Here is a 72,089-nt window from a genome sequence, read left to right as displayed (position 1 = left end):
TGGTCAGTTATTCAGCACTTGACACTATACAAAATTCATATTTGGCATATCATTCTGACCTTTGACTTTTAATGCTCAGTTACTTCGGGTTGATTTTGCCCTCCGAATGCTTTGAATCGAACGCAACTATCAAGATAAAAAATGACTCTTTTTAGCTCACCTGGCCGAAAGGCCATTGAGCTTTTCTCATCACTTGGCGTCCAGCGTTCGTCGTCGTCCGTCGTCGTCGTCCGTCGTCGTTTTGCGTTAACTTTTACAAAAATCTTCTCCTCTGAAACTACTGGGCCAAATTTAACCAAACTTGGCCAAAATCATCATTGAGGTATCTAGTTTAAAAAATGTGTCCGGTGCCCCGCCCAACCAACCAAGATGGCCGCCATGGCTAAAAATTGAACATAGGGGTAAAATGCAGTTTTTGGCTTATAACTCAAAAACCAAAGCATTTAGAGCAAATCTGACATGGGGGTGATAATGTTCATCAGGTGAAGATCTATCTGCCCTGAAATTTTCAGATGAATCAGACATTTCGTTGTTGGGTTGCTGCCCCTGAAATGGTAATTTTAAGGAAATTTTGCTGTTTTTGGTTATTATTTTGAATATTATTATAGATAGAGATAAACTGTAAACAGCAATAATGTTCAGCAAAGTAAGATCTACAAATAAGTCAACATGACCAAAATGGTCAGTTGACCACTTTAGGAGTAATTGCCTTTTATAGTCAATTTTTAACCATTTTTCGTAAATCTTAGTAATCTTTTAGAAAAATCTTCTCCTCTGAAACTACTGGGCCAAATTTAACCAAACTTTGCCATAATCATCATTGGGGTATCTTGTTTAAAAAATGTGTCCAGTGCCCCGCCCAATCAACCAAGATGGCCGCCATGGCTAAAAATAGAACATAGGGGTAAAATGCAGTTTTTGGCTTATAACTCAAAAACCAAAGCATTAAGAGCAAATCTGATACGGTAAAATTGTTCATCAGGCCAAGATCTATCTGCCCTGACATTTTCAGATGAATCGAACATTCCGTTGTTGGGTTGCTGCCCCTGAAATGGTAATTTTAAGGAAATTTTGCTGTTTTTGGTTATTATCTTGAATATTTTTAAGATAGAGATAAACTGTAAACAGCAATAATGTTCAACAAAGTAAGATCTACAAATAAGTCAACATGACCAAAATGGTCAGTTGACCACTTTAGGAGTAATTGCCCTTTATAGTCAATTGTTAACCATTTTTCGTAAATCTTAGTAATCTTTTAGAAAAATCTTCTCCTCTGAAATTACTGGGTCAAATTTAACCAAACTTTGCCATAATCATCATTGGGGTATCTAGTTAAAAAAATGTGTCCGGTAACTCGGCCAACAAACCAAGATGGCCGCCATGGCTAAAAATAGAACATCGGGTAAAATGCAGTTTTTGGCTTATAACTCAAAAACCAAAGCATTAAGAGCAAATCTGACAGAAAGTAAAATTGTTGATCAGGTCACGATCTATCTGCCCTGGAATGTTCAGATGAATCGGATAATCGGTTGTTAGGTTGCTGCCCCTGAATTGGTAATTTTGAGGAAATTTTGCTGTTTTTTTGTTATTATCTTGAATATTATTATAGATAGAGATAAACTGTAAACAGTAAGAATGTACAGCAAAGTAAGAACTAAAAATAAGTCAGTATGACCAAAATAGTCAATTGACCCCCTAAAGAGTTATTGCCTATCATAGTCAATTTTTAACAATTTTCTTAAAATTTGAAGATTTTCAATAACATTTTCCACAGAAAGTACTGTTATAGATAGAGATAATTGTAAGCAGCAAGAATGTTTAGTAAAGTAAGATCTACTAACAAATCACCAGCATCAAAACACAATTTTGTCATGAATCCATCTGTGTCCATTTAGGAGATAACTGTATTGTATTTTAAACTCCGACGGCATCAATTTGGGATTTGATGGTCGCAAATTCAGTTTACTGGCGACGCGTTAGCGGAGACAGTAAACGGGCATTTGCGACCATCAAATCCCCAATTGATGCCGTCGGAGCTTAAAATACAATATTGTTATCTCCATTCTAATGAAACTGACAGAAAACAACGTTAAAACATGTATTGAAAATCTGTCATATGCCGTCTGCGCTTGCGCGTACGTCCCATAACATCAATTGTGAATTGATGCCATGTAAGAAAGTGACGTTATCCAATCAAAATGAACGTTACAAACGTTGTTGCATTAGAATGTTTAATATTCACATAGACCAAGGTGAGCAACACAGGCTCTTTAGAGCCTCTAGTTACTGAATGATAAACCTTGTGTTATTAGCCTGATACATTTAGATAGAGTTTATTACAATGCTAGAATGATAAATAATACATGTAATAACACAAATGAAAAAAAGATGAAAACCAAAAAAGAAAAAAATAGAAAAATCCCGCATTCTAAAGCAAAACTGACCATTGAAAATTAATAATTATAAAAAAAATATGATGACTTCTTCTTATTATTTTTATGAGATCCATTTTGAGGATAAAACAATGTTGATATAATGCCTGTACATTGGGTTCAATATACAATACATGCATGAGAATAAGCAACTGTTATACAATAAACACTGATCACAAATTATCAGTTAATAAAATATACACATTATTATAAGTTACCTCTGTGTTATTTAATTTATTTAATTCATTTAATTGTTCTCTATATTCTATCATATTTTTCATATAATGTATATACCTTGTATTATGATGTAGCCATGTTGTTGCTAATGCAATACGGATTCATTCATTCATTCATTCATTATCCTGGTAAATATCGGTTGTTTTACTTTATTTGTAAATGTACAAATAATTTTCTTGTATTTTTTTTCCACGTGGATTAAACGGTATTGTTAAATACTGAAAACCTCTTTTTCGATAATAGGGTTGTGTTACTTTTTATTTGTAATATTTATTGACAAATTTATTATTTTGTATACTACATTTTGATGTTCTTGTTGCACAAAATGTGCCTGAGTGTATTAATAAACTTGTTAGAATAATCATTTACGTTAAAATCTAGATTGCCTTCCCTCATCTGAAAATATGGGAACCATAGATCAAGTGTGTCTTAAAATAATTAACAATGTTTTTTAAGACCTGATGATAGAAGAACCCAATAAGAAAAGGAAAAGTCATTTTAAAATAGAGAATACCATGGCAAAACAAGGAAAACATAGAAAATGTAAGTAAGGTATGATGTTAATAGTGTAATGTGCCGAATAACTGACCTCTGAAAAAGACTTAAACCTCCACCGAATATAACGAGTAAACCAGCAGCAGAACTGACACCGAGAATGGGAGAAGATCGAAATAAAACACTTTTTAAAAGAGCATCCATAATGGGATCGGCACGCGTTTTTGTCCCGTTGTGCATGTTTTAAGATGTGGAAAAATAAAAAATAAAATAAGGGAACTATAATTAGTATCAGATTATTTCATCCGTTTTCACTAGTTTTTCTACTGGTTCTTGTACTCGTGAATTTTTTTTTGTCAAACACACAAACAATCTTTATCTAAGAAATAAATGGCAAGAGGAACAAAAAAAAGAAGACAGTTTTCCTTTGACACAGGGAGTATAAAAGATAAAAATACAACATTTTATAAATAGGCATTCCCAATGAGGTTGACTCGCGGCAATTGTGTCGTTCTTTCTTATCCTTGTACATGAATCGTTTGATTTTGTCAATGTTAGATAAAAAAACCTATTTTTTCTATTGAATAAATGTAGAAAAAAAATGTTCTTTTAACCAAATTTATCGAAAGTCTATGTTACTCACCTTGTAGTAATGCAGCAGCGATAAAAACCAATAATGTAACTACCATATCCATCAGCTTTGCCATAATACAAATCTTAAACAATACTTTAATTCACTTTTTTATAACATCAAATAACTTGCTTTTATTCCGTTATTATTCTGTTTCAAAAACTAAATTGAGAGACATTCATTCAATTGTAGGCATTAATTAGAAATAGGTTGAACAAATTCTATTTAAATAGTACGTAGATTATAATTAGACTGAATCAGGTGATATTGGATAATTGTACGGTAATGGCAAACAGAATTGTAAAATCCATCATTCTATCGACATAATCAACCAATAATAATATCACGATGTATGATAATTCTTACATCAAATTGCATTGAGTTTCTAGGTAAAGGTAGAATCTTCGGTTTGCTGGCCTGTTAGCTGAACCATTATTAGGTTAGGTATACTACCCTCCTTTCGGAGAAGTCACACCCTACAGATACATGAAATAGCTAGATTGGTTATCTGTTCGACTAGTCTACTCTTAAATGAGGGAAGTTTACCTTACCTTTTAATGACTTCACGGTTTAGATAGCAAGCAAACTAACCAAAAATATTACCTTTACTTACACACACAATTAATTCTGCTGTAAATATGATTATATTGGAAAGTCATAGTGTAGGTTTGTGGCGTATGTTTGTATGTCTGTTTATTTTGTTCATTTCATTGTCAATTTAAATGAGTTTATGCGTTTCTTATACACATTGGAGGTGTAGCTAGCTTTAAAACCAGGTTAATTTGAACATTTTGTACATAAGGAAATGCCTCACCAAGTCAAACATATGCTAGCTGGTATCTGTGTGATCATGTTGATGTTTTTGATTTATTGATGTCGCCATTTGATAAGTTACGTTTCGTTTAGAATTGTCCTCGGAGTTAAGGGGGTTCGCGGGTCTAAATCATTTAAATAGAATTTCATTATATTTTTCTATAAATGAACTTTATCTTAATTTTAATGGAAAAATAAAATAAAAAAGTGGGGTCACCGTTCATTTGCGCTCACAATCTGCCTTCGAAAGAAGCATACATTTTTGTAAAGGTGTTTTTTTTCTGTTGAAGTAATACATGTAATAGGAGAAATAAAGGTAATATCGAAAAAAAAAGAAAGAAATTTATTACAGAAATCGCTCAAATTTTACAATAATTTAAGTACAGCTTATATGGAAATTATATTAAAAAATATAGGTCACCGATAAGTTAAACAAAGATATTTCAATTTTAAAGCCCAAAAATGGCATTTTTCAACCAAAGGGAGATAATTTGGAACTTTTTCAATGATGTATACATGTCATCTGGGGCCAACGCGAATTGTTTGTTTTGAATGATTTTTGTACCATATAATAAGTAACAACTACAAAAGGTAACAAATCAAATTTGAAATGAAAAACAAATGTTTATTTTTTTTCTGAATTTTTTATACCCTCGTGCCTCCTTAAGCATTTTTGTTATTAGACTATTTACAAAACAGATTATTATCACACTAAAACATTAAATACTCATGGATTTCTCGTCTATTGTTTGTTGATGATAAGTATAAGACAAAGTCATCAAAGTTTAAAGTTTTGCTAGTTATAGAACCACATTTAATCCATCATTTTGTTTACAAAGAGCCGCCAGGAATATGACAGTTGTTGATCTGATTGATATAGCATGGTAATTCAAACTTTAACTGTGTAAGTCTTTATCAATAGACTTTCTATGTTTGAATTTAATTTGGAGTTTTCAATTTTTTGCTCACCTTTTTATATAAAGTGTTGCTTCAGAAACTATATTCTTTCTTCCTGATTTTAATGAATACTATCCAAAATATACGTATGATGTATCACGTGTACCCCTCAAATGTTGTGACATAATGAATTTATCAAAATATTTTATCTGTAAAATTGTTTCAATATTAACTTGTTTCAGTGCTCATTCTTTTTTTTACCACGTGATGTAATGCTATTACACAAGGACCTATCACAAAAACAAACGAAAATCAGCTTTTAGTTTTAAGGGACCTAAATGGTGAATACTGGCTATTTGTTAGTTGCTTAACTCGATTCGCAAATTATTGACGAAAGGCTAGAACGAGAACAACTTATTCGCAATCATGCAATTGGTAGGTCCTGTAATAAGGGAAAACCAGGACGAAAGACTGGGTATATGGACTGCCACCGGAAAATGTGGGTAAATAAAAGTTGTTCTTATTTTTTTTAGTAGCACATAGACTTGCTATATCTTAAGACTAGGCATCATTCTAATTTTTCCGACCCGAAATCGCGAGAATTTTTACATCCTGTTCCAAATACTAAACTCTTGGCTCGGTACTTATACACCCCGTGTTTGTGTTATATTGTTACATATTATTGTAAACTTGTCTTTTACTTTTGCTTATGTGGTTTGTCTATCATGTCTATATGTCATTGTTTTTCTATAATGACATTTTTTTTTATAGTGATTTCGATTATAACAGAATGGTGACTTACGCCCCTATTTTTTTATATTTTTGTCAACAAAATTGAATTTTATGCAAATGTCATTCATAGAGTGAGAAATTTAGCCAAATATAAAATTAGGTTTAACTACCAATTTCTGAATAAGTATTTTTGACATTTTTCTTTTGACTAAAGACATACAATAATGGAAAAATTGATGTACATTTGAGAAGCGCGAAAGATACCAGAGGGAGAGTCAAACTTATAGATTGAAACTAAACTGGTTATCGTCATGGCTTATTAAAAAAGACAAATACAAACATAAATAGTACACACGACGCAACATAAGCTGATGTAAAAATCACAAACCAAATATATTAATATTTATAAATACACAACAGTCAATGTGGATCCTACATCTTCTTTTTGCCCACTGTGGGAATTTGCGTAGTGGCTTTAGGAATGTTTGATATATTTGCAATAATTGTTTATTTGTAGCCTAAAGTTTAAGGCAAGCTTTTAATATCCCGTTATTAAAGTCTTAATGTGTGAGTGTTTATGAAAGACATCAAGATTTATAATTTTGCATATTATATTTCACATCCGAGTAAACGCAAACAAACAATAATAGTGAATAGAAGGCGTTGATTATTTTCATGCACAATTTCATCCTAGTTTAAAATTACATTTTTGGTACAATCATCTGTATTACAACCCGGATAAAATGTTTTAAGCTACTTGTGAATAAAGAGAGGATTACATAGAACTGACAATACATAATTAAATAAACTTTGTATAGTCTTACATTACATGTATATGTGTTAGTTAATGTCTCTTTCACTTTTAAGTAAAACAAAATGCAACTTTAAAGAGAATGCTTATTTGTTCACTTTATTCTAGGCTCCTATGGTATTTACGTTAAACTCGTGTAAATAATTGAAATACGAGAGGATATGAGATCAACTATAGATTTCAGGGTGTTCGTGATTCACGGTCTTTGGTTTTCAATGTTATGGTGTGTGCTGTTGTTTGTCTGTTAGTGGATTGTTTGCTGCTGTGTTGTCAGTTTTTTGTCGACCTTTGAGTTGTAATGTCCCTCTTGTATCGTTCGTTTCTATTGTAAGGAATGCTCAAATATTTCGTATATGCGTTACCAAACTCACGACAAACATTTATTTTGGACACTGTTACTTCATGCTACCAAACGTTAGTGTTAACAATCGTTGTCAATAGCATTCATCAAAACTTCATATTTTTATATGCTCTAAGGGAAACAATCCATATGTATAATGTATTATTAAATCGTTTGTGATGATACATGTCTTATTGTGTAGTTCAACTTAACTTCCATATACGACACATAACGGTAACAGGAGATTGTTTTGTTTTGTAAAAACACCTTTTAAGTACAAAAGGCACATATTTATATTATTTGAAGAACTCTGAGTCTGTCTGCAGCTCCTTGTTGGGCTTCAACCAAGTTTTCTCTATTCGAATTCTGTTCTTTCCTTGTCGACTTGTCGTCTTCTAGTTTCATTAAGGTCTTCCTACGATTCTCTTTTTTTTGGTTTGGTGGTGTCCACGTCAAGGTAATTCGAAAATCTTTTCTTTGCTTATCTTCCAACATTCTGCCAACATATAACAACATATATATTACATTGATTTTGTACATTTTCATTTTGTTGTTTCTACTGTATTGGTTTTTTGTCCATGTTTTTTTAACTTATGGTATGCTGCTTTTGTTATTTTCAATCCATTATTTGAGTCGGCACTTGCATTGTGTGTGGTACCTATGCCCACTACAATGTATTTCAAGCTGTCAACCATCTCTTTTTCTTCGTTGTCAAATGTAATAAGCTTGATTACTTGAAATGTTCCCCTCATAAAGAAGTGGTATTACATTGAGGGGTAACTCATCATTTGAAATGTTGTTCCAAACCTGATAATTATAATCGCTGCATTTACCTTTGTTTTTATAAAGTTTTGTTTTATTCGAATTTTCAAATCGCTGACTCGCCCCACCTTGTGGGGTCTAAAAACACATAGTCTCATAAGCTATCAATTATTGTATAGATTGGCTAACAACATGATTCCGTGTTAGTGGATTTAAACCAGATAATTCATTTTATAAATACGAAACCGCCTGTACCAAATTAGGAATATGACAGATGCTATCCATTCGTTTGATGTTTTTGAGCTTTTCATTTTGCCATTTGAAAATGCGTTTTCCTATTTTATTTTTGTACGAACAAACGTAGTTTTATATCTTTATTACACCAACAGAACGCGAGTGATTATCTGCATGGAAAATACTACACAATCATGTATTTCTTATTTGTCAGTATAGTCGAGTTAATTTCCATTTTAATTTAGACTACTATTGTAAAATAGCTATATAAATTTCAAGATTGTATATTAGTTACCAAAAATAAGCACAATGCTTGGGATGTCCTGTGCTGTAGTTTAATAAATAGGTTCGATTTTATTCTGTGCTTTTTATGTTTTCAAGTTTTCATGTTATAACGTCATTTATATAATTTTTGTGTTTTTAGGTGCTGTAATTCTGTCATATAGTGTTTTCAGTGATATCTATAACATTGTCATATAAGTGGCAGGTTTGGCTTGCCATACAACCTTTTTGGACCAAATATTTTTTCTTTATATTTCTTTAAATTTCCTATACCAAATCAGGAAAAAACCCATTCTGGATTCGCTGCTCATATCAAGTGTTCGGCTTCTCTTTTTGTTCTGTACATACAATTTTCTCATTCGAAGTTTTTGACATTAATTTGTATCGCCTGTAACGATTATGAGATTGAAGTGGAGTAACCTTCACCTCATCAATCGCTATTTGTGTTATGAATTCTCTGCATATATATATATATTGTCACTTGTATATTTTTGTACTGTAAGAATCGAGCCAAGCAGTCCATCATGGCGATAATCATTGGCGTGAGTAAATAACATGTATTTCGCGTTATACTTCTTAATCATAAGATTGGCATTTTTTTATATCTGTTTCCCTATTTTCTTTAAGCCATTTTGTTTTGATACACACACGCGTCAGGATGCGCTTTTTTTTTTTTGGTATTGTTTGTTTAATCAACATGGCAACTTACTTTTAAATACGACAGGCAGTTACATTGCAATGTACATTGTTATTATTTGTTGGAACCCGGTTTAAAAATTTGAAATTACGAAACACATAGTATGCCATCCAAAAAACATAAGTTAATAATGATACCGTGCTAATAACCACAATTTTGACGGAAGGAGTAAAACGAGAATAATTTATGTAATTTTCTACTACTGGACTTAAACATCTTTTAAGAAAAAAAAACAGTTTGTTAAGTGAACGAAAAACAATTGTTTGATTACAAAAAAAGGGACAAAAGATACCAAAGGAACACTCGAACTCATAAATCGAAAATAAACAGACAACGACATGGCTAAAAATGAAAGCAAAAGACAAACAGACTATCAATAATTCACAAGAAACAACATAGAAAACTAACGAACCCCACCAAAATCTTGTGGTCATCTCAGGTGCACCGGCAGGGTAAGCAGATCTTGCTCCACATGTGGCACCTGTCGTCTTGCTCAAGTTATTACAAATCCGGTAAATAGTTTAATTGGGAAGGTAACATTCAAGCAAAGGGTATTGAATTGTAGTTACGACGTAAGAAACATATTTATTATCATCTGTAAAATGGTTATTCCATAACGGTTAACCAACCCATGATGAGGTCCGTAAAAATTACGAAATAATGATACCCGTAAACTTAAACAATGATTATATCTTTAATATACGTATAAATTGACATGACTACCGTAGACTTATATAGACACTGATAAAAAAAAAACAATTACATATATTATATCAAATATTTGACATTTTAGGTAAACTGGTTTTTGTCTCTTAGTAGCTTGTGATCAACATCCGAATTTACGGAAAAAAGCATTGATGGTATATAATCAGTTTATAATATTGAGAATTGAGATGGGGGGTGTTTCAAAGAGAATAAAGAGCAGATTGGAGAGCAGTGTCAACGAATCATTGATCCTTTGTAAGATAGAAAGTGACAGGAACTGTAGTATATATACATGTATCACAAAGTAAACGATGGGGTTGATTATGACGATGTCGAGATAATTGTACATGATACATGTAATTTGGGGATACAAAGACTTCTCCGGAATCGATAATATACAAAACAAAGTAATTAGATATTTTCTTGGAGTACACAAATTTGCACCAAAACTAGCCATAGAGGGGGATATCGGATGGCTACCTTCTAAAGAACGACGATGGCTCAACATGATAAGTTACTGGAATAGACTGTTGTTAGTGGATAATTCAAGGATTTGCAAACGTATCTTCCAATGGGACTATAGCATATGCTCAAACAACTGGTCGGCAGAAATAAAAACTATAATGACAAACATTGGAGTTATGGAAACTTTTCACAATAGAAAGAGTTGTGATATAAATAATGCAAAATCAGCACTACTTGAACAGCATAGTCTTGATTGGTTAAAAAACTTAGATAGATATCCAAAACTGCGAACATTCAAAACTTTAAAAAATAATTACTGTGCTAAATCATATGTGAACCTTAACCTACAACGCAACGAACGGTCGATGTTGGCTCAATTTAGATGCGGCATTCTACCTCTAAGAATTGAAACAGGACGGTTTAGTGGCGAACCTGAAGACAGCAGACTTTGTAAAATGTGTAGCAAAAATGAAAATGAAAGTGAAACTCATTTCCTTATTAACTGTGATTTTTATAATGAACTTCGAAATGAACTTTACTCAACCATACCAAGCAAAGAAACATTTTTATCACTGCCACACTGTGAACAATTAATACAATTTTTAATTTATTTTCCAAGAAGAACAGCTAAATATATTTTACAAGCATTTACAAAACGCAGACAATTCATTTATGTAAATAATTGAACTACATGACTCTACTATGAAATGATTTAAAGATTTATATTTTTTAAGTGACTTATAGGTCCAATGGGCCGGGTGTACAAATATTGTATTGACAAATATTATTATTATACTGTATATATACACAATGTCACTATAATAAACAAATTCGTATTCGTATTCGTATTGTATATTTTTATTATGTCATTGTATAATGTTCTATTAGTATGTGACACAATAATAAAATACAATTAATATAAGGAGATACAGTTTGATTGCTGCGATAAGACACATATCCACTAAAGTACGAATAAATTTGATGTAAGAAAGTATAGGCAATCTCACAATTGTTCTTTTCGTCGTTAACACTGAGTAAAAAAAAAAACCAATACCGTACAGTCAGCATTTCAAGACCCGATCAATTAAGAAAATCTAAGGTCGTGTTCTCATTGACCTCAACTCGTTGTTGTGTTACTGTAATTCACACGTAAACAAAACACAATTACGTTCCCATTGATAACATGCAATGTAGAACGTGTGTGGTTCAGTGTACACAAAACAAGGTATTTTGAACATGCATTTAACCCTGTATTATTTTTTTAATAAAATTGATTTTATAACAATTATGTATGTAGTTTTTTTACCGAATTATTTGTCTAAACTCGATATATTATTTGGTTTGGTATATATATTAGGGAGCAACCATTTACCTCATGCGGAAAGGGGGTTATGGTTTTTTTATGTTTGACACAAACAAAAAATTCGCGCAAAGCACGAACATTTTCATTAAGTTTTTCATAGCTTTAAATCAAATCATTTGTTTCATTATTTAAAACTATAAGGTGTGGGGAAATGTGTATTCAAAATTTTTTTCTTCATTAAACAGAATATTTTTGATGGAAAAAAAAACAACACCTTTTTTTAGTTGAAATTTAGTTGAAAGGTCATTCCCTGAATCCCTAATCAAGACTCAATGCATCATCATTGCCAAACACATAATTCATTTGAAAATATCTTCCCTAAATTACACAGAAATATTTGCCTCTGATCAATCAACGATTCATTTATAAATGCATAACCAAAACACCCTTAACATCTCAATCTTTCTTCTTCGTTTGTAGCCTACGTTATGTTTTGCGGAATTAGTAGCAGATTCAGATGGGGGCGGGTTCCGTGGGTTGGAACCCCCTTTTTCTGACAATTAATGTTTGGAAAAACCATGCATTTTAAAAATGCCTTTATCCGTCTCTGGTTATCGAGATATCTTTATTATCTTTAAAGTAACTATATATAGGTGCCAATCATCAAAATGGCTTTTTTTACTGCCAGAAGAAGTTGTCAAAGAAATTTAAATTCGATTCTATGTAATGAACATTTAAATGACATATAGTTTATAAAATGTGAACAAAACTTATGCACATGTATCTAAACCAGGTGTATAGATGTGAACAAATTTAATGTGAAACCAGTGTACATTACATTAAACTAAGTGTAAACATGTTTACTAATTGTAAACATGATGTTATATGTGTTATTCTCATCGGATTTTGTCTATAATGCTTAGACCGTTTCTGTGTATGCTACGTTTTAATGTTGTGTCGTTGATCTCCTCTGATATTTGAAGCGTTTCCCTCAGTTTTAGTTTGTTACCCCAATTTTGTTTTTTGTCCATAGATTTACGAGTTTTGAACAGCGGTATACTACTTTTGCCTACATGGCGTTTGGTGTGAACACGGCCTTTTAAGATTATCATGCATCGCAAATCAATTTACGAAAATAAAACTATGACAGAAATCAAAAATACGACAGCCACTGACCTACAGGCTCCTATATTTTGACAGCCAAATAAAGAATTTTGCTGGATTTCACATTCTTGTGATCTCTTTACTCTCCTCCTAACAGGGGACAGCGTTTTACATAATAAAATAAAAACAAACTATTCTAATCAGTTGAAGATAACTGAATTTATTCTAGAACTATACAAAGCAGAAAAAAACATCTAGCGAAAAACAAAACCAGCCGTGGTAGGGTATAAATACAAATAATATTATAACATAAAAAAACAATTCAATACACACAGTAAAGATTTTTTAGTACTCACATTTACTGGTTGTTAAAAAACAAGTAATTATTATTAAGTGGGATTTTGTTGTCGGTGTAATCCGTGTTGTTCTGAGATAAAAATGCCTTGATGTGATGAGGTTTCAAAACATTACTTCTGGTATTTTGCATTTTACCAAACATTATAGCACATTTAAAATACATTATTAAAATGAAAAAAATCAAATCAAAATATCTAAAACGAATGACATCAGATAGGAGGCATTACTATTATTTTTTGTTAAAATGCTTATAATCTTTGGAAAGCATTTTTTTTTTATACTTGACCGCATAGATTTACAACATGAAAGAGTAAAATGTCTTAGATTACGGTTTCATAATATTCTATTTTCATCAATAATGAGGTGAAATCGTATTTTGCATTGCAGCTGATGAAAAAGAATGATTTTTTTTTAACAATTTAACAAATTAAGACAGATAAATGAGCTATGAAATCATAATAATGTATTAAAGATAGATGAATGCATCAATCATTATACAATTAAATTAGATATTTAAAAAACTTAATTTAGCATGTTGTCACTGCATTGAACTTTGATAAATACATTTGTTTTATATCACAATTTAGATGGGTACATTTTTGTACTATTTTGAAGTAAGTCTAAATGCTTTCAACCCTTTGAAATAAATGTTAAAGGATACTTTCAAACACAAATAACTACTATTGAATAAAACAGTCCATTATCAACGTTAGAAAGAAAACACATACTAATTTAATGTACATGCTTTTGATTGTTTGATATACACACACACACACAGAATTGTTTTGACATGTATTGGATTAATTGAATCACATCTTTGTAAAGCAAAATTTCTTGTATCACCAATTTAGGAAATGTGTGTGCTTAAAGGTAATAAATATTTGAGAAAAAGACCTGAACAAGAACCATAACTAACTAGTTTCTAACAATATAAACACCATTCAGAAAAAACCCACTATGTTCATCATGTTATGATATTTGTAAATAAGTCAAATTAAAACTATGTACATATGATGTTCGCAAGGGTGTCGTCAACTACCTTGTTATAATTTCAATCTCTCAACTTGAATATGGTTAGTTTATAAAATAGTTCAATATCAACACTCTCATGTAAAAAATAAGAGATGCAACGATGGAAGAATAAAATGAGTCAAAATAAATCTAGTAAGGCATTTTCCACAATTTTAACATTTTTGCCTATGTTACTAAATGACTGAGCAATAGTCCTCAAGGTTGGTTTTAGACTGTGCATGCGACAAAACTTGTTACTCCATTCTTCTAAAATATCCTTATTCAGTCGTACCAAATCTCGTTCATTTTGCTTGTGGCTTATCCGCTCCCAGGTATGGAAATCCATGCCAAGTTCGATCAGGAATTGGATAGATTGCTTTCCAACTAACGGAACTAATCTGTCAATGTGCTCCTCTGTAGGTACTACATCCCACTTCTCCGGCTCCCTGTCTGTAATGATGAGCAACTATTATTTTAGTCGAAACCTTAAACTCATTGGTACAGTTTATGTATTTAGGTATGCTTTTTGGAAATATTGTAGTTATTTATGGACATCTAACACATCTATATAGATTACAAAGTGTTCTTTTACTTTTTCATATTCTTACCATGCCATCGTCGGCGTAACGTTGACGGATGGATTTAAAATGTTTTTTGGTATATCCCGTGTATTCGAAAGGTATATTAATGATATATATATATATGTGTTACTTACGAAGAACATGACGGGATTGTGTCGTGTACAAAATATGTGTGATCAACCAAAAGTATGATAACTAATACAAATACAAATATGATATAACTATTTTGATACACTAAACTTACCAAAACCAATAAAGTCACCTTTCACAAGCTGTAAAACATGAATAACTGTAATTATAACTAAAAAAACATGTATGAAGCATAAACAAATCAACAGTTTTCATATATGCAACAGATTTATAAGAAAACAACCCGGTCGTATTCATATTTGATATACGATCAGCCAATAAAATGATTATATATGAGAGATCAATCATAACGTATGGTACAACTTTAACATAGTATGCATATGCTACTTTTTATAACTGTATAGTTTTAGTATTTCTAAGTCTGGCATACGCATGCATGTCTACAGGTCACCTGCGCAGTAGTATATAGATTGTGCCTGTTTAGGTCAACGCTTTGAACTTGAAGTGAAATGTGATGTTGTTGTCAGTAGAAATCTATGTTGATAACCGTGTTTGCTATTTTCAAATAAAAAAAATTTAGCAGCACTGTTAGTCTGTTTTTATGTTACATGTATACATGTCATACGTACATACAAATTATTCCTTCTGGTATTGTTTGTATGTAAATAATGATTAAGTTTAAATACATTGCACGTGTTTGTTTTTCAGTATCATAAAAATGCATGTGCATGTGTGTTATGCCATTGACTTTAAGATATATGAATTCGTTATTGTCTTTGAACTTCCATTTGTCAATCTTTGATTGATAAATTATGAGAAGTTAATTGTAATGTGTGAGTGTTAACCTGGTGCAAGCACATAGGTTTATGACATGAAATGTTTCTGCATTTTCAATCGCGAAAGAAATTTCAGATGTAATTACATTGAAACAGACTTCTTTTGTCAATGTTTTGTGATAGTCGTTTACCTTGCAAAGTGAATGCATGTTTCCTTTTTCATTATCTTCTATTGCTTTTGCTATTTCTTTAAATGTAACCGCTTTGCTATCCCTGCATCGTCGAAAAACTTCAAAGTTCCATAACGTTTGATCCCCTGTGTCAACTGTGACATTAACGTCTGTCGCCGACAATCCTAAATGTATTGCCAGTTCTCTGACGTCATTGCTGCTGTACATTAACGACAAGCGACGTAGATGTAGGTCTGATGGTAACTCTTTCAAAAACTCTTCATTTGTAACTGTTATAACGGATTGCAGGTATCAAATGCAAATATAATAATAAAAAAGTCAAACTTCCATGGTAGAGTCTAACTATATAGTAATTAAAGCAAATTTAAATTTTAGGGAAGATAGAGATAATCATAAACCAGACGTGCTTCATACATGTTTGCATACTGAGATATAGTTAAGCTTTTTTAAAAGATAATAGGTTAATAGGTTAAAATATGATAGTGACCAATTGGTGGCCTTCGGCTCTATGGTTGGGATTGTGCTTTGACACATTTCCTATTTCCATTTTCAAAGTTATTCCTTCGTAAAAGTAATCATGTTGTATATAAGCTAATCTCAGCATAATGATATATTACCTAATTGGATAAGATCTTTTTGCATAGAAGGTATTTCCTTATAATTAACTGTTATCACACAGATATGTCTCACCTTTTGGTAATTTTGATGATGCAAATGTTTAACTTAACATTGTAATACTTTAACATCAAACATGTAGATATTCAAAGTCAATGAACCATGAACGAGGGACATGGCAAACAAATCTCCATGCGAATGAGGTATGCCAATGCTAATACAGCTGAATACTAAATATCATTGACTTATTGTAAGTCTTTCATTTTAAACAAACCTAATTTCAAGCATTAACTTGTCAACTATGTAAAAGTTTCAAAATCAACTAACCATGAAAAGGGGATGGGCTATATAATAACCATGGAAATAAAACTTGTAAATTCCAAAAAATGTGCATACCTATTATCATTGACTTAAAATTGGCAGTTCATCTTAAATTGTTCTAATCACAAACTTAAACATGTAAACTAAGCAAAAGTTTCAAAGTTGACAGACCATGACTGGAAAGTGTAGATTTAGTAATGTGACTTCAAAAAACTGTAACATTGTTTCTGAAACAGTACATGAAATATCAAGAGCCACTTGGGTATAATTCAAACACAAATATAACATGTTAATTTTATGACAAAGTGACGACTAACAAAATCTCAAGGCACAATTGGAATGTCACTGTGTTGCATTAAAATACCTCTCTATACGTGACATGTTGAACACCGGTCCAGGCCATATCAAAAAGAAGGTATTTAACTTCGCATTAATTGTATGTATTTATCAATATGCTAAGCGTTGCTGTACTAAATCTTGAAACTGGCCATTGTTGTGTTATAGTTCGTTAGCGTGTGTTATATTTTAGTGTTTCTGTTGTGTCGTTGTTCTCCACTTATATTTGATGCGTTTCCCTCAGTTATAGTTTGTAACCCGGATTTGTTTTTTTCTATCGATTTATGAGTTTCGAAAAGAGGTATACTACTTTTGCCTTTATTGCTTACAGAGTGCTTCCTTGGAACATGAGATAGATAACCTTTCATGAAAAAAACACACTTTCACACAAAATACGTATACACAAAATTGTAAATGAACAAAAATCGTTCACCAGAGAAAATGACTGAATAGTTAAAAGTTATATGAAGAATTCAGGAACTTCTGTAGTGACAATAAAGAACGGATGAAACTCATTACTACATTACTTGATTTTACATTCTTTGTTGCCAAGGATCACCTACGGGTGGTTTAAATCGGAAGTCGGTAGAATAATTTATTTACAACTAATATGTAGAAGCGCTTCTCTGTACAAACTGTCAACTATTTTACGTCTGACGCAGTTGGGAAGACATGACCTTAAGATTTACACACACGTAAGACTGTTAAAGCAAATATGTAATGAATGCACAAACTAAGACAAATCTCGATTCCTGTATCAAATGACATCATCAATGCTATAGGTACATGACTAACTAATATCAAACATTAATACACTACTATGATACTCTGATATGGTTTCTATTTTTCAAAAGTCCATTGTCCAACTACAATTGAAACGTAGATCATAATTTTCTAACACAGATTTGTTATTGTGTTACCTCAAAATAAGGTGGTTGCTCCATTCATTTCAAATACAAGTGCAAACCAATTTGCTTTCCAATTATATCAATTGAATTCATATTGTTGAAGAAAGAAATGAGGAACTGGCGCTTTGTATTACATTCAACTAATTAACATTTAGGAAACCATTCAGTTTGACTATAAAATCTCTTAAACCACGAATTTATATGAGATTTTAAAAGAACATAACAGGATGTATTCATAATAATACAATACCTGGACACCCCGGTTCACATCCGTCCTCCTCCTGCTAGAAATAAAAAAAAAAAATGTCTGCATTACATGCTTGAAATAAATAAATGTTTAAAATATTATTTGTATATCACAAAATATAAACATATCAGGATTAACATTTTTACAGACGAAAAGTATGCATACATAAAGGAATGTATATTTAACTGATTGAAAATAAACATACAAGTACATTATGTAATTATATACGCTCAAATCGTTAACGAATGCTATCATCATATTATACTGGCTTCTGTTTTATTCATCTCTTTATGTTTGCATTAATTAAGTAGTTCACTATTGTCAAAATGATTGTATCTTATATGTCAGTTTATAAAATATTGTATTTTGGTAAGATTCTTACATTTCCTGAAATCCACGATTTGATAATGTGTATTGGGTGTTCAATGCCATGAGCAGGACATGTCCAGATTTTGTCGACATATGCAAGATTTTCAAATGGTAAGATGCATGGTTTATCTGGTGAGTTACAACATACACTGGTCACAAAGGATGCATCACTGGTATGATTCTGATCGCTACTTGTTCTGATATACAGTTGACTTATTTTCTCCAAGGCAGATGTTAAACATTCATTGATACTGGACGCAAGATCCCTCATTATGAGTGTGTTTGTTCTGGTATGAACAAGACGGACAGAAATCTTGTCATCTTCACAGAGAATATACATATCCAAGGAAGGATCAATTGTGAACACTCCTGACCTGTGAAACAGCATGTCCTTGTTGTTCTCTCCGTATGTCTTCACCGCCCAAACAGATAAGCAGTAACTGATAAATCTGAAGGATAATGCAGGTGGTATCATCAATGATGACGATTCAAATGCTAAAGCGATATTTCTTTTTATGATGCCGGCTGATTGAAGGTATCCAGAATCATCTATAGCTCGTACCATACTTGCAACATAGTAGAAGTCGGCAGGTATACGCGTTCGGCTCGAATCGTATCTTTTTGGTTCTACTAATATATCCAGATGGGTCATGACAGCTAACAGATAATCTTTTTCTTTGTTGAATTTTGCATATTTCTTTCTCTTCCAAACTTCGTATATTGCTTGTTTAAATACCACCCCTTTCATCCCCATTGCATCCCATATTTCCTCCCTGTTTCTGTCTCCTTTACAAAACTGCCTGTCTGTTACAATTGATTTAAAGGCATCGATAAGAAGGGTTGGTGACAAAACAATACGGTCGTCCAATTTAAGTTCATCAAAGTACAGTAACTTGCCAATTGAATGTTGAAATTTCAGAAATACCTTCAACTCATCTTCTGACAACGGTCTAATTGGCTGCAATGAGTTTATTTTCTTCAGATGGTCTAGGGTGATCAACGGAATGTTGCGTTTGGTCAGCGATGCAAATTCTAACTCTAAAGGAATAAAGCATTTTGGAAGGAGTTCACCCCATGTTGGTTGCCTCTCTGATTCGCTAATGATAACCTCTTTTATCTTCTCCATTTCTGTGTCATGTTTGTCTTTAGCGTTGACAAATATTTTATCTTTAATCACCAAATGCTGCCCTAATGGCGTTTGTTGAAACATCTTGTTTATTTCTCCAAATATTTCATGTCGTCTTTTTTCAATCTCCTTCTAAGAAAAATAACAGAATATTTTTTACATAAAAACCAAGATTCGAAAGATTAATAATACCTGGATTAAAGAAAAATGTTATTTCTCTGCATAACAACTACTAGTATATAAAAAAAATACTACGGAAATGAAGAAATCTACATAATATGCTTGTGGCCGACCACAGCAAACCAAAACAAATCCTGTCTCATATAGATGTAGCGCTAGTCTGGTTTTATTTGTATTCTAGACTGGTCATGTTGTATACACTAGTAACCTGAATTTAGCTTAAGGGGGTTCGTGGGTCTAAATCATTTATATAGGATTTCTCTATATTTTTCTATAAATGAACTTTATCTTATAGTTAATAGAAAAATAAAATAAAAAAATGGGGTCACCGTTCATTTGCGCTCACAATCTGCCTCCGATAGAAGCATACATCTTTGTAAAAGTGTTTTTTTTTCTGTTGAACTAATAGGAGAAATAAAGGTAATACCGATATAAAAAAAAGAAATTTATTACAGAAATCGCTCAAATTTTACAATGATTTAGTTTAAGTACAGCATCTATCGAAATTATGTTAAAAAATGTAGGTCACCGATGAGTTAAAAGAGATATTTCAATTTTAAAGCCAAAAAATAGCATTTTTCCACCAAAGGGAGATAATTTGGAACTTTTTCAATGATGTTTACATTTTAAAAGTCATCTGGGGCCAACACGAATTAATTGTTTTGAATGTTTTTTGTACCATATGATAAAGTAACAACTACAAAAGGTAATAAATAAAATTTGTAATGAAAAACAAATGTTTATTTTTTTTCTGAAATTTTTATACCCTCGAGCCTCCTTAAACAGACAAACAGGTATTAACAGCATTTATAAAGATAAATGAAAATTGAATAAAGATTGACACAAATTAAAAATCTTGTTTCATGCTTTTTAATCCATATCAAATCATTTTATTACCAGTCAAACAGATTCCCCTGCGGTCATTGAAGCTAGTTTAAGATATAGTTAAACTGCGTCAAACTAATTAGCCACGCCCCCGTTTAATGAAATCAAAATGGTATTAAGTTCTTTTAAACTTTAAAGTGTCCGCCTTTTTGTAAGGTAAATCACTCAAGCAGAACAGCATCCCCAGGTATCTATTTTTAATCCGTTCCGAGCGTTATCGATTTTTTTAAAGAAATTTAACTGTTGGTTAGTTTTAATACACAATATGTTTCGTATATATGCTTAACAATATTTAAAAAAATGTATATTGGAATGTATAATATTATACAAGTGGTGAATCTTAATTGGTAATTTTAGTCTGAAAATATAAACATGCTTCATAATTAAAAAAAACGAATGAATGCAAAATACATATAACTAAATTTTCAAAAAAATGAATAATGATACACGATTTAAAAAGCGCATATTATTAAGTTGTTAAAAAATAGAATAGCGCTTTATATCACATTTTGCGTTTTAAATACTGCTAATTGATATGAAAACTCGTGGCATATAAGTAAAGTATGGTCTTTTAAGGATACTTGTGAAAAAAAACAACCGGAAAGACAATAAGAAGGGCCTTCTAGTGCTCATGACATGCCTAGAAGTGAAAGTCCGTTTTTTTTAAATCAATAGACAATAACAGATTGCATTACATTTGAAAGGTGAAATGATCATTTATATTTCTGTTATAAATGTGTCCTTATTGTATTCGTAGAATACATGTATTCCTGAATATTTACCATTCCTCTTTTTCTGTATTCCTACATGTATATTGATGTTCTCATTATTTTGATGTCGACACGCACGTAAACGGGAAGATAATTATTCATCGTGTACATAGTTTTAATTGATGCATCTTATATGTTTGGTAAAAGAAACCAACATTTACAATTACACCGACATTTGAAATAGCTTGTAGTTAAAAACACTTTTTGGTTAAAAAAACAAAATTGATATAGACATGATAGATGAGGTTAACATTTGTTGAATTTATTTAGTAAACAGTTAAGTCTTGCTAAATCTTGAAATTAAAGTAACAGCTCAATAAACTTTGAAACTTAAGTAAAAACTGTAATACCGGTCACTGGTTAAAATGCGTGTTATTTGTTTAAAAGCATCAAAAACAAATGAAACTTGAAGTGGGGTTACGAAGGGATTATCCGCATGTAAAATAATTCTTGCAATACATGAACATTGGACGGCCTGGGCTTGCTTTTAAGCCCTCGCGCGGTCGGCCCAGGCCCAAACGGATTATTTATAAAAAGAATAATATTTGTTTATGTTTTCGGAATTCAAAAACGTTTTAAAGACCAAAAGGTAACTTATACATTGTAAAGCGTCGAATGAAAATCAAACATTTCTATAAATAGAAATTAGAAAAATAACATTCCAATAATATTTCCCACACAACTAAAATTTTTCATTAATGCTGTTCAGGGAATTCATTATATCAAGAAACAAAAAATAAGAATATGTACGTTAACATTTCCCCCATTTCTCGGGACCTATTGAATTTGTTTTTCATCTCGATTTCATGATGTGGATACATTGTTATGAAATTGTCTTTAAAATAATTGCGGGAAAGGGCCGTTAAAGTGCGAGAAGGAAACATTTTTTTCTTTTTTTGGAAACGTGAACGAAGGAACGTGCTACAAATAAAGAACTGCGTTAGTTTGTCAATAAGTCTAATTAACCAAATTGTTAAATATAATTGATAATCAATGTAAAACATATTTGAGAGTTTTGTGATCATGACACCACCTATGTTATGTACTATACATACTCGAATTTGTAAATTATTCCACATCTTCTGATTTTTATATTAATCATGTCAAAATACAAAAATGAAACGAAAAGTGAAGTATTGTGTGCATGGCGCGATTTTTATGACGATATCAAAGTCGTGTACACATACTATAAAATGTGTGATAAAGACGTAAACAAGACAACAAATCAACAACACAACTGACATAATGTGAACTGTTAGCTCTTGTGTGCATCCTTTCATATGTTTTTGACTTTAAAAGATATTACTACTGTTGCCTGAACATACCGGAATCGTTACTATTTTCTCGGAAAAGTAAGTTATTTATATCCGGAAACGTAGACTCTTTTTGTGGAAACGTATTCTTTTTCTCGGTCAATAGGCTTTAATGTGGAAGACATGATTGAATATGGAAAATTGACGATGTTGTACAACAGTACTAAATTAAAGCAACCGTGGCACTGTCTAGTTTGGTACATAATTCGATACATAATTAAATATGGTGCATGAACTTGATGGCAACATGTAAGTCCGATGATGTCACTAATTGATATTGAAACAATTTATGATACTATCAAATGCTATCAAGATTGGGAAGTAAAAACACTATACCAAATGTACATGTTATTAGTATAAATGTACATTAACGCAAAACCTAAAACGAGCACAGGGACACTGCCGAACTCTCATTTTCAATAAATTGTTAGACTAGACTGGATTTATTAGAACCATTTTACGCTGATTTCTCATGACGTAATCGTCAATTTTTTTTATATCATAATAGAGTTTAATGTCTCTGTGATTTCGAATTAATATAAAACGATATCAGATTATGTATTTGTTTTATGAATATGATAGATTGCCATATTCAATAGCATATGACAATATTTTTTATATATATATATATTTTAAAAGGGGAGGGACGTAAGCCAATAACGTGCTTACCTGAACCCCCTCCCCCCTGATCGGCCGTGTCAACTGATCAATACCCTCCGAAGTGAACTTACTTTATGTAATTGTGTAATCAGAGTTTTAAATACCAACAGGAAATCGCTTGAATATCTGGGCATGTCACCTCAAAATACATATGTGAACAATTTTTTCGGCCATGATGGTGATCAGATTAGGGAAGGTCCGAATTTATTTAAAGTGATTTGCAAAACTGTATTACGTAAAGGAATTATGAACAAACTTGATTTTCGAAAACATTTTTACACGAAAGACGTATTTAGGAACTTTGACTTTTTATCTAATTTCCATTAATATGACTTTTTTTCAAAAACTTAGTAAAACATTAGTTTCAAAACGATTCCTTATTTAGAATTACAAATAAAATGTTAATATTTTAATGTGGCACGCGGTCTTCTAATGTCTAATCACCTTATTAATTGATCTAATAAATCTTTAAAAAATAACTTCAAACTATCAAAAATAATTCCTGTGTTTTCGTAATAAGAATAGATAAAGGGGTATTGATTTTATGTTTGATGCTTTGTTAGAAAAACATTATTTGGAAAAAATTGTCTGCGCTATTTGAAAAAACAGATTTGCGGAAAAAACAGTAAACAAGTATTTGTAGTCTGTTTCTTTCGTTTTATTCTTTCCCAATTATTGTTTCAATATTTGAACGAATAAACATTAAACATTAAACATAAAAATTACAATCAAGACTTTTTAATATATATGTTTCATATTTTCAAGTTTCAAGATTATAAGGAGCCCCACATCTAAATTTTGCAAAAGCACATCTTTCACTCAAAGGTATCAACAGTTTGCAGCAGTTTCCAATTAAAAAAGCCTGCTCAAAAATAGTATACTTTCTCAACCTGATACTCCCATTTCCCGTTCTGGAAAGAATGAATTGACAGTGCTTTTCCATTCCTTAATATAGAGATCAAACATAAATGATATGACTGTATCAACAACTATATCTTTATTAATATTGCAAAAGTCAACCAATTCAAGTTACGTGCATTTTTTATAACCATGAAACTTCCAAGTTTTACACTTTTATGTTTTAGACTGACCTCTTCCGCCCATAAATAACAAATTGATAAACACATAATAAACAAAATATGACAGGACAAACAAAAAGATGCAATAAAAGCTAAGAGACCAAATAACACAGAAAATAACAACTAAGCGTAGCTTGTCTTCTACTTTACATCTGTCGGTGACATAAATCTGTAGGGCAATTCAGTGAACAGAGAGAAGTTATATATAACATTCTGTCGAAAAATCATATTATTAAGGTCATCCGGAAAGCTAATGAAAATACTATAGATATTATTGTATTTCTTTTTGGTTGATGCAATTCAATTTAGATACTACAGTTTTGTAATTCAGTAATATCTTACGATTCAAATTAGCCTTAGGCAAGCTATAAGTAGTGTGTTAGTATTTCAAGTAGTGATGAGTCATAATTAGTGACATTAGCTGATCTGGGCTTTGATATTTCTTATTTAGTTTGAATTTTAGATGCTTTGCTTATACTAAAAGTGTTTTTGACATTTGAAATAATAATAATTGAAACTAAACTATTCATTTTCTTATTAGCGTCAACAACTGCTAAATTCTAAATTTGTTGATAATTGGTTTACTAGTCAATTTCAGAAAGATACTAAGATGTGTCTGTGGATTGGTGATTAGGAAGTTGAATCTAAACTACATGTAATATCATCAAGCTTAGACCACGTGCTTTGCGTTATCGTTATATCCGTGACAGTCTATGCGAAAAGGTACAAAAACGTCTCTTTGAACTTTACAGATTACGATGTTTAAGTGAGATAAAATATTTTCAAAAAACTATTTTATGCGAGAAAAAATTGTCAGCATTCATATATTTGTGAATTCTGTCCCAAAAAAACTAACTGAATCAAAAAGTACGTATATATATCTGATGTTTTGAACTTAAGCAAGTGTAAAGTCGTGTGTTAATTGGAACAATGCACAGTATAACATACAATAGCGAAGAAAAATCAACAATTTCTAATATTTCCTCCTTTTTTTATATAAAGGATGACAAAATTTAAACATCAGCGGAAATGCTGCTATTTCCACAAATCTAATCAATATTGTTTTTTAATTGATATTTCACCACCTCTATATTTTGTTATCTATATTTGTTTACCTCGCTAATTAACTTAGTTACCACATAATTCTCAAATCTGTAAACCCCATTCATATACTTATAAATGGGGGTCTCATTTATAGCCTCATACATGTAAATGATAATTAAAACAAAATAACTAACTGAATCGATAATTAAAACAAAATAACTAACTGAATCGTTAATTAACAAAATTGAAACAAAATTGAAACAAAATTGAAACAAAAACACCAAAATATTAGTGTATGCATGGGCTTTTAAAGAAATGTATTAGTCCCCGATTCTGTTAAAATGTAGATGTTAATAAAAATCTGATTTTACATTTATTCTTAACAAAATGTCAATTCATTTTTTTCTGGATTTAGGTGGTGGAGAGGGATGGCGGGGATTTTGTTTAACAAATTATGTATGTTCCTTTGAATATAAGGGACGCAAAAACACTTCATTTTATTAAAAACTCTTGATTCATTGCATTAAAATTAATAGATTAATTTGCTGCAGGATATTTTCACAAAAAGGACATTTCGAAAACAAATATGAACATGTTTAACCCAGCCGCATTTTTTGCGTCTGTCCCAGGTCAAGAGCCATTGTTATCCATTGTCATTCATCAAACATGTTCAGCTTGGTTCTTTTATTGGCTATTTAAAAATAACTACCAGCTTTCTCGTTTTGTTTTTACAAATATATGTTTTTTCTATCACAGCTACAAGAGCTGCTGCGTGTTAAAAAATATAAAAAAACTAATTATACATTGCTGCATTTAAAAAATATTGCATCATGAACTATAGAAAACTCAGTTTACACATGTACAATTTTTATTTTTTTTTACTAACAAAATCGATCACGCTCGGAACGGATTAACGATAGATGCACGGGGATGATGTTCTGCCTGAATGATTAACTTTACAGTAATGCAGAAACTTTAAGGTTTAAAAGGACTTAACATCAGTTGGATTTCATTTAACGGGGTCGTGGCGTATTATTTTAACGCAGTTAAATCACATCTCACATTAGCTTGAATGACCGCAAGAGGATCAATTTGACTGGTATTAAAATGATTTGATATGGATTGAAATGCATTAAATATCATTTTTAATTTCTGTCAATCTTGATTCAATAATCTTTTTTAAATGCTCTTAATACGTTTTGTCCGTTAAGCTAAATTCGTATTACGAGTGATAATAACTGAGAAAAAAAAATCTAAATTTATAACATGTGTTGTTTGCTTATTCAAAAATAATCAAATGAAGCCTTTGTTTCAATTTTTTTTGTTTTTTTTCCTTCTCTTCACCATGTGTAAATATGCAAAATGATATCTATGCACTAGGAACCTATATACGAAATGAAACGTTTTTGTTATATACACTGTTCGTCAGAGACTTAAAAAGCAATATTTAGAAATTTAACAAGATTATATTTTGCTAAGTTTTGGTTAAAATATGCGTTTAAAACAAAGCTGCCAACGTCAAAATATTACATAAACAATAAACAGTAAACTATTTATAATTTAAAAAAAAAAAAAAATTTATAAGACGTAATTGATTTGTTTACGTAATCACAATTTAGACCAAAGTCAAAACCTTCCACAATTTCGATTAACGTTAACAACATAATTACTATAACATACTTACAGCTTTAACCTGATCTTTGTGCGTTAAAACCACCATAATTTTAGGAAATCCCTGATTACCTCCCTTGCAGTATGTAACAATGGTGTTGATCCAGAATAACAGATAATCTGTAAGAATAAACAGACGAATAATACATTGGTGAATACTGATTCAAAATCCAAATTGTTTGATAATGAAATAAATTCTGAAGATGTTAAAAATATCATGTGTTAGTTAATATAATTATAGAAAACTATACTGAAATTTAGTGTTTAAATTTTAGCAACTACTTTATGACAAAACATGAATATATATTAATACCTCTTGCTGTTTTATGTTGACCCTTTCCTGGAAGATACTGTTCATAAGGACAGGGATCATCTAGTTTTCTACTTCCATCCAATACTACCATGTAAATAGCTCTGTATGTTAAAAATGTCTGATGGGTCGAATAAAACACGTCCTGCCCTCCAAAGTCCCAGATAATTATAGGTGCTATCTTTTTGTTGTGCAACTGCTTTTTCCCAACTCTAGAAGACTTTTTTAAGAATTTTTCTTTTGTGATTGACACTTTGACTTCTTTGACTCTTTTTGAAACTCCAAAAATGTTTTTCAGCTTTCTAATGAGTCCAGGTTTAGTAACAGTTTCTATATGCGTCTCATCTGAGAAACACGACTTTGTTGGAGAAACGTCTGTGTCATCAATTTGTGTGGCATTATCAGGAAAGTTTTCACGGCTATCTCTGTTATTCAATGATTGAGTATTTTCATTTCCAGATAAAACATGTTGTTGGACTAGTTCGTTTATATTTCTAGATCTAACTGATTTTTTCCTGTCCGTAATCAATGAACCTAACAGTTTTTGTGAAATAGGAAGTTTGTCTTCTATGCCTGTCTCATACTCGTCATCGTTGTATTGTGTTTTGATTTTCTTTTCAGACCCACCATCTGATAACTGTTTGCCCAAAGGTTCGGCTATACTAAAGACATCAACTGGCAAAGTAGTACATTGACGATCAGCCTGCGTTATATCATTTTTCAATTGTGACCTTTCTTGTGTTGTATCAGACTTAAGTATTATATTTGATTCTTGTATAAGATCTCCGTCGCTTGTCGGTGATGATTTTGCTAGTGCAATGGCTAGTACATCTCTACTTTTTGAAGTACCAGCCTCTAATTTAACACCATTCTTTATTATGTCTTCTTTTAAGTGGGATGTGTCAGCGGTTATTACTTCATGGTATACATCTAAGATAAGAGATAAACCGGATTTGTATCAACAATCAAAGCAAAAAAGTGGTAAGATTAGTGCTTTATTAGAACTATTCTGACAAATAATTCCGCTGTTTAGATCTGACACTTAAAATCTAATTAAAAGAAAAGAAAACATAACTATAAGAGCAATAACGAATGACATCTTCGCCCCTCCCTCCTCTATTGCTAGGGTAACGGCAGTTGCTTTGAAATTTGTTAGGTCAAACTGCTGATGCATTTTGTGCTCCCATCATAGTAAACCTACATGTAGCATTAAATGTATCTTTAATTAATTTAACACGTATGTTTGCATAGTTTCAAAAGTTTGGAGCATTTTGTTTTCTAATCACCACAAAGTAGGCTGGAAATAACTTGGTAGCATGCTTATACATACAGGCCAATATGGGTTGTTTTAAAATGTTTGCAGGATGCCGCAATTTAAAATGACTATCTTACAGAAAAAAAATATATCATCATACGATCTTCAAGCTAAGTTTTAATAGATAACAAACCATCATGTTCTGACTCTTCAGTCGTTTTGTCGAACGTTAATGTTTCGTTTGATTCATGTCTTAGGTTCTCTTTGCCTCCCGGTATTGATGTTTTTTGTGGCTCGACTGGTACATCTTGACGTTTTCTTATCTTGTCTTCTTTCAAAAGGGATCTGCTAACTGTAATATCTTCCAAGGAGAAATCTAAAATTTATAGTTCATATAAATGTATAAAATTTTGCCAGCATATACTACTACCACATTGGTATTATAAATGACCATATGTGCAGATATAGTGTGTATTTTTTTTGAATATCAACTCACATTTACCAATAATGATCTCATGTTGAACTCGTGGCTTTAAAAAAATCGTTGTTTTACTTTGTGCTGGGTACACCCGGGAATACGATCATGTATTTATGACATTAGTTTCTCATAAATACTATGGTAAATCTGAGGTCGACAAACTTAATGTGAATTTACCTATATACAGTATACAGTCGATTTCAGACAATTATAAACATTAGTGTATGGGGCTTACGAACTGGAAAAGGGCGACATTTAATATATTTTGTTTAACTGCTACTGAACATTAAAAAATATTCCATTTTTGAATATTTGAATACAAACTAACTTTTCCTCCTTCCCAAAACAAAACAATCCCGATATTGAGAAGAAAAGTGAAATGATTTGAAATGAAAATTGCTCTACATATCCATTTGTTACTTTGTTTAGCTATATATTGAAAGATAAACTATTTCTTCCAACTAAATGTGTTTTACATAAAATTAGCTTGTTATCAAATATAGCATGTTTATCCAATTATTCACAAACAATTAGTGTTGATAATGAAGAACGAATAGTGACCGTTTCTTGATTTTCAGACAACAAGTTTGGACGAAAGTGTCATTAACCGCTGTGCCATTGACGTTTACCCTAAAAATTGGGATGCATGGTTATGAATTCCCATTTCTGTGTATTTGTTCTTACTTTTCTTACCAAATAGCTAAAGATTCTTCTTCCGTTACAGTGTTAAATTGATAATCTTTTAATAACATCAAGTATATTGAGATTAATATTAAGCTACCACGCAACAAACAAATATATAACTCTATACAACATCACCTTAAAGAGAGTAATATCCAGATCGTATATTAACAAGTATTGAGATTTTTTTTTATTAAGACTCTTGTAACATGTCCACATATTTTATTTCTAGCATTGGTGTAACAAGTTAAAGTTTTACCTTGCATTCCTCCAAGCCAGTCCTTTGATTCACGGTCCATATAAGAAAGACCATTGTATAATTCTATCCCATCGGTTGAAATCCTGTATCTGGTGGGTCGTTTTCCGACAAGATATCTAGCTAAAGTTGTCTTCCCTGTGCCCTGTTCGCCAGCTAGCATAAGTCTTGACTCAAAGTGGGGATAACTTTCTTCTTTCAGTAGACTAGAGAATACCTGGGCTGATTTTTTATCAAATTTTTTAACTTCAGCAGGAAGGCCTACAATTATATTTTTTTTAAATGTCAGGTTGAAAAGTATGCAAAAAATATGATTTTTTTCCATTCACTTTATAAATTTTCAGAAATAAAGACTTGTCATGCTTGGTTGTAGTTAAAAAAATAATTAGACAAATAGGTTTTCATCAATATATATTCTTTATCATTTGATGATCACACAATATTGTTTGGTAAAACAGGCCAAAAGAAATATTAAGCAGTCAATGGTTTGACCCTAGTAATTTTGGGGCCCTTTATAGCTTGTTGTTCGGTGTGAGCCAAGGCTCCGTGTTGAAGGCCGCACTTTAACCTATAATGGTTTACTTTTTAAATTGTTATTTGTATGGAGAGTTGTCTCATTGGCACTCACACCACATCTTCCTATATCTATATACAGACATATCTGATATCAATCTAAACGTAGGCAAGGCGTATCCGCATCTCTACTTTGTTAGCTTATAATTTGCTGTTGTAATTGATTTAGCTTGACAATTGATTTCATGTTTATTAACTAAAAATATTCCAATTACATACATTTAACTGTTGCAATGAAATTGAATATGCGTTGTGCTCTGTTTTCAATGTCATGCATTTCGACTGCGTATAGTGTCATAAAGGGATACTAAGATACACTTATACGGTTGACTCACGCCTCATCTTGCTTTCGATATTATCTACCGAAGATGGTATTATAGTATTTGAAAAGATATGTGTAAAAGAAAAAAAAAGTTTTACTTATAAATGTAAACTTTCAATTATTTTGACTGTTTTTGCATTTTATTTACTTAAAGATAATATACGCAGGAAATGGCAAATTGGTGATTTCATATGGTTTTTTTTTTATAGAACGAGAATGTTCTCTTAAGTAAAAAAAATAATTGAGACACATTTATTAAAAAAAATAATGGAGATACATTTTAGTTTAGATTAACCCTTGATTATTGCGTTTCATTGATATTAATTGATAAGAACGCTTAGTTGAACACTGAAATATTCAAATGAACGCCTGTTTTGATCTGTTCTGATTTTGAACAACTGGAAATTAAAATATTTTAAGTAATAAAAAAAACTTATTTCAATACCTATTTGTTTTTATTATGATAGATTTGATTAAAATTTAGGTGAGTAGTTGATGGCATGCTAATCTTGTTTTCTTTTGCCGAACTTGCGTTCATTGAAACCACGCTATCGGAATACAATAATTAATATTTTTATTTCAAAAATATTTCATGTATAAAAAAGGATAACTCGTAAGCTGTTATTAATCGTTTATTATATAGAAAGGGGAAATACTGAGGGTTTGCCATCTTGAAAAGGAAGTGACGACGTTCCAAATTTAGATCTGATGATATATTGATTATTCTATTATCGCTAATAATAATTTTGATTTACCGTAAAAACTGAAATTACGATAGCTATAACTAATTTGGTTTTTTTTATGTTAAGGTTGTACCTAACACTACAGGGAGATAACTCTGTAAACGTTTTAATTACGTTGCGTTGTTAAGGGAATATTAAGCTTCTCAATGATCAATATTGGTGTTTGTCAAACTGCTATATAACCAATGTATTTTTTCTGATCAAACGGTTGGTTCAAATTTTTTGAAATTTTTACATTTTTGTCAAAGGGTCAAAGTAAATACTTTGTCAAAATTTTATGAAAATTTAACGAGCCAAATTCATTTTAGTGAAGGTGTTGAGTACCACCTTAAAAGAACTTAAGATGTTCAGGTAACAGTGTGGCTTCTTAAGACATTTTTTTTAAAAATTATAACACTTTCTAATACTGTTTAATATTTTTTATCGAAAAATTAGGACTAGAGTTTACATATTTGCATCCCAACGATCGAAAGCAACGATCAACATGAGGAAGATTGATAAGATATGATTATCTTCAAGACTGTTTTTACCTCTTTGTATTCATGTAAATTTTAATTTAATAATTTCTTTAAATATTTGAAAAAGGTATCTATTAAACCCTCTAAAATGCATGTAGAGTTTTCGGTACATTTATTACAACCAGAGAACAAATTTTCAACAAAAAATAAGTAAGATAACCTTTACATTTGTCAAATATGAAATAGCTGTTAATCAATTATTAAAACACGAGTTTTCCACATTCTGTTATTTATCATAAACAGTTGTATTCACCTTAGTTCAAGACGTATAGTAAGTGTGAATTATGATATGAAAAAAAAAAGAAAAATACCATTAGCTATCAATTCACAATAGTTGTATCTGCTTAGTGGACAGTACGTCGGCAACGATTTTAGCCACCTTTTCTTAATTTGTATATTTACAAATTTTGTTTAAAGAAACAACAGTTTCATCTTCCTCATGCAAAATTTGCATTTGATGATTTGGTTAATTTTTTTTTTCGGTTCTGTTTAAGAAATAATTCATTGAAGCCATAGATTTGTTGGAAATTTACACATGGCCTGGGCCGTGATATTCGAATTTTATCCTGAGCGTTAGCGAGGGATAAAATTAACGAGTATCACGGCCCAGGCCATGTGTAAATTTACAACAAATATATGGCTTCCATGACTTATTCCGATTCTAATAGGACAAATACGATCATTAAAAAACTGAAGCGATGATGGGTATACCGTGTGTGTGGCTGTTCTATTTTACCCACTGTTCGATAAATGTAAAACAAATTTAATAAACCTGCATGAATGATTTCTTAACTAACCGCTAGAAAAAAAAATGTGATTCCTTTTGTTACTTCTCAGTAAACTAAACATTTGCAATTTTAAATTTACATTTTTTATCGTAAGCTACCGTCAAATTCCCTGTTGACATGTTGTAACCAATGAGCCGCCATGTTGACTTGTTAAAATCAGTAAATGTGCGAATAATGCAATAGAACAGAAAACAAGCAACACCTACCTCAATAATTTATTTTAATGCAATTTTATCCGAGTTTAGAAGGTAAACGCAATTGAAAAACCTTCAGCTTTGACGTTTTCATACGTATGACGTCATGTTTTGAAATGACGTTAATGCGCCAAAATCATTACTGGAATTTCGCGGAATTTTAATTTATTTTGTTTTTGTCCATTTTTCCGTTCTCTAATGTGTTAATTCTTTTTCTTATGCGTCAGAATCAGAATAATGTTCTGTAGGGTTTTATTCAATTGTAATTGTTAACACCGCTAAATCCACAACCGTTTACACATAGGTTACGATACATGTGGATTTACGTGGGAGGCATATTTAAACAGCCATTTGTGTACATCTTGGAGTCTGCGCTAAGTATAGATATATCGAGAATTTTATCACGGTATTGTTTACAAAGCGAAAGAAGCACGTCATATTAGAATTCTACATATAATCCTTCAGTTGTATCAGTTCTTATACTTCTTTGGCTTTAAATAGAACGGCTTTGAGAATGCCTGATGAGGGTCAATTATAAATCAGACGTTTAACATAGAGAATGATGCATGAGAAAATCCGTATCGAATGCCGTATCATCCCGTATCGTTAGGGCCAAGGAATGATATCGATCGAGGGTAATAGGGCGTGTGATACGGATTTACTCATGTTTTATACGCTTTATAATATATTTAGATAGGAGAGTATATTTTAACTGTTTTTTTATCCAAAGACCTGGGTTACCTTCAGATTTATTTCTGCCTCATTTTAACAGCTTTATCATATATATGAACTGCTTGATTATTCGTCCGAAGCATCTGGTTTAACTTACAATTTGCGTTATGTAGTCCATAGACATATTTTGTTTATTGTAATTGTTTGTTGTTTATTTGTGTTTTATTAGCATTGAGGTTCTTTTTTTCCCCCTTTAGAAATGTTTTTTCTATATAAAAGTCATTCTGAAGAAAACCTTCTTAGCAAGTTCGCTACTTAGTTTCAAAATAAATAGCTTTCCATAACACAAGTATATATTGATAGGGCATTAAATGAGGATTCAAAAGAGCAAATAAAATATGTGGGTCAATGAGCTTGTTTTTAAGATATTAGCCATTGGAATGTTGGCTGGAAAATGTTCTCTCTTGACTTTTTATAGTTTTATCATTGACCGGTTCAAGTTCTCAAAAACTATAAAAAAAAAATTAGATAAGATTTTATAAGAGTTTTACAAATGGCTTATAATTATACATGTAAAAGATTTCTAAAAAGAAAAATGGGGGTCCATTGGCAAATGTTTTAAGACATTCAAATTGATAAAACCAAATGGTATGCAAATAAACGAAAACTAAACATTTTATGAAAATTATTCAGCATGGTAAGTGTTAATTGTTTAAAACATTATTTTCCTGTGAGCACTCAATTTATTGAGTTACATGATACTCACCAGGTAAAAACGTCTTTCCATATTCCTACAAAACAGTAGTAGTTTTTAAAGATATATTGGCATTGCACAAGGTCATGTTTTTCTCTGACTGTTTATGAAGTCTGTTTACTAAATCCATTGAATGTTTAATTTGTGCTGATTGATAGTTTAGGCTTACATGCATGATTTTTTTAGTTGACTGTGAGTTGCTATGAACTTGCTGTAAATAACTGCGAGTACTCTCATATCAGTACCTAGTGTATTTTTGTTGTTGGAATATACAATTCCTATGCCATGTCCACTTTGTGTAGTATTTATAGTTAAATCCATCTGACAAGTTAAGCCTATTCAACATTTCTTTAGTGCGTTCTTATGTTGTACTGTTACACCACTGTCCAAGGTAAGGGCAGTGTTGCGTTCCCGCTCACATGTTTAGCCCTGCCACATTATGTATGTATGTATATGTTCCAAGTCAGGAGCCTGTAATTCAGTGGTTGTAATTTGTTGATGTATTACATATTTGTTTTTACGTTTATGTCTTGTATATAAACTAGGCCGTTAGTTTATGTTTGAATTGTTTAACATTTGTCATTTGAAGCCTTTTATAGCTGACTATGCGATATGGACTTTGTTGAAAAAAGTCTCTAATGAGAGTTGTTGCATTGACAATCATACCACATCATTTGTTTCATAAATAAACATACAAACATATTTTAAGAGGTTTGATGCGAAGCTAAAAATCACTTATTAGTGTTTGTTTCTAACTGTTTGCAAAACTTCTTAAACAAATTGCACATTATTACACCAGACAACTGTAGCAAATGCTTTGAGAGGTGCATTTTATTGTGATCGAAGGTTACCATCAAATGTTTCATCCAGAGTGTTACCTTGTAGTTAGTCTTGAAAAAAAGAACTGAACTGGATCATTGTAATCAGGATTAATAAAAAATAGCAAATAAAAAGTCAATGTATGGATAAGAAAATATCATATGTAAACTGTTTATTTTGACACTTAAATGTTGTGAGTACATGTATCGTGGATGTATTGCTGAAACATAATTTTGAAAGTATAACAAGAAAACATTTAAAGCTAATCTTGAATTTGCAATAATTGTTCAATACAGTTAAATATGTTTATTGATTGTACTGTTTCAATACCAAATTAGATTTTTTGAAGAATATTTCAGAAAAAAATATTTTGGGCGAGATGGTGATTCAGTGAACATTTGTTTCAGATGTGTTCAGCCAAATTTGACAATTTGGCTAATATCAAAGTTTTCTATAATAGTTTGAACCCTGTCCTCAGTCCAAAATATGATGTTCAGTAGTTGTCGTTTGTTAATATGGTTCATAGGTGTTTCTCGTTACTCTTTTTTTTTTATATATAAGACCGTTATTTTTCTCGTTTGAATGGTATTACACTGGTAATATTTTAGGCATTTTATACCTTGCTCTTCGCTGTGAACCAAGGCTCCTTTGTTAAAGACCTAACATTGAACTAAAAAAAAAATACTTTTATAAATTGTGACTTGGATGGAGATTAGTGTTATTAGCACTCATACCACATCTTCCTCTTATCCAATTAGGTGAAATTCATCTACATTCAGGACCTCATATATGCTCTACCAGATAACGCAATTGATGAAGTTGTTATACAGCTATAACAATTATGTATTAAAAAATGTTATCGATATTGCTGCAATCACAAAAATTCAGAACTTCAGGGCCTAAGTGAGTAGTTATTTAACGCACTCCTTCAACCACATACATGTATCGGGAAATGTCTCATTTGAAACGAGCATTTATGTAACCAAGTTTCGAATGTGAACAAAGGAATTAAGGACAACACTACCTGCAATGAATTACGCATATGTCATTTGTGTACCCAATAATAAAACTGTTTGATGACGTCAACGAGGCACAATTAAAAGTGTTCACTGTGTTCAATAAATTAGAAACTACTTAAAACAAATATTAATAAAATACCTTTATCCTGTCTTTAATTTTTGGGTAGTCTTTGATCTCATCTATTGGCTTTTTACCCTGATGTAAAATATATTTATTTGGTAAAAAAAATCAAGAAATGTATGGCTGCTTTATACATATCTATCATGATTTCAAGATTAGCGGATATGACTGATATACGTTTAAAAAAACTAACAACGCTTCATGGTTATTTAATGTCAACATTACTCGCTGGTTGTCTTTTTGCAGATACAATGTATAAGTTGAAACAAATTCACTTTCTGTGAAGTAATAATTCATTATGTATAGCTTGAACAGTGTGTCTTTAAGAACTAAATACGAAGATGAGTTATCTCTTGCATTCCATAATGCTTTATACAGTAATCCTGAAAATTTAGGTTGATGTTCACCTGCAGTAATTCCTGAAAAATACTCCTTACGCTGGTTACGACTTTGAGGAGAACATTTTAAGTTTGTCGATTAACTCTTATTATGATAAACGAACATAACATGTACAATTATATCAAACTTTCAATGATATTCTTTGTCGATACAACAACGCTGACTACCTGGCATGTCATACACTAGGGAGCAACAATACCATAGATTTTACATGGAAGGTTTGAAACAATTTAAACAAACAAGGAGTATCATCTCTTCAACTTATATAATACGAAGAACAAATGGTTACAATTCTTTCAGACGATGATGAACTTCTAAGATTTGGCTATTCCTGTTATGCCCTGTTTGTCCTAACGGTTTTGATGTTTCTACTAATGTTAACATTCACACTGAGTCATGCGATGTTTAGTAATGTATGCTCCAATGATGGGGTTCGGTAAAAGCTGTTCGAACCCAAGAGCAACCAGAATTGTAATTTTCATTTACACTGAGGAATGGTTGTGGTTAAAATATGTTTCTTTGAATGACATGCTATTGCCAAACTGTACAAAAAGGAAATAATTGCATGTAAGTTGACGTAGCATTGCAAAGGTAATTACAGAAAATCCAAATAAAACCAAAACACCAATATATTATCTATTACAACAATTATTCTCACTAGTACTTACTTCATTGTTAGGTATATAAGGATCACAGCCTTTGCTTAACAAACATTCGACTATCTGACGATATCTTAGTTTGGAAGCGATATGAAGAGCAGTATCTCCTTCCTGAAAAAATAATGTTAGATAGTATTGATCGATATAATCATTTGCTCTTTGTATTAATATATTTTAATTTGTCTAAAACAAATTGTGGTTGTCAAGTATAAACTGTGTTAAAGATACACAAAAAAATCAAGATTCGAAATCTAACTGATACAACATGATTAACAGAATTATATTTCTCTACTTAGGTTTAATACACGTATTATCCCACACATAATAAACAATAGACAAGGAATTGAGTATTCATCTTTAGACATATACCATACAACTGCTATAAGTCCATAAGCATTAAAGCGGGTAAGTAAATTGGAATTAGATAACAACAGGGAGATAGAGGAGAAAAAAGTAAACTTGTCTTCAAATACTTGTAAACATTGTCAGACAGTTTTGAGTGATAACTAAGTTACTTTATCTAAATATATGGTGAAATATTATTCCTAAAAAAATTACAAATCCAACCTATCAAGGGCATTTACAATAACACTCATGGAATATTATACAAGCATTCTTTAAAAAAGTTATGTTGGTAATAATTTTTTGATTCGTTGTCATTGCCTTTTCTGAATGATTACGCATACAGTTTATTTCCACTGTTGGCAAATTGTAAACATATGATAACTAGCATATTTTTTTATATCAACGGTGAACAATAAATATTCCGTCAGTTTTACAAAAATAAATGTTTTAATCTTTTCAGTTAATACGATTAGTCACATTATTGTTCAACAAAAGATGTTTTAAGGCTTTAATTAGATATTATTGAGCAAGAATCATTTTCATTATTGTCACCTATTTTAAATAATTATCGTACGGTTTAAAACTTATCACAATAGGTTTAAAAATATTGTCAAATAATACAAAATAGTTGAAATATCTTCTTGTTATTTTTTTATGAAAGAAAGACACTTTCTAAGGAGTATATTTTTTATTGAAATGTATCGAATATTTCGTTTATATTTTAACTATTTGAAACATTTTGCACCACTTTTGTTTTGGTTATGTGAAAAGAAAGTATTTCCATCTGGATAATTTTGTCGTCGTTTACACCATATACATGATAAATAAAAAATGATATATTAAAAAATCCCGAACTTCGATGTGCGCCATGAGCTCATTATACGCCTATCGTTTTTATAAATAATAAAGTTCAATACCTCATCAATGTCATATCAGATATTTAAAACACACAAATGATGGGAGGTTATTCAAACAGATGTATACCAACATGTTACGAATATTGTTTAAATAACTTATTCGAAAAACTCGAAAATCCCTACTTTCTAAGAAAAAAAAATGTCGTTACTCTTAAAATGGTAAAAATCAGATTGGAGATCACGTCAATAGATAAATGCATTTGTGCGTTTTGAGTTATAGTCCAAATGGTGACGACGATGACATAAAGGAAAGTCACTTATCAATTGACAAAATCCAAAGCTCAAACACATCAGACGAATGGACAACAACTGGCATATGTTTTCTTTGGTACAGGTATTTATTTTGGTGAAAATAGTGGATTAAATGGACGTATAAACAATAAATACAATGTACACCAAAAGATAATCAACACTTTTTTCAATTTCAGAAATATTCAATTATACTCACATGCATATATATTTTTGTTTTTCTAAATAAATGACTTAACATTTCGGTTAGAACATATTGGAATGAAGGTAATTCTTATATGATTTGCATTTCTACACATTTTTATTTCTATTCTCCTGCATAAGATCAAGAAATAATGCATTTAGTTTTGGAAAATGTATCAAATTAAAATCTAAAGATATTCCGCAAAATTTCATGAATGACCTTGGAACATCAGTCGGATAATATATGATGAAATGAAGTTGTTGATGTATGTGTTATTTCGTTTTAGATGTTTATGCACTCATCGAAAATTTATGGATTTCAAAAAATCATTATGACGACAAACTTCTTAGTTACAACACATCAGCTTCCCAATTGATGGTAACAGTAGCCAATGAAGAAAACAAATGAATAGTTTAGTATAGCCATGGAAGTATTATATTGACAGGAACTCCTACGAAAAATTAGCACATTCCCATCCCACTGATTTCTTTAAGAAATAAAAGGTTCCGACTCAGTTTGTCAAGTACGTGATAACTCCTTTGTGGGGTATCTGTGATGCCGCCTTCGCCTGTTCTTTTAACTAAAGCTGGTCTTATCACGTGATTTGATATCGATTGTCTTATCTACCTTCTAATGTAAATAAACACGGAACCCCCCGTGTTTTTTTGTGAATCGCCACATGAATAATAACACCTGTTTCCGTTCAATAAATGAAGGAACAACGCAGAAAAGATCGAAAAAATCGGTCCATATTTAACAGAATGACATAAGAAAATTAACTGCATTCGGAAAGAGGGCAAGCTTATTTTTAGTTTTGTTGAGTATGTTTTAATCATTGGAACTTGGAAATCGGGAAATATCCGATTATGAAAATTGCATGATTCTGAAGTAGAGTGTTTGCAGAAAATAATGTGATGCGCTTGTAGTTTGCCAGATGGTGCCAGATAACTCAAATTTTAAGTTAAAGATTGTAAACTTTTATTGAGTGTTACATAAATATGTATGGTTTTCTCTATCGTAAAATGTTGTTAACTTATTTATCAAATATGTTTTAAAGACTAAAAAAGGTTAATAATTACATGCATGTGATGACCTCTACATAGCAATATCAGGTTACGAGACATGTAGATGAATTGCTACACCTTTTATGATAATTCCAAAGTAAAGAACCTGAAACATTTAACCTAGTCCGATATTACTCAATCTGACGTCTGACAGATTTGTTTTTTACGGATGGCTTTTAATTTTTCTGGATGCATTTAAAGAACGATCACCATGATGGGCCCTAACCAGTTTAATTTTTTTTTTATCATGGTAACCAAATTAGAATTTATTCATGTGTTTAAAGGCTTAACAGTTCTGAAACGTCTTACACCGTATGCTAAGCAATTAATGTTTCTGTTTCTTGTTTAATTGCATGAAATATTTGTCATTGGACTTTAAGTAAACAATAAATCAAAATAAATGATATATTTTTCGGATCAAAGCTCTTTAACCCCGTCCCCCGGCCAACATTTGGATTAAATTTTTGTTAGAAATTCTTTCATTAAACACTTCATTAAAATATTTGTCAAAGTTAGCAGTAAAACGCGAAAAAAAATCCGTTTACTTTACATGAGATTTTTATGATTTTCAAGCCTAACATGCATATCTATGTATATAACAGTTACGCGTGTTTGATTCGAGTGTCACTGATTAGTCTTTTGTAGATGAAACGCGCGTCTGGCGTAAATAAAAAAATCAATCCTGGTAACTATGATGAGTTTATCTACTGTTGCCTCTATTTGACAAGTGTTGAAAAGGAAATACATATTTGTTTTCTACAATGCATTAAAAAGTGATTCATTACAGTGTTTGCCTACGCTGTACGGATAAACATTTTACTTTATTCCTGTACTCCTATTTGTTGAACAGGTAGAAAATACAGGTGTTTTTCTTGTTATCTACAGGTCGTTTGTACTCTTCAAATTTAGCACAAGTTTTACCCGCACAGGTACCCATAATGTATTAGAAAGGTTAAATTTGAAAATGAAGATGCATTGCTTTCGTATGGTGATACAAAAGTAAAAATGGAACTAATGGGAATGATGGCTATGATTTTCATCATCTCTTTGTTGCTGATGAAATTAAAGATGATGAATTTAATAGCAAAACCAATCGTATTTTGCAGAAACCCTCTTCTGAAACAGTCAAAAATCATATAAGATTATAAAAGGCACTGCCTTTTTACAAGTGACAAACCATAAAACCTGTTCATGGATGTTTAAGCCCAGAGCTACCAGTAAAGCTGCAGAAGCTCATAGATTTGAGGATTTCTCCAGAGGAAATAGCAGTGTTGAGAGATAATATGGGCATCTCTACAACGAGTAATTCTATTGATACATTGACTTAGTTTTTTAAAGACTTAATAGATAAAGAATGAAAAGAGCCTGTTATAACCCTTTATAAGCTAACTTTAACATATATGAAGTTGAAGGCTTTGATTCGACTACTTGGATGATTTTGCATACGTACCTCCTTCTGATGTTTGTGCTATGGCTGATTATACTTCTTTTGATCGTGCATTAGGGTTTTCAGATTCATTTTGGGGCTCCTCTTAGTGAGATTAATATACCAATATTGTAACCTGTTGTTGAACAGGTTGATCAACTCGATGATGATTTTGCTGGGGAAATCCCACAATTGCATACAGAGGAGATTGGGTCTAAAATATCTTCTCGTGTTTCTAGAGCTGTAAATGCTACCTTTGACTGCACTACTTAGACAGACCCACACTGTAGATTCTAAAATGCAGGAAACCTAGATATTCTTTGTTAAGGGATTGACCACCATTGTGTAGTTGGCTAATTTTTGTTGTTAGAATTAGCCATTAGATGTTGATAATACATTAACCCATTTCTCTGACGTCAGTCTATTGTTCTTACAGTGGATTACTTTTCAAGAATCCACTGACTACCATGTTAACTGAAGATCATAACTTTTAACTTACGATATGTTATCCTCTTCAAAGCGAGTGTCTTAAGAAAGGTTCAAACTCGCACGTATTTTCGACAGTAAAGTCTGTAGCACTAGACCACGAGTACTGATATAAATTATTATTTAAATATCACTCTTATTGCGTATATCTGTCAATGCATGTCAATAAACTGTATTTCTGTCTTTTTGTTATCTAATAAAATATATAAACACTATAAAATCAAGGAATTGTAAATATTACTTATTGGTATAATTACAAGATAAAATAAACATCCATGTACACATTACACTTATCACTTTTAACGTACAAGGCCTTTCCCTTTTCATCATAGCAAATACTTACTTTTGGTTTTATGATTATAATGATAGTATACTATGATCATTTAGTTTTTCTTTGTTTGATTATAAATGGTCCAAATATACATCAACATTAAACTCACTCTTATGTGAATAAGGTGCGATAAGCTACGACTGTAAAACTTCTTCTTTGACGGTTAAACCAGAAACAAAATCGTCCACTTTATAGAAAAAAATGAAATATAGATACCGCTAGGATTAAAACAATATTTCGGTAGAGAAAAACATTACAAAAAAATCATTCCGGGTACTAGGCTTGAACTTGGCACTGTTAATGTCAGTTATTTCTTTCGGTACAAACCACTAGACGATCACGGCTATGAACAGCTTTCATGATACATTGCAAAATTGACAAAATTATATATTGTACATTTGTAGCAAAAGGAATTCTGCTTGAGTTTCAGATTGCGTACAACATATAATACTAGTTCATTAACTGATTGACGATGGATGCCAAATGTAAAAACGTTAAAATAATCAAAACATAATGAACGGAAACCAGTTTACACAAAATGTTTATATAATTTCTCAGTTAAGACCAATCTTTGTATCTATTTAATCATCTACTGGTGTCTAGTGAATTTGTATTATTGTGAAATTTACACTTCATTTAGATGTAATGTGTTTTAGTCATTTTGTATGTGTGTTGTAAATGCAGTGACATGGGATATATAAACGACATTGCCTTGTTCATTAGGTTGCTAAATACTATATATGTATATATTACAGGTTTCTAAATGTTGGTAATTAGTTTTTTTTAACTTTCCAAAAAAGATTTTAAAAAATCCATCTACTCATTATATTTCTATTTGAATGAATTATAAATACTAAAATCTAATCAATATAAATTATTTTTAATGATTAAACATTGAATGAAATAATTGTTTACAAATATAAAATCTGGTACTAAAAAGGAACAAACAAAAGAGACGCGAGTACACACCACCACAACTCATAATTTCGAAAAAGAAAACTGTACACTGACTAAATATAGTGATGTCAAATAGTCTGCAATTGCTTAGCCTAGCAGGAATAGAGGTAAAGCCAGGTCCAAGTGACGATATCGATTCTTCTCAAAGTTCAATTAACTCAACCGATTTGTCGGATATCTGTGAACTTTTTTTCAAAATCAGTCTAAATTCTTCACTTAAACGTACAAAGCCTAGCCCCGAAAATAGATCTGATTCAAGCTGAATATTCTGATTTCGACATTTTAGCGTTTAGTGAAACCTGGTTAAACAATATTCATACAGACGAATCAATTGAAATCCTAAATTACCAGCACCCATTCCGTCGTGACAGAGGTCCACACAAGTTTGGAGAGGGAAGGGGTAATTGTTTATGTAAAAAATGATATAAATGTTCAACGTCGAATTGACATCAAAAGCAAAAGCTTGGAAGCAATATGGTCAGAAATTAAATTTAAAGTTAAAAATGCTTTGCTCGGAACCTTTTATATATCTCCTAATAGTGGACCAGATATCTGGGGAAAATTTGAATATTCTCTTGATATGACGTCTAATGATAATACTATTAATTACATAATGGCCACTGGCGATTTTAGCGATAACCAGCTAGCCCTGTAATTCAAAAATTACACATTTGTTAAGCCAATTTAGTCTTACTCAAATGATAGATGAACCTACTCATTTTACTGAATCGTCGTCATCATTGTTAGATCTTTTTATAACAAACGATGCTCACATAATAACTTACTGTGGAGTCGGGCCACCTTTATTAGATTAAATACGTTTACACTGCTGTAAAATTAGTCTTTTGAACTTTCAAAAATGTCGTCAAAAAAGCGAAAAATTTAGCTATATCATCGAGGAGATTATGACAGATATCGTAACATTATATCTGAAAAAAATTGGGATTCCGTAATAAACTTCAATAACGTTGAACAATTTACAACCGAAATAACAAAAAACTATTACAGAAGCTGCTGAAAAATGTATTCCAAATAAAATAATAACTGTTCGTAAAAATCAACCTCCTTGGCTAACAAATGATGCTAAAAAAAGATAAGGAAAAAAAATAGAATCCACAGAAAGGCTAAAAAATATGATAACTCATCGGATTGGTAAAAATTTAAGAAAATACGAAATGAAGTTACCAGTTTCATACATGTCATAAGAAAATCAAAGTATGATTATACCAACAATTTAATGAAAAAATCATGAACAGTAATCCGTCCACTACTAATTGGTGGAAAACGGTTAAACAAATATCCAGATTAAAAACAAACGACGCAAGTGTACCTCCATTAATGGATAATAACAACTTAATATTTGATGAAATCGAAAAGGCAAATGAATTTAATCTAATTTTTTTTTCTCCCAAGTCAAGTATTGATGATTCAAGTGCTATGTTACCTGAAGAACTTAAAACTATTCGTGATGACATTAGTTATATAGAACTTACTGTTACTGAAGTTGAAGATATATCGAAAATTGTTAATCCCAAAAAAGCTTCGGGCCCAGACCTAATAAATCCCAAATTGTTAAAAGAAGCATCTTCTGTTTTGAAGTATCCACTATGAAAGCTATTTAACTTATCGTTACGTACGTCTACATTTCCAGATCAATGGAATAGAGCAAATGTTACCCTAGTTTATAAAAATAGTAAACCGAATGACGTTAAAAACTATAGACCTATTTCCTTGTTGAGTGTAATTTCAGAGTGTATGGAACGATGTGCATATAAACATGTTTACAATCACTTTTTGCGCAATAATATTTTAACGAAAAATCAATCAGGCTTTACACGGTGGAGATTCAGCGGTTAATCAATTAATTAACATTTCAAATGATTTTGGGAATGCTTTAGATTGCGGTAAAGAAATAAGGGTGGTATTATGTGATTTAAGTAAAGCGTTTGATCGAGTCTGGCATAAGGGACTGCTATTTAAACTTTAACAAGTGGGCACATTGGGTTCTTTACTATGGTGGTTTGAAAATTATCTTACAAATAGAGTCCAGCGGGTGGTTACACTAGTAGCCAGATTTTGATCTGAAACGGTCATTTTGGTTTGATCAAGTCTTAATCGACTTAATTTGCCGCTAGAGAAAAACGTTAAGACCTGTTTAGACACTCAGACTCTGTTAAGATATACCGTGTTCAGTCAGATTAGTCGTGTCAAGGTAAACAAGACAGATTCATCTACCGTTCAAATAAGACTTGATTAGATCACGTTCGGATCAAATACGACCAAAGGGGGAAAACCGGTTTAGTTGCTGGAAGATCGTGTTCAGTTGTGTTAAGATTTTAAATATTTTTAATAAAACGGGCGACACTTTATCTGTTTTTATCAGGGGTTACTCCCCCTTTATGAATAAAATCTCTATATCTTGGATGATATTCTTTTGTGGTCTTTTAATATGACTGTATATCTATTTCATTAAATAAAGTATGCAAACTTTAAAAGCAATTCATTTATTTCCGATAGAATCTTTAACATTTTATTGGTTATATGAGACAAGATTAATTGTTGAAACCGGAAAATGTGTCATAAAAACTGTGCAGTCATGCTTTTTGACAAAGTAGTCCTGTGTGTATGCATTCCGCCTCTAAAGATACAATGATCAGTACTAAATATATCTCAAAGATGATCTTTGACATTTTTTGTTTCTAATGTAGAGTAATAGTTCTTATCTATATTTGGTCAAGAAACGTATATTTTAAGTTTATAATTTACTTTATATTTTTAAATTTTACACAGATGACAGATGCTTGGTTAAAGTTATTTACATTTTAATAAACGGATTTTTTAAGCTGTCAACCGAAACGGATGATCATAAACTAACTAAATAATTACCCATTCGTGGACGTATGATAATTAAAGTTCCATGTTTTATCTTTTATATAAAATGTATAAGGTTAAACCGGGTTAAATTATTACATTTACAAATAAAACATTATTTTTTTTAATAAATGCAACAACAATATAAGCATATTTTAAAAATTTAATTGACAGTTTATATTGACATTTTTTTTTAGCACGAACTAAATACAGGAGTAAATCATATGATAGAAAAAATATCAAACAACGTTAGTTAAGACACGATTGATAAAATCTAATGTACGGTTTATATTTCAGTTTCGTATCAGATTTTTTTAGGCACCAGTGTTACTACTCATTTTGAAAAACAGTAAGACGCTTACTTGCTATTTCGGAATTGACCAAAAAGCTATAAAATAACGTAGTGAAATGAGCGTACTTATAGATTAGACTTTTGTTTTCCATTTCAATTGTTTTACACTAGTCATTTTAGGGACCGTTATAGCTTGCTGTTCGATGAGGACCAAAGCTCCGTGTTGAGGCCGTACTTTTGACCTCTAATAAAATTATACCATGTGACTTGATGGAGAGTTGTTTCATTGGCACACATCCCACATCTTCTTATTTATATTAACCGGGAGCAGTTTATAACATTTTCATTCAGATAAAACAAAAATATAAAATTCAGTGAATTAAATGAATTTGTAGCATATTGTTACATTCAAAAGTATTTAATTTTGATTGATAGTATACATTATTTGTATTGCGTTGGTCCACAAATAATGTCCAGTGTCAAATATTACACATCGATGACCACTAAGATTATTTACTTGATAGAAACTCATTCCCTTGGATGGAAGTACACGCTAGTATTTTGTCCTTTAAAGTTAGTCTGTCTGTTTAATAATTCACAGTTTAAGGAGAATTCTTCGTCATTTGCAAATAGATAAAAAAAAAATAAGTATGAAAATTTGCTTACGATTGAATTCAGACAGAGAGAAATATGTTTTATTTTATTGCAGATTATTTAGTACAGATATATAAATATTCTTAATCTTTTACAATTAACAAATATAATTTGATAGTGTTTTTTTTATGTACATGGTAGATGAAACCTGTATGATCTATCTTTTTCAGAGGTCTGTGAAATATTGAAAATAGTACGTTCCGGAAAAAACAAGTCGCTATATGAAATGCTTGTAAAATTCCGTTACATGTGGTACGCTCATAATTAAATACCTTCCTGTTTATTAAATAAGAAAGTGAAAAAAGCAGTTATTGAAATTTACCTGAAAAAGATTAAACGAATAGTTTAACTGATTTTTCAAATATCGAATACACAAATAAATCTCTAATTTATCCACGCTTGTAATTTGTTTTTACTGACAGGTGTCTGCTGGTATTCGATTGGACATCAGTATCAATGTAGGCGTAACAACCTATCATATTTATCCAATCAGCTGTCTTGTATGCGATGACATACGGTCCACCTAGTTTAGTTTTATATAATGAATTATAAATGGATTGCAATAAAAATTATCCAATATACTATAAAACAAACAATATCCTGCCCAAAAATTACTTAGAAGACGCTATATTATACTTAATAACTATTTACATATTAAGACAGTGTAAAAATGAAATAATAACATTAATAACAATTACTATTTAACGGTAGAGCTCTCATTTAACGGGGACTACATTTTGTATTATGCTATTAGTATGATAGTCCCATCAATTTAAGAAATTGATCATCAAAAGGACGAATGTGCTTATTGTGGGCCAGGGACTTGTCGGTACGTCTAAAAACCACCTAGGCCGCTTTGGTGCACTAAGCTCTCGAACCCTACACTAAGACATTGATGGAACACTATATATATAGCGAACTTTCTAGACTAATGAAAAGTCCATGTGTGGACTTGTCAGATAAAAATAGCCAACGCTTATATTTAAGAATAAACAAGTCATGAAAAGAAATATTACTATACATTGTACGGACATTTTGACTAATTCACTAGCTTTGATACAGCGGAAGCAATAACATCGAGTGTAGCAAAGATTAAAAAAAAAGATTTTAATAATGCTAAAATTATATATTTTCAAATTAAAGGTCAAAGCGTACGCAATGTCGCCCGGAATCCGACACTGACTGACTAGCAAATTACGAAAAAGTAAAACAATTAACAACTTTGTAAAAATAATTATAGAAAAAAACGTCTTTTGTTCTCCTTAAACTAGGAATATTATTATATTTTGTAAACATAATATATCTTAAATCAGTGTTTTAAAGTCATATCAGATAAAACAAAAACAAAAAAACAAAAAGAACCAAAAAGAACAACGTATTTTAGAATCACGAAATAATTAAATTGGATTTAGATTAGATTTGTGATCATAGGAATTTATTAAGACTTTTTAAAATATATATTTCTTTATAGGAACTGTTTTAGATCGAAATTAATAAAGTTCATATATAAGTATGTGGTACAGCTCACAACGATTAATATATTAGCATACTCATAGAATTGATCTATACTCATGCAAATAACCCTTTCAATTATAAATTATTCTAAGCTGATTTTAAAGCACATAATATAGGAGATATGGGATATACTTCAATTTGACGGCAACCAAACGACATAAACACCATAGGTAAATCAAGACCGCATGATTAGTCTTCAACAAGAAACAGGTGTCTACACGAAATGCCAAGGTATAAATCGTCATGAATTTGTATAATGCAATATTCAAAAAACAACAATATGAAAGTCTAAATAATATAAATATTCATTATTTACACATATTCTGCATTTTCTATATCGTTAGAGACACGTATACAAAGCCCATTTTCCGTTCACATACATTTTTTGACGGTTTTCCTTTTTTATTTATCACCAACAAAAATTGCTCAGACTAGACAGCATGAAAGACTAAAACACTTTTATAAGTCAGTGTACACACGGTGTTTTTTACAAACCGATAATTTCGTCGCCCAGGGATATGAATTTGACATTAAAAGTCCCTCAAAAGCTTTACAATACCCGGCCGTGTCATTTCCGTTTATTGTAGATGTAACGTGTGATATACTTACATACACCAGACATACCAATACTGGTGAATGTCACCTTTCTGGAGGACTTCAAATTAAAGAGGGGGTGCATTGCATATGTGCTAATTTTGAAAAAAATGCAATCTTTTATTTGCGCCAAAAAATAAAAACTTCAATAACATAAAACGTTATTCCAAAAGCAATACAGATTATAGGGTACATCAAGGATTAACTATACAAATCCTTGAGTTATTCAATTCTTTAATATTTCTGCCAGATAATTTGTATGTAATTGGTTGCAACATATGACAATTTTCCAAAAAACAAAGTTTTACACTTTTCCACGTTGCCAAGGAGAGTCTGTAGTTTAGCATCGGTATAATATGAATTTTGTCTCTTGGTCATATTCATGCACACGTATGTTATTTGAAGTAATAAAATAGTTGAACAGGTCGAAAACACTACCTTTTAGGGATATGCATGAATTACCATACGTATGTGCGAGCATTTGTTATAATGTATTAACGTGTGACGTAATTTGTTTTGACCTCTTTTTTTTACCAATCCACTAAACAAGAAACAATGCATGATGGGCTACAAACATGTTTACAATCAAACGAAAACACGTGTTATTTACTGAAATACAACACATTTTTTCATGCTTTGCGGTATTATCATTATCGCTTAGATTTTCATTTTTTTATTGTATCCATATTTATGGCTTGTGATATGAAGTATTCTTTCAATGCTCAGATTAACGAAGAATTATTTCTATGCAAAGAACAGAGTATTGAATAACCCGATATAAAGCCATTACTATATGATTGATGATGACACGGAGATTTCGGGTATTCATCCGCAAGACAGCAACGAAACGACAGTTTTAACACAAAGTCGATTACCTTTAAGACAAACTTACTAGTGTAAAGCTTACCGTCGGTGCTAATATTTACGAGGGCAGCAACTTTCATAAAGACAGTTACAAAAAATTAGGGATCCTTAAATTTTGTGCTCGTAAATAAAAACGGGAAAGATTTAGAGGGGTTCAAACTTATATTGTGGTCACTAAAATGTCATCGTTTTTCACAAAATTGATTTTATGATATTGTACCTTTTGTATGATGTAAAAATAATTTAAATCGATCATTTATTTCTCTATAGGAAACAACAACGTATAATTATCAAGCGGGACAATTTATAGCCGATTATACGTTATGTATTCTTCTCATTGTGGAAGGCATTACGGTTGCCTATCATTACTTACATCCATGCACTTCATTTGAACTTGTGTTGAAAGTTGTCCCATTGGCAATCATACCACATCTCTTTATTTTGTATACATGTACAAACATCTTTCTGAAAGATCGTTATTCCATTATAAGATATCTACTGTAGAATACTAAGTAATAGTTTCATGTTCACTATTTGACCGACACAGAACATACATGAAGCTATATCATCCATCATATTCCATCAAAACTGCTCAAGACATTTTTAATTATTTTAATGTTAACAAAGTCTATAAGTATTGATTTAGACATATTTCAGTATATTGGACTGCTCACTTTGTTCTGAAGGTTATGAAGCAAGCAGTTGTAGTTTCATTTTGTTTTCTTCTTTGTAGAGTTCGTTTTGTTTTTCGTTCTGATGGAGATATTGGATTTTTTTAATATAATTTACAATTGCCAACCCCAATAAAATCATAAAGATGTTAGCCCTGTGTATGTGCGACAAGGACGTGAACTCTAATATGTTTAGGGAAAATTGCAGCGTTGGATCTAAATCTATTATATTTCTTTTATTTACTAGTATTAGATATGTTTTCTTCTCATTTTGTTTGGTTTGGTTTGAATTGTTTACACTAGTAAAATGTGGTCCCTTAATAGCTTACTTTTCAGCGTTGAAATTATGACTGCTTACATTAACAGATTGTGTCTTGGGTGGAAATATATCGCATTTGGCACTCATACGTGTACCTCCTCTTTTTTTTCTTCTTCAAAAAATGTCTGCTTTATAGTTCACCTACTTCTATTATACAAAATTGAAAACGGCCCGTTCAGATCAAGTATCGATTTGCGTATTTTGTAAAATGTCATGTCGTTGGTACACACAGTGGCGGATTTGAGGAGGTATGGGGGGGTTTGCCCCCTTTTTTAAATAGGAACATAAGATTTGATCTCCTCCCTTTATCCTTGGTTGGGAACCCCTTTTAAAAAATGACTGGATTCGCCCCTGTACACGGAACAAGTACGCATTGTTTTCCGGGCGGTACAGACCACCACTGTCACTCTTTTTTGTAGAGGGAATTATAACGTTAAATTTTGTTCATAAAGATTGGTGCACATACAATTGTGTAGTAATAGATTTCCTAAAATAAAATCTGACTCCATATAGCATGTGGCTTGACATAATTATGGTGAATTTGTGAAATCACAAATTTAAAAGCTTATTTGTTTTTTTATTAGATTTTAAAATTTTCGATATATGACCGTGATTAGTGGAAAAAGTAACAAATATGTTTTTAAGAGGAAAAAATACTGTAGCTGTACAAGGACTTTCTATAAGAGCTGTAATAACAATCTAATTGAAATACAGATCTCTGATTTCACTTTACTATATATAAACCTGCATTTTCGTCCTTCATTCTTATTCATATATATATAGTTTGAGTTCTGTAAACTACGTTTAAAATATTAAGAGTAACTGTTGTTGGTTTTATTGACGTCAAAATATAATAAAACAAACAAACAAACAAAACAAAAACGAAACAAAAGACATCCAGAGAGCAAATTGAATTTGTCGGCTTGCAGTTGAATTATAAGTATAAAGTTACATTATAAATATAACCCGCAAAAAGTTTTCTAGTTCCATGCCATAGTAGAGTGAAAATGGCTCACTTTCGTTTGACCTTTAAAAAGGCAGGATTAGTTGACGCAGCTTTTTAAACTTATGATAAACAAGATATAGCAAACTAAACTTTTCATAAAAAAATAATTTAAACAGAAATCAAGAGCTTATTAGTGTGGGTGAAAGAGAAACGAATGTAGCAACCTATCTGGGAAGTTATATAAAATACAAAACTATTAAATCGTTGGTTTTCCCGTTTGAATGGTTTTACACTAGTAATTTTGGGGCCCTTTATAGCTTGTTGCTCGGTGCGAGCCAAGGCTCTGTGTTGAAGGCTGTATATTAGCCAATAATGGTTTACTTTTATTAATTGTTATTTGGATGGAGAGTTGTCTCATTGGCACTCACTCACACCACATCTTCCTATATCTATATTCTATACACTTAAAGGGCGGTAGCTTGAATGTGTGCGTCTTTCTTACACCAAAATAATGCAGAACGACAAATTGAATTATTAAGGACAGGGGATTTCAATACTAACGGATTCCCTGTTTAGTACATTTAGGAGATCTTTCAGCAATATGATAATATGCTATTGAAATGCAGGGTATCCAATTCATTTATCGACAACTTTGTGTAAAATAAATGTAAATTATTTTGCGAGAAAGCAAAGACACCTGAACATTATTCTAATTTATGGGTATTATTTTTAACATTTTACACCACAGCCAAATTTTGTACGGTGTGTAGAAATACCGCAAAGGACTTCTTAGTGCACTGAAGGACTATACAAATCCTTGGTGCACTAAGAATAAAGTTTTTGCACTAAGGACATTAAAATGATGTTATAAGACCACAAACATGGATATGAGAAGATTTAAGTCTATAACTCATAAATATAAAATTGGGTATCAATATATATCATAATTTTGAAGTTGACTTACTTTTTTATCAGCGCGTGCCATGTGGCAGGCACGTGACCGAAGGCTTATTGCAAATTCCCAAGCATCAATGTTCAATCAACCTTTTCCAATAAACAATTGTCCTTTAATCGTTACTAATTGATAAGTTTATGATAGTTGTAGAATAAACTTAATGGTTTAGCGTAGTTTATTTTCAACATGATGAAGGAATTATTAAAAAAATGATTTAGTGTTTATCAGAGTTTTTATTTTTTTTTAAGGGAAATTGTAAGATTACTTTTTTCTAAAGAAGCAAATTTTGATTTATTATAATTTGAGCAAAAAATTACTTCCGATATTTCATTTCTTTCTTAACAACACAGGAGTTTACATTTGTACATACTTTCATAAGACATTGAAAGACTAATATTAGATGGAAAAATGTGGCATCCATGGGGATCTTAAAAACCCTTTTACATCATTATTATATTGTGTGGGAACGGAACTGTACGGTTTCTACATTTTCGACATTCGAAAATATAACAAGTTGCAAGATGGAAAGTTTTCCAATGATAAACGCAAATGATACTATATAACGTTCTTGAAGCTTTAGTAATCAAAACATTCTATATGTATATATGAACCAATCAAATAATAAACGACGTATGCATACAAAAGTTTTTCTTCGAATGGAGGAGCTTTTAATAAATCGATCAAAACTGTCACACAACAGCGATAAAAATGTCAATAATCATTGAAATACAAATCGTTGAGTCCAGAAATTACAAAAGTACCATTTCTGTTATATAGTCTTACCTGTCTGAAAGTTAAAAAGCCATTGCACCAGTAGAGATTCATAAATAATATTTTTTTCAATATCGGATAAATTAATAGACTGTACCATCGCTTGCGAGTTTACTGTACTATCACTTGGGCCTTTCCTGTACAATCGCTTGTCCAATTTATCAAAGCTCATTTTCAATAAAAAAAAAATAAGGAGATGTGATATGATTTGCAATTAGACAACTATCCATTAAATCAATTGGATGTACACATGTAAGCTATATTAGGCGACCATACCTTATAATCGGCTATATATATAGAAAATGTCCCAACATGAACATATTGGAACAATTAAATTCGAAAACTAACGGCCTAATTTACAAAAAAAAACACAACAATGTGACAGACATGAACCAAGGCAACCACTAAACTACGAGCCACTGACCTGGGACAGGCACATGAAGAAGGTGACGCTATAAACATGCATGTGTGTGTACGCTCAACCTCCTAAACTGAAGTGGATGTAATCAATTATAAGCAACAATACGGTCCTTCAATAACGAGAAAAACCCATCCATAAAGTCGACCGATCATTAAAAGGCCCCGACATAAAAATGTGATTGTTTTTTTAAATTTTAACCAGAGTAAATGTATATCAGCTTTATACAGAACTTGAAAACCAAAAAATTCAGTTATAAATAAAAATATGGATAAACAGTTTTTTTTTTTTTTTTAAAGCTATCTCATGATCATAAACAAGCTTCTATCCTAGTTTATTAGAAATCCAGGATAGTTAAGAAAGTTATTAAAGTTTCAAAAACTTTAACCACAGAGTGAATATTTGTGGTTTGTGGATCGCTATGTCTCGCTTTTGCAACAAAAGTTGGAGGCCTCAACAAAAATGTAATAAACTATTATACTTTGCGAAACGTGTGTATCTTCTATGTAAGTATGTGTTGGTAAACAAACTCTATACATTTTTTACTATTTTAAAATATTTTTATAAAACATTACTAGAGAACTTAAAAAAGTGATCTTACGGAACAAGCAAACGAAATTAAAAGAAACAAAAATAAGAAGAAAATACACTCTTACATAGATTGAAGTAAAAATTATAACAGACATAAAAGCAAAATAGATACGACAGTAATAACTATACCATAAAAAACCAAGAACAACATGAAATAACATAATATATACATTTTTAATAAGTATACTGTGCTTCTGTTGGCAAATATTTGAGAAAAATCTAATCTTTTTCATATTCAATACATTTTAGGTAAACACTTAGAGTAACAAATACACGACCATACATTTTTGATAGATAGAAAAAATGCATTTTCAATGTCGTATATCTTTTTAACTATACTAAATTTGAGGTTTTGTGATTTGTACATGTAGTTTGAACAATGTCGTCAATAGTGTTAGAAAGAAGCTATAAAATAATTATTTAGAACCTTATACTACACTTACGGAGGTACATGCATGATACCATTACGGGTGAACGTATGATATAACTGTGAAAAAGCCATTGTAATTGCAACGTTATTTTATGGATCGTTGATTGTATTACCTTTAGATTATTGACACGTGCCATCGAACTAAATCTTTATAGACCGAATATTAACGCATACATACGTTACTTTTACAGTTTAGATAAAAGAAGACGAAGAATAATTATTTATAATAGTGCAATCTGAACAAACAAATAAATACATATTTATATTAAATAAGTTTTTTTATTCAAATGAAAGAAAGGATGAGCGCATTTACAAACAGATGTACTAAGACATTATACTCGATGCTGAACTTAAAGTTAGGTAATGAGGATCTGGAGGGGTCCTTCATTTCTGTATTCTTTAATGTTTAGGCCGGTTTTCTTTTCTTCTATTCTTTATACTTTTTGTCTATTATTATTATCAATTCTTTATATTCAAGCCCCTTATTATTCTCGATTCTTTATTTTTTTGTTCCATTTTCTCTATTATTCATATTTATAGCCGATCATTCTCTATTCTGTAAAACCCCATCGACAACCATTTCTTTCCGATGGTATGTTATTCATAGTTTTAACACTCTCACCTCACGGCCTAAGAGCAGTTTCAGAAGCTTAGTTCAAACGGAGACACGGTTCCCTGATGCGACATAAAGGGGATAACGAAATTAACTATATAAATGATCTTGCATATAAAATATTTGTATTTTGCGTTGATCGTTCCTGATGAAGTAAAATCCAGAAACGTGATTTGGACGTATAAAATTTATAAGATGTTGTTGTCACTCTTTTGTTAGTGTTACGTTTGAAATTTGCAATTTCTTTTTTTAAATAATAAGTAGATAAATAATTAAATTAACACCAGAAAATAAAAAAAATAAATAAAATCAGAAACAGTTATTGGCGAATAATTTATTTTCCCAACAAAACAAGCTAACAAAATGTATGCATATTTTATCAATTTTCTAATTCCTTAAAAAAGACCAACAGAAATAAAAAGTCAACGTATGATTTCATGTTTAATAATTAAAAGTAATATACGCGTTTTTTATTCTAGCATTTATAATACAATGTATCATCCACATGAAGGGGCGTAACTCCTAATATCATTCTGACACACTAAACGGATCTTAACCCGATCTGAAAGTTCTGAACGTTACTTTTTATGATTGGTCTAAATTTGTCCAAAACAGTCTTAACAGACATGATTTAACGCTAGAGCCTTCCATCTTAATTAACTTGACATGACTTAACGGACCAAACACAACATATCTGAACAGTGTCTTAAAATTTGAAAAGTCTTGACGTTATTCTCTAGCGGTAAATTAAGTCGATCAAGACTTGATCAGACCAAAATGACCATTTCAGACTTTGATCTGGCTACTAGTGTTATTAAAGGTTCGAACTCAGAATGGTTACCTGTTAATACAGGGTCCATTCTATGCCCTCTCCTTTTTTGATATTTATAAACGATATTGTAGAAGACATTCAAGCTCAAATAAAGCTATTCGCAGATGACATTTCAATATATTATGGTTGGAAATCCAACAAATGCAGCTACAATTTTAAATGACGGTCTAGATAAGATGTATAATTGCTAATAAAAAATGGCTTGTGAATTTTAATGCCCAAAAAACTAAAAGTATGTTAATTAAAAAAAAGAATTAGACCCTTTCATCCTCCATTTTATATGAAAACACAAGAGCTACATACAGTAAGTAAACACAAACATCTAGGTTTTTTTTTTATAACAACGGGTCCTGGAACGACCATATTGATATATATATAGTTTCTAAATCTTACAAAAGAATAAATATAATGAGAAAAATGAAAAATGTTCTAGATAGATTTTCACTTGAAAAAAATTACATATCATTTGTTCGCCCAATTCTTGAATATGCCGATGTCGTTTAGGACTCTCAAAATCAGAACTTGATTGCTAAACTTTAAAATATTTAGCTTGACGCAGCGCGTATCGTCACGGGAGGTACTAAACTTACCAGTATAAACAATTGATATATTGAAACTCGATGAGGAAAATTATATGAAAGACGACGCAATCATAGACTAATTCAATTTCACAAAATTTTTAACAATAAAACTCAAGAATATTTAAGAGACTTATTGCCTGATTCAGTAGGAAGTAGGCATGGTCATAATAGAAAACAAAGAAATAATATTACACAAGTCAACACACGGACCCATTTATATTTTGATTTTTTAATCCCTGCAACAACAAAACTATGAAACACTCTTAACTTAAACGTATAGAAATGTGAATGTCTATCATTATTCAAAAAACAAATTAGTACCCAAATTATTAAGGTCCCAATGTACTATTATATAGGACATCGTTTTGGTCAAATTATTCATGCTCGTTTAAGAATGGATTCAAGTTCATTGAATTCTCACCTTTTCGTTTGTAATTTAGTAGACTCTCCAAATTGTCGTTGTGGTGATGTAGAAACATAATACTCAAATACTTCCTGTTATCTTGTTCTATATACACTAATTTAACACATGCACTATTAGATTCTATTTCAGTTCTTCCTGTCCAAGTAAATACAAAATATTTGTTTTTTGGATCAACTGTACTCTTAGATGAGCAAAATAGTATTTTATTTAGCATGTTTAGTTTGGTGCAGAAACACATAATTAAAAGTAAACGTTTTAACCCTTGATGTTCATGCTTCAGCACTCTATAGTAACCCAAGCATTTCACACTCTAAACATTACAGTAATTCATGTTTATTTATTATTATTTTTATTTTATTTTTCTAATTAATGTTTTTTCTTCTTCTTTCACCTTTCATATTCATATATCTATTACACAGCATGCCAGTATTTATATTTATGTATTGTTCAATAAGTGTATCATTTTTGTAAAAGGAGACAAATTTGTTAACGCAAATTGCTTGTTTTCTGAATCCTTAATACTATTTCATTTGTATAATATCGTTTAATGTTGATTTATTTATATAAATATTGTTTAAACTTAGAGGCAGAGGCAGATATTAAATACAGTAATATATGTTAACAGAATTGAATTTACTGTTGTGACACAAGGTTCAACGTTAAGAATGAAATACATTTCCCTTTGGTAAAGGGTGAAATAATTTCAGAAGAAGTCTCAACATTGTTACCTACGGGAGTAATTAAAGAAGTTGAATCAAGAAGAATCAATTTTTTCTAATCATTTCTTAATTTCTAAAAAGATGGAGCTTCAGTTATCAATAAAAAAAAATACTAATAAAAAATGTTATGGCTTATCATCATTTAAAGCGGGATCATTTATCATTTGTTTAAGATGTTATACAAAAGGATGATTATAAACATCCATATATCTCGGAAATACATATTTAAGCTTAAGTATCTTTATAGATTTTAATTAATATTTGCCATTCATGTGTAAAGGACGTTATATGAATTTAAGGTTCATTTTTCTGGGTTGGCTTCTGCACCAAGAGTCTTGACTACAAGTAATGTTTAAAAACCTGTCCATGTATTTTTTATCGAAAAAAATGACATTCGATAAAATAAAATTGAGAATGGAAATGGGGGATACGTTAAAAAAAATAAAATCAGAAAAATACTGAACTCCGAGGAATATTCAAAAAGAAAAGTCCCTAATAAAGTGTTAAAATCAAAATCTGAAACACATCAAACGAATGGATAACAGCTGTCATATTCATAACTTATGAAGAAAATGGTTGTATAGCTAGCTAAACATCACATTGATATCACTCAAAGTGGCAAGATGCCGATTAAACATGTTAAAGGGCATATATCAGCCGAAATCAACTAATGGGTCTTCAGTGCAGCGGTACAATTTCGCACCCGGAGGTGAGTTTCAGCTGGCCCCTAAATAAAAATGTATACAAGTTCAGTGAATTGATGTCATATTTAATTCCAAAACATAAAAATGAACTATAATTAAAAATAAACACGATAGAGGCCAGATGCTTCTGACTTTGAACAGGCACACAAATGCATCGAGGCTAAACATGTTTTGTGAGATCACAACTTTTGATTGACACATAGGTTTCAATAGCAGATTTGATTGAAACAGAGGTCTCAATAGCAGACTTGATTGAAACAGAGGTCTCAATAGCAGATTTGATTGAAACAGAGGTCTCGATATCAGATTTGATTGAAACAGAGTTCTCAATAGCAGATTTTATTGAAACACATGTCTCATTAAAAGATTGGGGATCAACATTTGAAGACAAAATTGATGGTGGTGAAAAGAGCTTGTCAGAACGCTTGTTTCATATTAAAATAACTTAAAATTGTTGGTTATTTTTTTCTCTTAAATGGCAAGATTCAAACAGAAACAAGCTTGTCATATTGGTATAAAATTAGACAATACAACTACAGAAGGTTATATTAATGAATCGAGCGGAATGCAGAGTTTTAAGCCTTATATTCAAAAATTGATATCTGTTTTTTATCACAACTTTCCCCCTATACATCTAACTAATGTAGAATAAAGAAACAAACAGCAATTCGCACAGAGAAACTCACTTTATAAAAAAGTCCGATGCAAAACTTTAATGCAAATATTTTGTCAAACAATAATGATTTCATTATCAGCCTTATAAGCAGGGTGAAAAACAAATCCTTGGCGAGATCTGTTAGAGTATTGTGATACAAGAAAAAAATTTATAATGATTTTTGTGAAGAGTAAAATTTACTTTAGGATGTTGTATACCTATATCAACTATATTTTAAGAAATCTGTCCTCATTCCTTTACAATTCAGTGTTTCTTTGGTTTCCTTTTCCATTATTGTAATTGATGTTTTTAGGTGGGTTTACAATCAAAATAAGAAAGTGGAAAACTGATAAAAAAAATTCTCTTTTTTATTGAAACAGAGGTCTCAATAGCAGATTTGATTGAAACAGAGGTCTCAATAGCAGATTTGATTGAAACAGAGGTCTCAATAGCAGATTTGATTGAAACAGAGGTCTCAATAGCAGATTTGATTGAAACAGAAGTCACAAAAGCAGATTTGATTGAAACAGAGGTCTCCATAGCAGATTTGATTGAAACAGAAGTCACAATATCAGATTGGATTGAAACAGAGGTCTCAATAGCAGATTTGATTGAAACAGAGGTCTTAATAGCAGATTTGATTGACACATAGGTTTCAATAGCAGATTTGATTGAAACAGAGGTCTCAATAGCAGATTTGATTGAAACAGAGGTCTCAATAGCAGATTTGATTGAAACAGAGGTCTCGATATCAGATTTGATTGAAACAGAGTTCTCAATAGCAGATTTTATTGAAACACAGGTCTCATTAAAAGATTGGGGATCAACATTTGAAGACAAAATTGATGGTGGTGAAAAGAGCTTGTCAGAACGCTTGTTTCATATTAAAATAACTTAAAATTGTTGGTTATTTTTTTCTCTTAAATGGCAAGATTCAAACAGAAACAAGCTTGTCATATTGGTATAAAATTAGACAATACAACTACAGAAGGTTATATTAATGAATCGAGCGGAATGCAGAGTTTTAAGCCTTATATTCAAAAATTGATATCTGTTTTTTATCACGGCTCAGTATATTTCTGGAACATAGCACATTAAGTCAATTTGGAGATGAGTTGCCATTTAGTGTAACGATTAGGCTAAGTCTTTGATTTCAAGCATATGTAAGTATTCAAACATAAAGGCGAAACCATTCCATTAAAAATGCTATGGACGCTTTCACTAGTTGGTGGACCGTTATGGATAATTTGTGTCACAGATGACAACGAATGTTTTCAAATTATCATTCTCTTTTTCCACAAATATGATCTACCTAGTTAAACATGTTAAAATTGCCGCTATCGTAAGTGCATACGAGACACGACGACTGTCGCATGAGGAAAATGATATGCTTCCCTTCCCGAAGAATTGCTGGGTGGGTTTAGCTTGCTCAGTAATTATGATTTCATGTTGTGGTTCGTGTACATTTTAAATCGTTCCATAAACAAATTGAACTCGGTTTCATGCGTTTATTTAAATTAATAATAATAAATAATTAGCAGGTCACATTTCAGCAAAACGAAATAATAATAAGGTGACACTGTGTGATAGATTAAGTAAAATTACAGCAAGAAGCAGAAACAGAGTATTTTAAAACCAAAAAGTAAATCATCACCACCTACCTAAAAAGAAAGGAAAAAAGGTGTGGATATCAAATTCCAAATATGGTTATACTTTAGTTGGGATACAACAGGAGCAAAAACCTAGACATTTTCGTCAATATAAATCAGTGTAACATGTACACAATTATAATAATATCAAACACAAACCGAATTAGTACTTCACAAGGTAAGCCATATCATTTTTCCTGCGATGTATTTGATTGTACATAAATATGTACATTAGTTTAATACCACCGCCGATTAGCAACCTTGAGATTTCAGTTTGTCCGTTCAATGCAGCAACGTGACATGCAGTACTGCCATTCCATATTAAGTGACTCATATCAATGTTAGCATACCATTTAATGATCAAGGACGCAGCTGATATCACCAACTAAGTTGAGACTACGTAGGGTCTCATTCATTGTTGAGAGCTGACACGGATGCCAATGTAACAATTAAATAACTATGTTGGTAAATAATTGCTTTATTTCTATCACTTGCTAATCATAATACGGCGACATTTCTTATAGATGTTTAAATTGTTAACCCATTGAGACAATTAAGGCAACACCAAACAGAAACTGTGTATATTTAAACCAAGATATAAATCAATAATAAAAAATAAAGGTGTTAAACCTTAAAGATTTTTTTTTTCAAATTGTTGTTCAGCAGTGAACTTACAAATTAAACTACACCCGTTTAACTATCCGGACCATTTAACGTCCTCATAACTTATAAACGGATAATTTAAATAACAACGCAACTTTGACGGTTACGTGCCGTTTTGCATTCTTAACTTTTAGGAATGTATTGAGGTTACAATTAATAAAATACATCGGAAAAGCATTACTTTAAAAGAAACAAGACAAGTGAGGGATATGGGGCAAACTAGTGTACCCTGTATTAAACAAAAATATTCACAAGTAGTCTGGACATCCAATAAATATTCCTAAATCAAACATATCTTCATCCCTATTTTTTTTTAATTTCCGACTAAATAGGTGTAATTTGATATTGGACCACATGAAGAGATTAATTTGGATATGAGTTGATACTTAATGTTACGATTACTGTCAGGATATACTCATGGTATAATTACGAGGTTTGCATAAACAAATTTAAAGTTTGAGTCTTTCCTTTAAAAATGTTACGGACGCCATCACGACTTTTTGGACCGTTATGGGTAATTTCTGTTGACGATGAATATCTTTCACTTGTCAAAATGAACAACACAAACAACCGGTCCTGTTCCACGAGTACTACCTAACTAAAACAAATTATCTTTTACAGGAGTTGCATACACTTACTTAAAATAACTAGCCATTTATTTCGGGTTAAAAAGCCGAAAAATTGTATGCAAAAATAAAATAAAAATACGGAAATTGACTGATAATAGTCAGTTATTTCATACAATATGCTATCATAGATATCTAGCAACAATCCCTATGTTGCTAATTCCTTGGAGTTCTGTATTTTATTGATTTTACATCTTTTTTGCTTGGACACGGGCTTTTAAACCTTCAGTTTATTCGTCAAATATCTGTGATGAAAGTTATATTTCTTCATTTTAACTATGAAGTTAAGTGTGTTCAATTTTCTTTTTCTTGAGAATAGACGCATTTAATTCCTATTCGAACGTATACAGTTTTACAAGATTGTCAAAGTTTGGATAATATTGTGATTGTACATTTTGACGTCCGGCATTACTGACGAGACAAATATACCCAAAATGCACCTTCAGTGCAGTCAAAATAGTATTGGTTATGTCATATCAAACATTGAAATATGATTGGTGAAATCAATGTGAATATTCATCCACTTAATGTTTTCTGTAAATTTATATTAATCCCACCGTCGATTAGCGACCTTACGATATCAGTTCGCTCGTTCAATGCAGCCAAGTGAAGTGCAGTACTACCATTCTGTACAAAGAAACACTAATCAGTGTTAACATAACATTTAATAATGAAGAACGCAGCTGATATATAAACTTACACATGACTACATAGTGTTGCGTTTATCGTAGCACGTCGACCATGTAGCCGATGTAATAGTCAAATAACTACATCGGAAAATTAATGCTATCAATTTTTCACTTGCTATTAATAATAAGGTGACAATTTGTGATCAATGTTCAAATTTCGTTCATCGATTAACATTAATTAAGGCAAGAAACATAAAAAAAACGTTATTCATCACCACTTCCCCAAAAAGAAAGAAGATGTAATATGAATAACCTTAAATGCCCCAAAAAATGTGTCAATATCAAAATACATATTGAGGATGCAACAGGAGCATATAATCTAGACATTTAAGTAATACAAGTCAGTGTTACTAGTATAAAAAGTATATACAAATTTAACAATATCAAACCAAAACCGAATTCTTACTTCAAAAAGCAAGTCCAATCAATTGTTCTGCATAGTACATAAATATGTAAAACCAAGATATAAATCAACATCATCAACAAATAATGGAAACAAACATTTTGTTTTTCAAAAGTAAACTTGCAAATGAAACTACATCCGTTTAACAATATTGACCATTCAACGTTCTCGGAACTTATAGCCGGATTATTCAAATTACAATGCAACTTTGCCGGTTACCTGCCATTTTGTATTCTTTATTTGTTTTTCTCTATTTATTGAAGTGACAAAAAATCTAGCATTACAATTGATAGAATACATCAGAAGAATATTAAATAATAATTTAAAAGTAACAGTGTACGACAAAAAGAGTGATGGCTTATCGAAATCTTGTTCAAGGTATTGATTTCTTAGAGTCAGACAGTGATTCTACATCATGTTCAGCATTTTAATTATTTGTGTAAAAAATCGAAAGAAAAGGAATCAATGATATGCTTGAATTTCGGTACATTACCTAAAATGAGGTATTGAAATCATAACGGACAAAACAAGTGAGGAATATGGGGCAAAACAGTGGTTTGTGTAGAGAAGAAAAATCTGAACAAATAGTCTGGACATCCGATAAATATCCTTAATCTGGCATAACTGCATCCTTATTTTATTTAAAATATCCGAATAGATCGGTGTAATTTAATATTAGACCACATGAAGAAATTAATTTGGATATGGTTACTTTATGTTACGATTACTGTCAGTGTATACTCTTGGTATAATTTCGAGGTTGGCATAAACAAATGTACAATTGAAGTCTTTTCTTTAAAAATGTAACAGACGCCATCACGACTTGTTAGACCGTTATGAGTAATTTGTGTCACAAATGACGACGAATATCTTTCACTCGTCAACATGAACAACACAAACAATCCGTCCAATTCCCCCCAAAAACTACCAACCTAAGAAAAACTTATCTGTTACATACAATAACTTAAAATACCTAGCTATTTATTGTGGGTTAAATTGCTGAAAATATGTAATTTCTAGGCAAAAATAACAAAAATCCACAAATTAACTGATATTTTTTATTTATTTCATAAAATATGCTATCATAGGTATCTCGGAGAAATCCCTCTGTTCATAATTACTCGAAATTAGGTATATTTATGATTTTATATTTTGCAAGTACACAATGTTTTTAAACTTTCAGTTTATTCGTCAAATATCTGCGAAGGAAGTTAAATATCCTCATTTGAACTATGTAGTTAAGTATGTTTAATTTTCTTTTAATGATAATAACGCAATCAATTCTTATTCGAACTAATGCGGTTTTACAAGATTGTCAAAGTTTGTATTAGATAGTGCTTGTTAATTTTGACGTGGAGCATTACTGAAGAGACCATAATTTCCGTAATGCACATGAAGTGCAAACAAATCAGTATTGGTCATGTCATATCAAACAATGACATATGATTGGTGAAAGCAATGTGAATAATCATCCACTTACCTCAGTCTGTAAATTTATATTAATACCATGGTCGATTAGGAAGCTAACGATTTCGGTTTGCCCTCTCCATGCAGCATTATGAAGTGCAGTACTACCATGCTGTACAAAGAAATACTAAACGGTGTAGACATACATTTGAATACTAACGAATGCAGCTGATATATACACTACCGTATGACAACATATTGTCGTATTTATCGTAGCTTGTCGACCCTTCAGCGGATATGATAGTCAAATAAAAATGATAACTGTTATCATTTTTTACTTGATAATGATAATCAGGTGACAATTTGTGATAGATGTTTAAATTTAGATAATTGATTATCAAAAACTTAAGGCAAGAAACAGAGAATCTGAAAACCAAACCGTAAATCAACAATAGAAATATAATATAATAAACAAATCATCACCAATTACAAAAGGAAAAAGGGTAAAGGGTAATTTTATACACCGAAATGGCGATAAAAAGTTAATTTTAAATTCCATATATAGAGATTAATTTAATGAGTAATCAACAGTAGCATATAATCTAGATATATTTAGTAAATCTAAGTCAGTCTTGCCAGTATGAAGTGTGTATACAATTTTAACATCAAACCAGATGAAATACATAAGAAAAAGCATTAATTTACAAGAAACAATGTACACCAAGAAGAGTGATACCTTATGGAAATCATGTTCAAGATATTAATTGTTTAGAGACAGTCACTGATTCTATCCCATATTCAACATTCGAATTATTCAAGTCCAAAATTGTAAGAAAAGGAATCTATGATCTGCTTGAATGTTGGTAGATTAACTTATATGAGGTATTGAATCCATAGGTAATAAGACAAGTGAGGGATGTGGAGTAATATAATATACCCTGTGATGAAGAAAAGTATTAACAAGTCGACTAGACATTCGATAAATATTTCAAAATCTGACATCATTTCTTCTTTTTTTTCAGATTTCCGACTAGATAGGTGTAATATGATATAGGACCGCATGCAAACCAAAATTTTGATATGAGTTGATATTTTATGTGACGAATAATGCTGGAATATACACAGGGTATAATTTCTAGGTTTGCATAAAGAAACGAAAAGTTGAAATATTTCCTTTAAAAATGCACTTGACGCCGTAACGATTTCTTGTACCGTTGAGTGTAAATTATGTCACAAGTGACGACGAATATATTTCAATTGTCAACATGAACAACACAAACAAGCCGTCCTATACCCCCCGAATACTACCTACCTAAGAACAACTTATGAATTACAGGAGTTACATACAATAACTTAAAATAACTAACCTTTTAGTTTGGGTTAAATTGCTAAAATTTGTATACAAAGAAAAAAAATCACAGATTAACTGATATTTTTTTAGATATTTTATAAAATATGCTATCATAGATATCTCGGAGAAATTCCTATTTTGATAATTCATCGCAATTAGGTATATATCTGATTTTACATTTTGCAAGTACACAAGGCATTTAAACTTTCAGTTTATTCGTCAAATATCTGCTAAGGAAGTTAAATATCTTCATTTGAACTATGAAGTTAAGTATGTTTATTTTCTTTTTATGATAATAACGCAATCAATTCCTTTTCGAACTAATGCAGTTTTACAAGATGGTCAAAGTTTGTATTAGATAGTGCTTGTACATTTGACGTCCAGCATTACTGAAGAGACCATAATGTCCGTAATGCACATGAAGTGCAATCAAAATAGTATTGGTCATGTCATATCAAACAATGACATATGATTGGTGAAAGCAATATGGATAATCATCCACTTACCTCAGTCTGTAAATTTATATTAATACCATGGTCGATTAGGAAGCTAACGATTTCGGGTTGAAAGTTATCTGCAGCTTGATGAAGTGCAGTACTACCATCCTGTACAAAGAAATACTAAACGGTGTTAACATACAGTTGAATGCTAACGAATGCAACTGATATATACACTAACGCATGACAACATATTTTCGCATTTATCATAGCTTGACGACCCCGCAGCCGATATAATAATCAAATACAAATGATAACTCTTATCATTTTTGTACTTGATAATACTAATAAGGTGCCAATTTGTGATTGATGATCAAATCTCGATAATGATTAAGACAAATTAAAGCAATATATGTTCTGGACGCCGTAACGATTTCTTGTACCGTTGTGTGTACATTATGTCACAAGTGACGACGAATATATTTCAATTGTCAACATGAACAACACAAACAAGCCGTCCTATATCCCCCGAATACTACCTACCTTAGAACAACTTATAAGTTACAGGAGTTGCATACAATTACTTAGAATGACTAGCCTTTTAGTTTGGGTTAAATTGCTAAAATGTGTATGCAAAGAAAAAAAAAATACTGATTGACTGATATGTTTTTAGATATTTCATAAAATATGCTATCATAGATATGTAAGAGTAACCTCTATATTGCTAATTCCCTGGAGCGCGGTATTTTCATGATTTCACTTATTTGCTAGGACACATGTCTTTAAATCTTAAGTTTATTCGTCAAATATTTGTGACATAATTTAATTTCTTCATTTGAACTTAGAAGTTAAGTATGTTAAATTTTCTGTTATTGAGAAAAAACGCAATTAATTCCTATTTGAAGGTATACAGTTTTACAAAATGTCAAAAGTATGTATCAAATTGTGATTGTACATTTTGACATCCAGCATTACTGAAGAGACACTAATTTCACAAATGCACATTAAATGCAGTAAAAAAAAATATTGATATATAAAATATTGACTTATGGTTTGTGTAATCAATGTGACCAATTATCCACTTACATTTTGCGGTACATTTATGTCAATACCACGGTCGATTAGCAACGTAACGATTTCAGTTTTCCTGTTCGATACAGCAAGGTGAAGTGCAGTACTACCCTCCTGTACAAAGAAATACAAAGCAGTGTAAACATACAATTGAATGCTAACGATTGCAGCTGATATATAAACTAACGCATGACTACATAGTGTCGCATTTATGGGAGCTAGTAGACCCTGCAGCGGATATAATAATCAGATAAAAATGATCATAATTGTTATCAAGTTTTCACTTAATGATAATAGTAAGGTGACAATTTGTGATAGATGTTTAAATTTCGATAATTGATTAAGAAAATAATAAGGCAAGCAACAAAGAATCTGAAAACCAAACCGTACATCAACAATAGAAATATAATATAATAAACAAATCATAACTAATTACAAAAGAAAAAAAAGGTAAGAGTAATTTTATATACTAAACTGATGATTTAAAGTTAATTTTAAATTCTAAATATGGAGATTAATCTAACGAGGAATCAACAGAAGCATATAATCTACACATATAAGTAAATCTAAGTCAGTCTTGCCAGTATGAAAGGTATATACAATTTTAACAACATCAAACCAGATGAAATACATAAGAAAAAGCATTAATTTGCAAGAAACAATACACACCAAGAAGAGTGATAGCTCATGGAAATCATGTTCAAGATATTAGATTTTTAGAGACAGTAACGTTCAAAAAGTGCGCATACGTGGATAGAGAAAGACGTTCACTTTTGGGTTCTGAAAGAAGTTGAATTTTCCTAAATAATATACATATTTTTGTCAAATTATATTAGAAATCATAACTGTTGTGGTAAAAGTATACAATCACACGAAAAAATCAGATTTAAACCTAATCATAAAAAAATCAACACCTGAATTTTTTTATGAATGAACAAGATTTACCGCTAAAGTAAATCACATGACTTTATACACCAGAAGTAAACAAAACACATACTACTTTCAACTTGCTGAACTATATTTGTTACTAACCAGGCTTTTCAACAATCCTGTACTCCTGAGTTGCCCAGGAGACGAAGATCTAACTTGCCTTTTCTACTAATTCTATTTAAATACCAACCTTTTCACGAATCAATTTTCGAGCACAGACCAAAGAAATCATAAACAATTCAGGTATGTTTATATATATATTCATTATTTTGTCAATTACAGGCTCCTTATTTAGTATTCTTGATGCACAATCTAACTGCATAGTTAACAATGACAACTTTGTTAATCTCTCTAAGGCATCCCAAAATATGCTTATCAACTGCCACCAGTACAATAGATTAAGAATAACTCGAACACTGAAGGGAAAACCCGAAAATAAAGTAAAACTATATCTATGCCTCCTCCTTATTACAAACTCGTCAGATACCGAGACCAATCCTGGTCCAAGATCTCAAAAGTGGCCATGTGGTACATGCAAAAAAGCAGTTACATCTAAACACAAAGCTGTGTGCTGTGATAGTTGTGATATTTGGTACCATATAGACTGCCAAAATATACATTCACAAATGTACGAATGCCTGAACTCCAGCAACATTAGCTGGGAGTGCATTCAATGTGGAATGCCCAACATATCCACTTCTATTTTCAATAACAAGTCAATCATTTCACCAAATCTATTTGTCAACTTAGCTACATCTAATACACGTGCAAGTATTGACACTAACACACAGGTACCAAATACCAGTGCATTACCACCAAAGAAAAATATTAAACCCAAAAGAAAACCTGTTACCAAACAAAAGTGTCAAAATAAAAAACCAAGATGGACATGTGGTACATGCCTAAAAGTAGTAACCTGGAATCAAAAGGCACTATTCTGCGACAGCTGCGATACTTGGTTTCACATTAATTATCAGAGTATTCCATCTCACATCTACGAGTGTATGAATGCTAGCTATATTAGCTGGGAATGTACAAATTGTGGAATGCCAAATTTCTCCACTAGCTTATTCAATAACCAATCATTAAACTCTAGTAGTAACTGGAGTATGAGTGATACATCTCTCAATAACAGCTTAGGTGCTCCTCAGGCATCTTCATCGCCTATGACTAAGACTAAATCAAACCCAAAAGTTAAAACATCACAAAAAGCTACTACTAAAAATCATAAACCTATCAGGATACTTAACATTAACTTTCAATCGATACGAAATAAAAAGAAGATCTCAATCAGTTAATTGATTCATCTAAACCTGGCATAATCATAAACACTGAAACATGGCTAGACAAAAATATATCATCATATGAATTCTTTCAATCAGAACTATTTAATGTCTATAGATCAGACAGACCACCAAATAAAATAACCAAAGTCATGGAGGTGTACTTATTGCCATTAATAAAGAACTTATAAGCACAGAAGTAAGTGAACTTAAAACTGACTGTGAAATAGTTTAGTCTCAAATAAACATGACTGGTAGTAGAAACTTATTAGTAGGTGCATATTAGAGACCACCATCAGATAAAGGAACATCTTTACAACAACTAGAACTATCACTTAGTAGAATTAACCAATCATCAAATACTAATATCATGATTGGTGGTGACTTTAACTTAGGTCATTTTGACTGGTCTATACCTCAGGTCATAACCGGTAAACCGTATGCTGAACATCACAATAAACTTTTAGAACTACTAGAAAATTTTAACCGTCAACAAATAGTTAAGGTGGCTCGGGCGTATTCGAAGTTTCTATCAGAAGTGCCGTATTTTTGGTTATTTTATTAATTAAAGAAAATGAATCAAATTGGTAAAAAAAAATGGGGGGGTCACGGACCATTTCAGCTCAAAATTTTACTTTGAAACAGGTATGTAAAAGGGACCATTTTTCAATGAACTGATAGGGGAAATAGAGTTGTTGACATATTTATTTCGGAACATCAAAAAAACTGTTATATGAAAAGCTGGAGTATAGCTTCAAAGAATGAGCCAATAAAAAACATAGGTCACCGATAAGGAAAAAAAAATATTTTGCCTTAAAACCCAAATTTTGGCGGGAAAATGGGGAAAATGGGTGAATTGCCATTTTGACCCTTTAAAAAATACCGAAAATAACGAAATTATTCTATTAGTTACATAACTACAATGATTTAACATGTCTAATCAATCAAAATATTAAAAAAAAAGTATATTGAATTTACGACAAATTCTTTTGTAATAAAATCAACGGTACCAATTTTGTTGCACCAGATGCGCATTTCGACAAAATATGTCTCTTCAGTGATGCTCGTGGCCAAAATATTTGAAATTCAAAGCTTATATAAAAGATGAAGAGCTATAATCCAAAAGGTCCAAAAAGTATAGTCAAATTCGTGAAAGGAATCAGAGCTTTGC

General features: G+C 31.2%; 1 protein-coding gene across 1 annotated transcript; it reads right to left on the bottom strand.

Moving 5' to 3' along the window:
- Positions 1–14,063: 14,063 nt before the first annotated feature.
- On the bottom strand, positions 14,064–69,957 carry LOC139503243 (uncharacterized). The gene is made up of 16 exons (XM_071293002.1): positions 69,916–69,957; positions 68,721–68,819; positions 67,704–67,802; positions 65,920–66,018; positions 38,041–38,142; positions 36,992–37,048; positions 35,027–35,051; positions 30,454–30,711; positions 29,229–29,411; positions 27,784–28,710; positions 27,484–27,590; positions 18,756–20,000; positions 18,377–18,407; positions 15,947–16,215; positions 15,134–15,161; positions 14,064–14,758 (listed from the first exon to the last, which is right to left on the bottom strand). Exons 1-16 carry the CDS (start codon positions 69,955–69,957, stop codon positions 14,448–14,450), a joined length of 3,882 nt encoding a protein of 1,293 aa, XP_071149103.1. The 3' UTR covers positions 14,064–14,447.
- Between the last annotated feature and the right edge of the window lie 2,132 nt (positions 69,958–72,089).

Source organism: Mytilus edulis, chromosome 14, assembly GCF_963676685.1.
Source record: "Mytilus edulis chromosome 14, xbMytEdul2.2, whole genome shotgun sequence".
NCBI lineage: Eukaryota > Metazoa > Mollusca > Bivalvia > Mytilida > Mytilidae > Mytilus > Mytilus edulis.
This window is presented reverse-complemented; position numbering and strand designations above follow the sequence as displayed.

Coding starts and splice junctions, on each gene's coding strand:
- LOC139503243 (XM_071293002.1), bottom strand. CDS start 69,957: ATGCAGTTAGATTGTGCATCAAGAATACTAAATAAGGAGCCT. Junction 67,803..68,720: donor ACATAAATGTACCGCAAAAT/GTAAGTGGATAA, acceptor TTCTTTGTACAG/GATGGTAGTACTGCACTTCA. Junction 66,019..67,703: donor ATATAAATTTACAGACTGAG/GTAAGTGGATGA, acceptor TTCTTTGTACAG/CATGGTAGTACTGCACTTCA.